We start from the raw sequence: 72,089 nt of genomic DNA, 5'->3' as shown, positions 1-72,089 counted from the left end.
TGGGTCTCTTCTCAGTTGTCTTCTCCCTCACCCCACCCTGCCGCTCTCTATTGCCTTTTTCTTGCAGTGGATATGAGATATTTGTCATGAAAGAGCTCTGGAGAAACATTTTTAAAGCTCTATAAAAATTCAGAGTGATCGGGTTGGATCAGCAAGGCCAAGCTCTTTAGAAACGGGTCTTTCTCCAATGCTCCTGCTTCACATCCATCAAGCTTCCTTGGGTTATCTCCCTCTCTTTCTCTTGCCCCCTTCCTCTGGATCCCTTCTGGTCTCTCAGAATCAATGCACGCCACTTCCAAATCTGACCCCCGAAATCTCCATCTCCAGCCCTGATCTGGCTCCTTCTCAGCAGTCTCACAATTCCTCCTGCCTTCGAGACATCTCTACTTGGATATCCTGCTGTCAACTCAGACTTAACTGGTCCAAAACAGAACTCCTTATCTTCCCACCCAAAATCTGTCCTCTTCCTTATTTTCCCACCCTCATCCATATATTCAGTCTATCTCTATTTATTAATCATGTCAGTTCCGTCTTCACAACACCGCTAAAATCTGTCCTTTCCTCTCTATTCCAATTGCTACCACATTAATCCAAGCACTTCTCCTATCCTGCCTTTTTTACTGTATCAGCCTCCTTGCTGATCTCCCTGCCTCCTGTCTCTTCCCACTCCAGTCTATACTTCACTCTTCTGCCCAGATCATTTTTCTACAAAACCATTCAGTCCATGTTTCCTCACTCCTCAAGAACTTCCAGTGGTTCCCCACCCTCTTCCATGGTTGCCCACCCTCTTCCACATCAAACAGACACTCTTACCATTGGTTTTAAAGCACTCAATCACCTTGCCCCCTCCTAGCCCCCTCCTGTGATTGTGAGCCTCCATACAGGACAGGGACTGTGTTCAACCTAATTAACTTGTACTTACACCAGCACTTAGTGTTTGACACAGAGTAAGTGTTTGACAAGCTCAGTAAAACAAACAAACTGGTCCTCCTCCGATGAAGACCGTGAGCCTCATGTAGGAAGGTACTATGTCTGATCTGATTTCTTGTGCCTACCCCATTGCTTAGTAGAGTGCTTGGTATATAATAAACACTTAAATGCCAGAATTATTATTAGTATTACTGTGGTACTTGTTAAGCATAGAGAAGTTAAATGACTTGCCCAAGGTCACATAGCAGGCATGAGGTGGAGCCAGTATTAGAACCCAGATACTCTGACTCCCAGGCCTGTGCTCTTTCTTTTAGGCCACAATGATGCCTATTATTATTATTAATAATAAATACTATGATATAATGCATGATATGTAGTAATAATTATTAGCATTAAGCTCTCTCCCCCTACACACTTTTTCCTGAATTTACAGCTACTCTGACTCCCAGGCCCATGCTCTTTTGGGCCACACTGCTTCCTATTATTATTAAATACTATGATATGATGTGTGCTATATAATATAATTATTAGCAATAAGCTCTATCTCCCCCCCCATGCCTTTTCCTGAATTTACTTGTTAACAGTTATAATAGTAGTAAAAGCATTTATTAAACACTCGTGGTTGCAATACACTGTACCAAACACTTGGGAAATTCCAAACAAGTAAGTGCCACATTCCCTGTCCTCACTCTAATGGGAGAGACAGACGTGAAAGTATTTACAAACAAAGTAATCAAAATAAAACATGGAGTGTCCAATTGAATACATATGGGTTGAGGACTGGGTATAAATACATACGTGCTAGAGTTGGGTTTATGTGACTTGAGATGCTGGGAATTAATTGAACTTAGTATAAAGAAGGACTTTGTTCTCTCAGTCACCCAGGTAATTGTGTCTGAGAAATTCAGAATTCAGAGGACCCACTCAGCAATGACAAAAACATGTTTTCCAAACAGTGGGATTGAGAGACTTTTAAACAAGTTGTGTTTTTTCCTGTCTGGGTGAACAACACATTCCCTCTGTATTTTTAAATTTCTGAATAACAACAATCAATCAAAATACGGGAAAAAAATTGCTAAACAGCTTCCCCTCCCTCAGCCTCTTTTTGCTGCCAGATTGTTGGATGTTAGTTGAGGTACAGCCTATCCACCCTCTCTTATACCACAATTTTTTTTTTCAATAATGAATGGAGTAACGTGCCCATATTTGTAACGTCTGCGTAGGCTTCCAAAACCATGCATGGATGAATTGATTTATTTTGCTGACACCATATTTAGGGATTTTCCACACCCTTATTTCCCCTTGGCATCCAATTAACCTTTATTTTTGTGACATATTTTACTTAAAAAAAAATTTTTAATGCGACACAATGTGAAATTTTATTTGTGGGTGGGGTATTTGTTAAGCACTTAATATGTGCCAGACACTGTTCTAGGTGCTGGGGGTAGATACGGCATAATCAGGTTGGACACAGCTCATGTCCCATATGGGGCTCACAGTTTCAAACCCTATTTCACAGTTGAAGTAACCGAGGCATAGAGAAGTGACATGATTTGCCCAAGGTGACACAGCAGACAAGTGGCGGAGACGGGATTAGACCCCAGATCCTTCTGACTCTCGGGCCTTTGCTCGACCCACTAGGCCACAACGCTCCTCTAATTTTAAAATCCCACTGGACGAGTAGAGAGAGGTTGATGTGTGGCTTCCATGCTTGCTGGACTAAGAGGAATAGAAGCCGAATCTTCCCTTGAGTGTAACCTTCCTGGAGCCAGGGACGTGTTCCCTAATAATGATAGTTAATAATTATGATATTTGTTAAGCACCTACTCTATGCCAAGCACTGTTCTAAGCTCCGGGGTTGATACGAGTTAATCAGGTTTGATGCAGTCCCTGTCCCAAACGGGGCTCACGGTCTTATCCCCATTTTACAGATGAGGTAAATGAGGCCTAGAGAAGTGAAGTGACTTGCCCAAGTTCACACAGTAGACAAGTGGCGGAGCCTGGATTAGGTCCTTCTGACTTTCAGATCTGTGCTGTATCCACTAAACCACACTGCTTGCTCCGCTATGTCACGATGACCCCGTCTCCTTTTCTCCCGTTCAACCTCCCACCTATTTCCACCAGGGTTAAGTCTCTCGGCTTCTTGGCGGTCCAGTTCATCTGCAGCCTCCTCTTTCCTCGGCCCCACCCCGTGCCGTTGTGATTCTTCTGTCTTTTTTCCCTTTGGCTGCCCAGTCATTAAGGCAGACTAAATGTGGGAGGTCCATTCATTAGGAACAGGTTTGTTTATCTAAATATTTCCATCCAAGACCGTTTCCTGGGGACACCAAGCGTCCTGCTGGCGTGTTGTTTTTATTAGCGATATGGCACGCCTACGGTGCGTGAGACACTGGAGAATCCACACAGATATGGCTTCTGTGTGAGGAAGGAAGCCTAGACCCATGAAGTCAAGATGCAAATCAGGAAGACGTTCTGCCCTCAGGAGATTGTTCCCGAAGGAGAGGCATGTTTTAGTGGATGGGAGAAAATAGTAAAGGGGACGACACATCTTGGCGCTGAATGGAATTATGGGAAACTTGCACTCGGTGTCCCAAAGGACATACTTGGCTCGCTGATTGTGCAGTCAGTCAGAGATACTGGGGAAATGGTCTCCTCTAGACCGACAAGATATCCGTTTGCATTGTGGGGAGGGAAGAGAGATAAAAGCTCTCTTTAGCTACTCCTCACTGCCTTGGTGTTTGGGAGAGAATTAATAATAATAATAATAATGTTGGAATTTGTTAAGCGCTTACAATGTGCAGAGCACTGTTCTAAGTGCTGGGGTAGATACAGGGTAATCAGGTTGTCCCACATGAGACTCACAGTCTTAATCCCCATTTTACAGATGAGGTAACTGAGGCACAGAGAAGTTAAATGACTTGCCCAAAGTCACACAACTGACAAGTGGCAGAGCTGGGATTCGAACCCATGACCTCTGACTCCCAAGTCCGTGCTCTTTCCACTGAGCCATGCTGCTTACCCAGTAGCCCCTTCCTCAGGCGAGAGCTGTTCATGTATGCCAGGACTTCTGTACCTCTACTTATCTTAAAGAAAACAGCTCAACTTTCCCCTGGAGGGTGTTCAATAGGTTCATTGAGGTTAAGATAAATTCACAGATGAGATTAATCCATTGTTCTTGTCTGTCCGTCTCCCCCGATTAGACTGTAAGCCCGTCAAACGGCAGGGACTGTCTCTATCTGTTGCCGACTTGTTCATCCCAAGCGCTTAGTACAGTGCTCTGCACATAGTAAGCGCTCAATAAATACTATTGAATGAATGAATGAATAATCCATAAATCAATGATATTTATCATGTATCGTTCTTTCCTGAGTGCTTAGTTCAACATCCCGGGCACAGTAAGTTCTCAGAAAGTACTCCTGATTGCTCGATTGGTTGAGCACCTACTGTGTGGAGAGAACAGTACTAAGCGCTTGGTAGAATCCACTGTAACAGAGTTGGTAGACACAATCCCTGCCTTCAAGGATCTGATAATCTAGTTGGGGAGAAAGTTGTTAAAACGAATTACAGATAGGGAAAACAGCAAAGTATATGGTAACATGTCTACCAACGCTGTTGTACTGTACTCTCCCAAGCGCTTAGTACAGTGCTCTGCACACAAAAAGCACTACATAAATATATAAATTATACATATATATATATATGCCAGAGAAGGGAGGGAGACTAGGGTGAGAAGACAAGATGTTAACCAGGGAAGGCTTCCTGGAGGAGAGATGGTCTTAGTAGAGCTCTGAAGATGAGGAGAGTGATGGTCTGTCAGATATGAAAGATGAGAGAGTTCCAGCCAATCAATCAATCATATTTATTGAGTGCTTACCGTGTGCAAAACACTGTACTAAGCACTTGGGTGAGTACCATATAACAGACATATTCTCTTCCCTCAGTGATCATGCAGTCTAGAGGGGGAGGCAGACGTTAATATAAGTAAAGACATTATGGATTTGGACATACGTGCTGTGGGGTTGGGAGCGGGGGATGAATAACGGGAACAAGTCAGGGCGACTCAGAAAAGAGTGGAAGAAAAGGAAATGAAGGCTTAGTTAGGGAAGGCCTCTTGAAGGAGACATGCCTTCAATAAGCCTTTGAAGTGGGGAAGAGTAATTGTCATTTAGGAGGAGAGAAAATTTTCCAGGCCAGAGGCAGGTCGTGGGTGAGAGGTTGGCGGTGAGATCGATAAAACTGAGGTACAGTGAGTAGGTTAGCAGTAGAGGAGCAAAGTATATGGGCTGGGGTATAGTAGGAGAGTAGCAAGTTCCAGGCTCGAGGGAGGATGTGAGCAAGGAATTCGCAGCGCGAGCGATGAGGAAGAAGTTCGGTGAGTACGTTGGAATTAGAGGAGTGAAGTGTACAAGATGGGTTGCAGTGGGAGAGGAGAAAGGGGAGGTAGCAGAGAGAGAGCCGACTGAGAACCTGGAAGCCAAAACGTACATCTTGGATTATTAAGAGGAGTGTAAGAAGAAAAAGATAAGGATTTTAGGTGGGTTCAATAAAAGTTTAAATAGATTCATGAGACAAGAGATCATTAAAGGGAAAGTGAGTGTTGGAGGGAACATTCCTGATTATTAAGAAGGAAGTCCATGAAACCCTGTGGATGGAGTTCACTGACTGGTCCCCGACTGGTCCCACCACTGGGTGAGATGACAATGGTCTGACCTTTGTCATATATGTGTGCTTATACCTAAACTTGGAAATAATCTGATTACTAAAGAGGTAAAATTACCCTCCCCTGCCATACAGTCTATCTGGAAAACTGAGTCCAAAGCGTATTTTTTTCACCTGAATTATTTGGGAATTTGCTAGTGTAGGTATAACCCTGGGAGTCATTCACCATAGCCCTCAATTGTAGTAGGAGTTATTTTCACCACTTTCTAGCTCTCCCAAAAAGGAAAAAAAAGGGTTTATATTGCAATGACAGAGATTTAATGGCAGCATTTTCTTAGGATCAAGCATGTTAGGCAGTGGAACTGTTTACCGAGGAAGATTGGAAGCATTTAAGGAGAGAATAGTCAGCCATCTGTAACAGGGCTTTTTAAAATGATCCTTTTGCAAAGACCTAGACTATAAGTTCCTCGTGGGCAGGGAATGTGCCTACCAACTCGGTGATATTGTATTCTACCAAGCACTTAGTACAGTCCTTTGCAACAGTAAGCGCTCAGTAAATACCAGTGATCGATTGAGGAAAGGAGAAATCTGATGACCAGCTTTAGGGATCGAAGATTCTAGGATTCCAAACATCAGGAGAATTGACGTAAATACCCCGGTCGTTTAGAGACAAGAAATACATTTGTCTGAACTATCCAGCATGGCCACGTGGAAAGAGGTTGGGCCTGGGGGTAATAGAAACTAGGTTCTAATCCCTGGTCTGCGAATTTTGTGTCTCCTTAGACAAGTCGCTTCTCGGCGCCTGTTTCCTCATCTGTAAAATGAGGATTAAGTGTCTGGTCTCCCTCACCTGAGCTAAGCACCCCATGTGGTGTAGAGCTGGTGCCTGACCAGATTAACCTGTATTCTACCCCACAATTAGTACAGCATTTAAGCTCACTGTGGGCAGGGAATGCATCTGTTTATTGTTGTACTCTTCCAGGCACTTAGTAAAATGCTCCGCACACAGTAAGAGCTCCATAAAAATGACTGAGTGAATGAATGCTTGCCCAACGTACGTGCTTAACCGATACCACAATTATTAATTCAGATGTTTTACTATATGTCTCAGTGATCTGGATAATGTCCATAACTCTCCATTTCATTTGGCAGTTGTTGACTGGACACAGTGTGATGGAGGACGGAAAAACCTGTCAGAGGGAAGATTTGTGCGGAAATACAGGAGTGTAGATTTAGGGCCTGTCGCAGTACTTGTCATCTTTCCTACAGAACCTGGGGGCTGTGATTGGCATCTTCTCTTCCATCAGACCCAGTGGGTCTTGTATTTGAGCTCTTCTTCCTGTCTGGTTTGATGGCCAGTTTTATCCAGACCAGGGAGCCATTTTTATTCATTGTAGCAGCGTGACATGAGAATGGAGGATAATGTATATGAGGAGAGAAAGCCTTCTTTGAATCTTGCTGGCAGCAGGGACTGAGAACAAGCCATTATCTTCTTTATAATAATAACAATTATTATTATTATTACTTACTATGTTCCAGGCACTGTACTAAGCGCTGAGATAGATAAAAGCAAATCAGGATGGACAGAGTCCCTGTCCCTCATAGGGCTCACAGTCTTATTCTCCATTTTACAGATGAGGTAACTGGGGCACAGAGAAGAGAAGTGACTTGTACAGGGTCACACAGCAGACACCTGGCAGAGGCAGCATTAGACCCCACGACCTCCCGACTCCCAGGCCCATCCTCTACTCCGTCTATGCCAGCCTAACATTCTGGGGTCCAAGCTGGTACCAGCAGAGTGGCCTAGTAGATAGGACACAGGCCTGGGAGTTGGAAAGACCTGGGTTATAATTTCACCTCTGCTACCAATCTGCTGTGTGACCTTGAGCAAGTCACTTCACTTCTTTGTGCCTTGGCTATCTCATCTGTAAAATGGAGATTAAAACCGGAGTCCCCATGGGGGACAGGGAACGTGTCCAAAGCAATTTGCTTGTATTCAACCCAGCATTTAGTACTGTGCCTGGCACATAGTAAGTGCCTAACAAATATTATTGTTATTTCCATAGGATGGTCCAAACTGCCACCTCCGCAGAAAGTGGATTTTAATTTTGCCACGCCTCATCTCTTCCAGCACCCACCAACATTTTCGATGAATTCAGGAGAAACAAATTCACCCTTTTACTAGGTCACCCTTGAAGTGAACAAATGCCCCACCAACCCTAGCAAAAAAAACAAAAACAAACCCTCCATCCAGGATTAGGTGACTACTGAAAGCCAGTTCATTTAGGCAGAAGAGATGATAAGTGACATTTAGGTCTGTGCATCACAATCTCTTACAATCCATTTTCTGGTTTTGACAGCACTGTTCAGGTTTTTTGATGTCTTAGCAAAACACTTTTCAGTTCCGTTGGGTGGTGGAGTTAGTTTGATGTCTGTTTTATTGACCCGGCAGAACACGGGGCAGATGAAAGGGCCAAGATGACTGCCTGCTCTTCTGGAGTTTGATTTTTCAAACATTGCTAATTCCCATAGAAGAATATTATGGGTTTGCCCTGGAAATCTAATTTTGCTGAAGCGATCATTTGAATTTGTTTTGGGTGACCTGGGTCTGGGTATTTAGAATGGAGTAGGAGTAAGGCAATCTAGCGTCATCATGGTTAGTTTGGGAGTAGGGGTAATATGGCATCACCGTGTAAGGACCTGTGAAAAAGAGTAAGCCGTGGAGCTGCGATGTCACACCATCTTGGGGGTCAGTGGCATAAGGAGCAGGACACCCAGATCGTCAATCAGCGGTATTTATGGAGAGCTTACTGTGTGCAGAGCTCTTCACACAGTAAGCGCTCAGTAAATAAGACTGACTTACTGATTGCAGAGCACTGTAGCACTAGAGTTGGTAGACACGTTCTCTGCCCACAGCAAGTTTAGGATCTAGAGATCATCATGGAAGCTGGGAAGAAATCCTGAAAACCTGCAAGTCTCATGCTTGCTGTTGATCTTAGGTTCTCTGAGGACAAGGACCATATCTATCTATTTTTTTGGATTCTCCCAAGCCCCCGGTACTGTGCTCTGCATGGTGGAGGGGTTCAATAAATGCCACTGATTTATAGCTTTCATTTCCCAGCCTTCCTGATAGTTATGACTGTGTCTTCTCCACCAAAGCAAAGACTCGGTGTTTTCTTGTACTGGCTTGTCTCAATGACTGGCTTGTCTGAATGATGTGGATAAAACATTTTCCTTTGGCCATAGTGACCAGCCCCCCATTTGCTATGCTTTCCTGACTGGTTACCACAAAAATGGGGCTATGTTCAGGGGGATTTTCCCTTCTTGACCACATTCACCTGAAATAAATTGATATAGCTCCTGGAAACATGGTTTCAGTTGGCTTGGACTCAACCGCTTTATCTGCTGTGTGACCTTAGGCAGGTCACTTCACTTCTCTGTGCCTCAGTTCCCTCATCTGCAAAATGAGGATTCAATACCTGTTCTCCCTCCTATTTAGGCCGTGAGCTCTGTGTGGGACCTGATTATCTCCCGCACTTAGTACACCACTTGGAAGGTAGTAAGCATTTACCGAATACCATTATTATCATTATCATCATTATCATTATACCATCTAATAGAGAAGGAAGAGGCCTGTGGTTCCAGAAGAGAAAGCCTTCTCCAAATCCTCACCATTTCTTGCAGGCTCAGCCTCCCGGCATTCAGGAGGAAAATAATTCAGAGGAGGTAATAATAATTATGGTACTTGTTAAGTGCTCTCTATGAGACAAGTAGTGTTCTAAGCACTGGGGTAAGTACAGGCTAACCAGGATGGACACAGTCCCCGTCCCATGCGGGGCTTAAAGTCTTCAGCTTCATTTTACAGACGAGGTAACTGAGGCCCAGAGAAGTTAAGTGCCTTGCCCAAGGTCACACAGCAGACATGTGGCCGGGGTGATGATCCTTGGCTCTGTATGCAGTATTTTCATACTTCCTTCCCTTTTAGTTACATCAGATAAAGATCAAGGGGGAGGACTAAAAAAGAGAGAGAGAAATACAGAGAGCTGGAGATCCCAGAGCGCAAATTCAGAGCACCAAGAAAAACTTTCCAAGTACAAATGATCACAACAGGGAACTATCCCTAATGTGTACCTCAATCTGAGCTTTTAACAGATAGGTAGATATCTGAGGATAGCATGGCATTACAGCCCTATGGGAGATCAAAGATCAGAACTTTTCCCTCTTTAGTATTTCCAGTCATCAAAAGTCACCCCCGACATACTAAAAAACTGGTCTTGTATACTGTTTCCAGAGTACTGTAAGCAGTCTGCTTTAGGTGCTTGAGAAAAGTCAGAAGAATAACATGTGAACCATGACCTTGAGGATCTTACAATGTTGAGAAGTCAAGTGTAAATGAAGAAAAATACCCTAAGAATACTAATGATAGTAGTAATTATGGGACTTGTTAATAGTGCCATGCCGTGCACTGTTCTAAGGGCCGGGGTAGATACAAGTTAATAAGGTTGGCCGCGGTCCCTATCCCACCTGGGGCTCACACTCTTAATCCCCATTTTATAGATGAGGCAGCTGAGGCCCAGAGAAGTTTAGTGACTCGTCCATTAGAACGCATGTCCTTCTGACTCCCAGAGCCGGGCTCTATCCACTAAACCAGGCTGATTAAACCTAGTTAAGAGATCGTGAGAATGAACGTAAACAACGATCAGTGATCTTTACTGAGGTATTACTCTGTGCAGAGCACTGGGAGCTTACTGGGAGTGTTACTGGGAGAGGCTTACAGCGCAAAAGACTGGGTCAGAGACTCAATTATAAATAGATAAGTGGAGATGGCTGAAGGGAAGGCCTGATTAGGACGGGGCGGGGATGAAGCAAGGAATACCTCATGGAGGTGGCTTTTTACACAAGAAATAGGAAACCATTAGTAGAGTCAGGACCCCATCATTGCTCTTTTATCGCTTCACTCTACCCAAACCACTTGCACTCAAATCAGTTGCTCTGCACGGGGTCCCGGGAGTGAGATCTCGGGACAGAGACTCTTCTACTCCTTGAGAAGCAACATGGAGTAGTGGATAGAACAGAGTCCTGGGAGTCAGGTCAGAAGGTCATGGGTTCTAATCCCAGTTCTGCCACTTGTCTGTTGTGTGACCGTGGGCAGTCACTTCACTTCTCTGTGCCTCAGTTACCTCATCTGTAAAATGGGGATTGAGACTGAGCCTCTCATGGGACAGGGACTGTGTCCAATCCAATTTGCTTGGATCCACCCCAGGATTTACAGCGCTTGACACGTAGTTAAGTATCCCGGGTGAGAAGTCCAGCCATCCATGCTGATCCGACAAGTACGCTACCTGTCCTTGGTGACTTTAGAGTTAGGGTTGTGATTGAATTTAAATTAATTTCCTGTGTTCTTTACATTTGAACTGCGTTGCAGACTAAGTAAAGAAAACCTGTCTCTCCCCACAGTAATTTGTTCATCATCCTGAAAAATGTTTACCATTCCTTGCTGAATTCTCTGAGGTCAAACTGAGGAATGGGGACCGGAGGAGCGAAGTATCCGGGCTCCCCTGGTATTTGGGCAAACAATAATAATAGTAATAATTTTGGTATTTGTTAAGCACTTAGTATGTGTCAAGCAGATGAATGCATTTTCTTAAAAATGAAAACTGTTAGTACAGTGCTTTGCACACAATAAGTGCTCAGTAAATACGATTGAATGAATGAATCTGTCTCTTTTGCAGTAAAGGCGAAATGATGAAGACTGTCTCCGAGGTGTCAGGTTTTAAGGCCCATGAGAAGGGAGATAAATCAGCCAAGGGCATCGAGTTGGCTTGATCGCCAATGACCACGTGACTGTTTCTTCCCCATTCCTTCCAAAGAACTTACCAATCCTTTCAGAAAGATGCCCTCATAGATGCCATGCCAGAACAAGTCTTGAGAGGCAGAGCGATACGGCGAGATTTCGTGTCTGCGCAATTAACATCATTATGGAGGTGTAATTTCCCTAATTAGTTTATTTCATCAAGATTTGATTGAATGCTTTTCTCATTTCATTTATCCAGCCTTGTTGTACCTTAGGCTCATGAATAATAGGAACCAAGATGCGTAGCATGGCATGGCTTCATTTCCTTCTTAAAGAAACCGGAGCATAAATAAAACATCTGTGACTTTCTGTGGAGCGCTGCCTCTGAATTCCAGCTCCCTGATTGATGGAGACAGGAGAGTGTTTTCTTAAGTAAGGCAGGGAATTATTTCACTGGATCCAGGCCACAAACCATTGTCTTCCTGAGTAGATCAGTAGACAAGGAAATGAGCACAATTACAAAGCAGAGGTGCGACAGGAAACAGTCTCGGCCGGCAACACCAACCCACCCCACTTAGCGGGCAGACGTCTTTTTGTTCGGCCCCTTCCTGTTTCCTAACCTGACAGATTCAAGGTGGCGGGGGTGGGTTCTTCCTTTTTGCAGGTTTCACCCTCTGTCAGGTATGATATGCAAATGAAACCTATAGACAATATTAATCATTATGATAACGGTACTTGTCAACCACTTACTGTGTGCTAAGTACTGTTCGGAGCTCTGGGGTAGATAATCAGAATAATAATAATAATGGTATTTGTTAAGCACTTACTATGTGCCAAGCACTGTTCTAAGCACTGGGGTAGATACAGGGTAATCAGGTTGTCCCACGTGGGGCTCACAGTCTTAATCCCCATTTTACAGATGAGGGAACTGGGGCACAGAGAAGTTAAGGGACGTGTCTAAAGTCACACAGTTGAGTGGCAGAGCGGGATTAGAACCCATGACTTCTGACTCCCACGCCCGTGCTCTTTCCACTAAGCCAAACTGCTTCTCTGATGCAAGTTAAAACAGGTGGGACACAGTCCCTGTCCCACATGGGTCTCACATCCTTGATCCCCAGGTTACAGATGAGGTGAGCGAGGCCCAGAAGAAGTAAAGTGACTTCCCCAGGGTCACACATCACATGTGTGGAGGAGCTGGCATTAGAACCCAAGCTCTTCTGACCCCCAGGTCTGTGCTCGTTCCACTAAGCCACACTGCTTCTCAGAAAGAAGAAAGTTAGAAAGCTTCAAGTCAAATTATATACAAACTTTGTGAAAGCAGCGAGGATTCGTAGTAGTCAGAATCTTAACTCAGGAGCCAGAACCCCCTGGTGAGAAGCAGCGTGGCTCAGGGGAAAGAGCTTGGTCTTGGGAGTCAGAGGTCATGGGTTCGAATGCCGGCTCTGCCACTTGTCAGCTGTGTGACTTTGGGCAAGTCACTTCACTTCTCTGTGCCTCGGCGACTTCTTCTGTAAAATGGGGATTAACTGTGAGCCTCACGTGGGACACCCTGACGACCCTGTATTTACCCCAGCGCTTAGAACAGTGCTCTGCACATAGTAAGCCCTTAACAAATACCAATATCATTATTATTATTTGCTAGTTTCCTCCTCCTTCCAATATCTCAGTTCTCATTTCCATAAAGTAGGGGCAATGCCGGAGGTGGTTTAAAAATAACAACAATAATTATGTGTGTCAAGCTATGTGTCAAGCACTGTACTAAGTGCTGGGGTAGACACAAGATAATCATGTTCCTCATGGGGCTCTCAGTCCAAGTAGGGGGAAGAACAAGTGATCGAATCCCCATTTTGCAGATGAGGGAACTGAGGCAGAGCGAAGTGAAGTGACTTGCCCAGGGTCACCCAGCAGGTAAGTGGAAGAGCCAGGAGTAGAATCCGGGTCCTCTGACTCTCAGGCCCGTGCTCTTTCCACAAGGCCACGCTGCTTCTGGTTTGCTAGTAGCACACCACTTCGGCAAATAGATACCTTCTTTCGCTACACCAAATACGAGTCATTGGAATAGTCAAAACATCTCCATATTGTTTTTCCAAAATTGGCTCTGGGCAAGGAGGTCTTGGAGCCTAAGTGAGGGTTTGAATTCGGCAAGGTGCAATGGAGGAATCCCAGCTAAATGTACATGCTCCCGTCCTCCTCCCTCTCGCTGCGGCTGAGTTTGGTCAACTTCCCAAGTTCAGAGGTGAATTGATTTCAGCGATGCTGTTTGGAAATGGTTTTCTCCGGGAAGACAAAGTTGGGTAGAGGGAGGAGCTGATGGTGGGGCTCCCATGCTCCCCTCTTCTACCATAGTTTGGGGGATGGAGTCTTGACTCTCAGAACAGTTATTTTCCCCTCCGGAGTCCGGGAGGTGAGGGATTGTGACGTACAGGGAAGCATGGAAGTGGGAAAAGAGATGAAGGGAAAATAGTGGCCCGGAGCCCAGGCCTGGGAGTCGGAAGGTCATGGGTTCTAATGTCGACTCTGCCGCGTGTCAGCTGTGTGACCTTGGGCAAGTCACTTCACTTCTCTGGGCCGCAGTGACCTCATCGAGATAGTGGGAATTGAGGCTCTGAGCCCCGGGTGGACTGTGTCCTAACCCCAGTGCTTAGTACAGTGCCCGGCACATAGTAAGCGGTTACGGAATACCGCGCTCTATTTCCGTATATTGAGAGTGGAATTTGCTCTGGTCTAATACCCAATCGGAATCACTCAGCAGATTCATCAGAGCAAGTCTTTGAGGCTTCCGGGAATTTCCAGCCCGGAGAGACACCGAAGAGACATGTCATTTTGAGAACATACTGGGAAGTTGCTCTGCCTCCCTAGAATCTCTGAACGTGCCTCTCCGGGGCTCATTCCTAATTGCAAAGTTGTAACACTCTGTGTTGACGCTTGGCTTTACTCTGGCTTATTTCGGTGGTTTACATTAGGAATTAATTTTTGGCACAAGCCACTATAGCCATGCAGGGATATGCTGAGTTTCGCTTACTGAAATAGAAACTGTGCTAAAAACCCAAAATGACTGCAGCGGTAATTAACCCAAATCACACACCGGAGAGCTCTTGCTAATATAGATGCACTGTAAATAGATTCTTTTCCCCCCTTTTAAAAACAGCAAATGGAGAGTTAATAGAGCAAGTTGTTCACCTAGAAGAGCCGGTGCAGTGTGTAACTTAGACAGTACCAGTGAGCTAATGGACGATCTGAACTGCTCTCCTCCGTGGCATAGTAGCACAGACGTCAAAAAGCTCTGGGCTGAATTAGGAGTCCAGCCAGCGATATGTTTCCCACCATTCATCGCCCTGCTCTTTCCACCCAGAACGCACAGACTGGAATTTCGTATCCATCTGAATCCGAACTATTTGGGGCAGGGATCTGGTCTGTTTTTGTTTTTTATAAAGTGCAGAATGCACATTTGGGACCATAAATAATAAATGGCAATAGTAATGATAAGTGCTATAGTTATTATGCAACCTAAAAGGATATTTCTGTCACAGGGAAGATTGCGGTCACGGCAGAAACGTGCCACTGGAAATGTTTCAACCTCTGAACCTCGAGATTGACTTTCACTGAATTAGCCTAGAGTTTAAGCAGGATGTAGAGGGGCTAAAATGGGCCTCGGTTTGAGGTCTTAAACATCCAGGTCGGTGCTTATTTTTTACTCTGATTTTTTTTTAATTAGACATGTATATGCATTTACTATGTACGGGCCAAGTGCTGGAGTAGATACAGAGTTATCAGGTTGATCGCCACCCCTGTCTCACATGAGGCCGAAGATCTATAATAAAAATAATGATAAGAAGAAGAAGAATATTTGTTTAGCTTCTAGTAAGTACCAAGCATTGTACTAAGCACTGGGTAGTGTGGTCTAGTGGATAGAGCATGGGTCTGGAAGGCAGAAGGACCTGGGTTCTAATCCCTGGTCTGCCCCTTGTCTGCTGCCTAACCTTTGGCAAGTCACTTCACTTTTCTGGGCCTCAGTTACCTCATCTGTAAAATGGGGAGTAACAGTGTGAACCCCATGTGGGACAGGGACCGTGTCCAACCTGATGAACTCGTATCTGCCCCAGCGCTTGGAAAAGTGCATAGTAAATGCTTAACAATTACCATAGTCATTATTTTTAATTACAATTATTGTTAGGGTACAAGATAAACAGGTCAGAAATAATAATAATGTTGGTATCTGTTAAGCGCTTGCTATGTGCAGAGCACCGTTCTAAGCGCTGGGTTAGACACAGGGGAATCAGGTTGTCCCACGTGGGGCTCACGGTCTTCACCCCCATTTTCCAGATGAGGTCACTGAGGCGCAGAGAAGCGAAGTGACTTGCCCACAGTCACACAGCTGACCAGTGGCAGAGGCGGGATTCGAACCCTGGACCTCTGACTCCAAAGCCCGGGCTCTTTCCACCGAGCCACGCGGTTTCCCTATCCCTTCTGGGGCTCACAGACTAAGTAGGAGGAAGGACCAACATTGAATCCTTATTTTCTGTTGTACTCTCCAAAGCACTTAGTACAGTGTTCTGCGTAGAGTAAGCACTCAGTAAATAAAACTGATGGATTCTACAGATGAGGAAAGTGAAGTCTTGAGAGATGTAAGTGATTTCTCGCAGTCACACAGCAGGCCAGTGATATTCCCGGTTCTCCTGACTCCCAAATCCTCTGCTTTTCCTATTAGGCCTTGCTCTGAGAGGGATAAAGTTCTCTAGTAAAAATCCTCATCTATCAGGGGAGAAGCAGCGTGGCTCAGTGGAAAGAGCCCGGGCCTGGGAGTCAGAGGTCATGGGTTCGAATCCCGGCTCTGCCACCGGTCAGCTGTGTGACTGTGGGCAAGGCACTTCACTTCTCTGGGCCTCAGTTCCCTCATCTGGAAAATGGGGATGACGCCTGTGAGCCCCACGTGGGACAACCTGATTCCCCTGTACCTACCCCGGCGCTTAGAACAGTGCTCTGCACATAGTAAGCGCTTAACAGATACCAACATTATCAACCTTAAGCCCAACTCAATTGTCTTATCTCTGTCTCTAACCTGGCCACGTAGACCGTGAGCTTGTTCTCCAGACTGCAGGCTGGTTGTGGGCAAGAAATGTACCTAAGCGGCGTGGCTCAGTAAAAAGAGCCCGGGCTTGGGGGTCAGGGGTCATGGGTTCGAATCCCGGCTCTGCACCTGTCAGCTGTGTGACTGTGGGCGAGTCGCTTCACTTCTCTGGGCCTCAGTTCCCTCATCTGGAAAATGGGGATTAAGACTGTGAGCCCCACGTGGGACGACCTGTATCTGTATCTACCTGTACCCCGTATCTACCCCGGCACTTAGAACGGGGATCTGCACGTAGTAAGCGCTTAAATACCGACATTATTATCACCTACCAACTCTTCTGTATCGTATTCTCCCACGCGTTTAGTAGAGTGCTGTGCACACAGTAGAGGAGTAGCGCTATGATCTGGTGAACGGAGCAGGAGCCGGGAGTCAGATTCCAATCCCAGCTCTGTCATTGTCTGCTGTGTGACCGAGGGCAAGTCTCTCAACTTCTCTGAGCCTCAGTTACCTCATGAGAAGCAGCGTGGCTCAGTGGAAAGAGCCCGGGCTTGGGAGTCAGGGGTCATGGGTTCGAATCCCGGCTCTGCCACCTGTCAGCTGTGTGACTGTGGGCGAGTCACTTCACTTCTCTGGGCCTCAGTTCCCTCATCTGGAAAATGGGGATTAAGACTGTGAGCCTCATGTGGAACAACCTGATTGCCCTGTACACCCCAGCGCTTAGAACAGTGCTCTGCACATAGTAAGCGCTTAACAGATACCAACATTATTATTACCTCATCTGTAAAATGGGGATTAAGATCATGAGCCCCATGTGGGATGTGGACAATGTCCAATCTGATGAGCTTGTATCTACCCCAGGGTTTAGAACAGTGCCTGACACATAGTAAGCACTGAACAAATACGTGGTTCAGTGGAAAGAGCACGGGCCTTGGGGTCAGAGGTCATGGGTTCGAATCCCGGCTCTGCCACTTGTCAGCTGTGTGACTGTGGGCGAGTCACTTCACTTCTCTGTGCCTCAGTTCCCTCATCTGGAAAATGGGGATTAAGACGGCGAGCCCCACGTGGGACGACCCGGTTCCCCTGTGTCTACCCCAGCGCTGAGAACAGTGCTCTGCACGTGGTAAGCGCTTAACAGATACCAACATTATTAAATACCATTAAAAAAAACCCCAAACAGCATAACAGAGTGGAAAGAATGAGCCTGGGAGTCAGAGGACCTGGGTTCCAATCCCAGCTCTGCCACATCCACTGTGTGACTTAGGGCAAGTCATTTAACTTCTGTTTGGCATCACTTACCTCATCTGTAAAGCGGGGATTTAGGCAGTGAACCCTATGTGAGACAGATCACCTGTATCTACCCCAACACTTAGTACAGTGTCTGGCAAATACCATAAAAAACCACCATTGATAGATGCAGACAGTCTTCAGTATGAAGCAGTCCAGTTTTTCCCCTTTGCTGGTATTCATTCACTCGTTCGATAGAATTAAGCACTTACTGTGTGCAGAACACTATACCAAGCACATGGGAAAGTACAGTACAACAATAAACGGTGACATTCCCCGCCCACAGTGAGCTCGCAGTCTAGAGGAGGGGAGACAGACACCAGTACCAAATAAATACAATTGCAGACGTATACCTAAGTGCTGTGAGGCTCGGACGGTGGCAGGGGAGGGAAGAAGAAAAGGAGCGAGTCAGGGCGATGCAGAAGGGAGTGGGAGATGAGGAGAAGTGGGACTTAATCTGGGAAGGCCTCTTGGAGGAGCTGTGCCTTCAATGAAACTTTGAAGGTGGGCAGAGCGATCGTCCGGTGTCCGGTATCACCGCTGCCGTCCGTCTTGGCCGTGGAGACAGGATTGTGTATCAGGGCACAAGGATTTTTTTCCCGGGGGGGGGGGGGGGTGGTTGTCTAACTCCCCTTCCGGAGAGTTTCGGTGGCAGAGTTCACGGCAAGAGCATCCTCAGAGGTACAGGTTGCAGTGGGGGAGAGTACGTGCATTACTTCACTGTACAGATCACCTGTAAACGAGAGCAAGCTGACACGACGGTGCTCGCTCAGAAAACAACTTCGTAACTGTGTAAAGGTCTCAAAAGACTCAGCGATCCAGTGTTTCTTATGGAATTCCAGCGAGTAAAACGCTTTTTGCAGTTTCTCGAAGGACCCTATTACTTTCACATCTCTCTCCCCTCCAAGCAAAAGCGAAATGATTTTTAAATGCAGCTTTCTGTCGCTATCTATTTTAGATAACAGTCCCCCGGTGTTTAAGTCCTTCCTTGTTTTTCTAAGCAGGGATTTGGCGAGCAGAGAATCACAAGGCTTCTTAGACTGCCCCACAATGAGTCTGAGAAACATTCCATCATCTCTCCAACCAGTTTAAACATGACTTCGAGTAGATATTTTTCAGCTTTAAAATATTTTTGAAAGCTTTCGCTGTTTTTAATGCAAGTCTAAGAGCTCAAAAGTAACCGTTCTTCCTCCTCTCGAATTTGTGCTGTTACATTTTGATTTTTTTTTTTTTTCCTGGTGCTTTCTTTTTTTAAGGGGACTGCAAGCCAATGTGGCTTGGGCTCTGTTTACTTCAGTTCTGTCATAATAAATAAGCTTCTTTGCTGATTGTCATCCCAGCTCCGGAGTGTTATTCATTGGTGCAGAAGGATTGTCGGATCATGCCAAAACAATGGCCGTGATGTTCTTTTAATAGCCTGAGAGCTATTGTTTAAGACTTCAGGGTCCTTAGAGTATCATCCAGTTCTGGATCTCAAAGCACTTTGCTAGCAGTTCGCTCTCATCCTCCTGGGTAAGGAGGATGATATTTCCATCCACCTGGCGGAGGTGAGGTGCAGAGAGAGCTTGGGTGTCAGCTGGTCGATCAGTGGTATTTACTGAGCGCTTTCGGTGTGCAGAGCCCTGTACTAAGTGCTTGGGAGAGTACGGTATTACAGAGACACATTTCCTGTTCACGAGAAGCTTACAGTTTAAAGGGGGAGAGAAACATGGAAATCAAGGATGGATATCACATGAGTGCATGGAACTGAGGGTGGAGTGAATATCAAGCATCTAAAGGCTGCCTCAAATTCACAGGGCAGAATTAGGAATCTAAAGCAGTGTGGCCTAGTGGATAAAACAAAAATCTAAAGGACCTAGCTTCTGTTCCCGGCTCTGTTACTTGTCTGCTGTGTGAACTTGGGCAAATCACTTTTCTGTGCCTTAGTTACCTCATCTCTAAAATGGGGGTGAAGACTGTGAGCCCCATGTGGGACGTGGACCGTGTCCAACCTGATCAGCTCACATCTACCCCGGCGCTTACAAAGTGCCTGGCACATAGTAAGGGCTTAACAAATACCAAAAAAATAACAAGAAAACAAAACGGCACCCTGCTCTGCTCCTTAGTCTGAAGAAAACTTTCCACCCAACAACCTTTGGCTAGATCAAATCAGGGACCCAAAAAGCATGGCTACAGTCCTCGAAGACATCCTAAAACGTTAAAAAAAACAATCCATAGTTTCGGCCCAAGATCTGTGGGTTGTTTTTGTTTTTAATAAAGCTTCAACTTCTCGCCTTGTAAGATGCAAATCATCTTAAAGTGGAATAGGGAGAAAAACATGTGGGAGGAAGGAATCCAGTGAGAATGCTGAAATATAATCCAAGGCATGTTCTCCTCCAAAATGCTCTCAAGGGGTTAATCCTCCCCCACTGCATATGATATGACAACAAGCCCTTGGCAGTCTTCCCCATTCTTTATATAACACTTCCAAGCGCTGAAGCTTGTATCCTCCTAGTAATGCTTTTAATTTGTGTTCTGCTGGGGAGAGGCCAAGATTTAATCGAAATCATTAGAATGTCTTTGCTTGAAGTAGCTGAGAGCTAGCAGTGAGGCTGGTGGAGGAGGTTACTTTGGAATAATTAAAAGAAATACATAAGGTCGTCATTGGTGCCTGAGTTATTCCAGACACCAGGCCTGGGAATAAAAAGGTTGAATTTAATGGCAGAGATTCTTAACTGAAATGGAATTCTTGCCCAGAAACTTTTCTGTGAAAACCCATGTTGTCTCTCTTCCCACACACCTAATAAAAGGGAACTGAGCTTCCATCTTTAAAGGAAGGTTGAGGAGCAACGTAAGCTTTTCATCGGCCAGGGCAACCTGACTTCCTGCCGGCTCTCTGGGTGGCCCGAGAGGAATTAGTCACCCACCCGCTCTCCTCCTCGGAGCTTCTCTAACTGAAAGAAGAGGAGAGGGAGAAAATCCTTGCCTCTCGGGGGTGTGATGGGAACTATTGTTTAGGGCCTTCCAGGAGGGTCTGGCTTGCCAGACGTGATCATGTTGGTGAAAAGCAGTGAGCACCAACAACCCGCTGGGGCCGGGGGTGGTTCCGGTTATGATAAAGCAGGGTTCAAAAAGGGCACCATTCTGAAAGCACCAAGGTCCAGTCAGGGCTCTGAGCCATCTGATCGGGTTGTCCAAAGCAGCCCATGCCCCTTTTAGGTGGGATTTTTTTCCCCTATTCCTGCTTGTCTTTCTTTGCTTGCTAATCGAAACTTCCCTTGGTTATGCTCCTTAATGGTAATAATAATAGTAATAATAATAATGATAATGGTACTTGTTAAATGCTTACTATATGTCAAGCACTGTCCTAAGCGCTGCAAAAGATGCAAGTTAATCATGTTGATTATAGCCCCTGTCCCACATGGGGTTTACACTCTTAATCCCCATTTTATGAATGAGGTAACTGAGGCACAGAGAAGTTAAGTGACTTGTCTAAGGTCACACCGATATGTGGCAGAGCCAGGATTAGAACCTGGTTCCTTCTGACTCCCAGACCCAGGCTCTATCCACTAAGCCACACACTGGCTCCAGTGCTCTTCACCATCTCTCCCCAGATTATTTAACAGCTCTCTTTGCCTTCTCCTTCTTATCTTTCACTTTCTTTTCCACCCCATCCACCCCAGATATCTGCTTCCTATACCTTGTCCATGCTGCTCTCCCTGTCTGAAGCTCCGTGCTCTTCAGATCCTCCAGACCACCGCTTTCCCCACCTTTAAAGATCAACTAAAAATACCCACATCCTCTAGTAAGCTTTGTTTGGTTAATTCCCCCCGCCATGTTGTGTCAGCATAACAACATGGCATAATGGAAAGAGCACGGGCTTGGGAATCAGAGGACCTGCATTTTAAGTCTGGCTCTGTCGCGTACTGCTGTGTGACCTCGGGCCAGACACTTCCCTTCTCTGGGCCTCAGTTTCTTCATCTGTAAAATGAGTATTCAATACTTGTTCTCCTCATCAGACTGTGAACTCCATGTGGGAGAGGGACTGTACCTGACCTGATTAACTTGTATCCACCTCAATCCTTAGTGCAGGGCTTGGCACAGTGTAAGTGTTTAACAAATACCATGGCAGCCACCCTAAGTGCTTATTAATTTTTCCCCATCCTCACCCTTCTATACATATGCTTATACATTCCATGATATATTCATTCATTCATTATGTACTTGTATTTTCAATGATTTATTCAGCTATTTCATCCCAAATGTACTCATGCTATTGGAACCCGTTAAGCTCTGATCTGGTGGAAAAAGCCAGAGGCTGGGAATCAAGGCACCTAAGTTAAAATTCCTGTTCCACCAGGAAGGGAACGCCTGCTGAAATCTCTTCCATCAAGGATGAAGGTCTCTCTCTGAAGAAGCCTCTGGCTTGTTCCATGAAGTGTATCAGCCTGAAAAGTTAGCCTGTTCTGGGAGATGGAATCTGGAGAAGATGTAGAATTGTCTGCTGATTCGAACACGGCGTCTTTAGAACGTCAGGGTAAACAGCGAAGGGGGAAACAGGAATTACTTGACCTGCCAGAATAGAAGAGCTGGTAGTGTGGCAAGGAACGGGGTCTGCAGTGTCTTGACTTTGACTTAAGATACTTCACGATCCTAGGAAATGGCAGAGGAGCATCGAGCATTATTCCTGCCCCTCGTAAATCATCTGTGACAAGCACCTGGTTCCATCCTGCTCTCCCCCTCGAGATTGTAAGCTCATCGTAGGCGGGGGATGTGTCTACCAACTCCATTGTATTGTACTCTCCCAAGCGCTTAGTACGGTGCTCTGCACACAAGTGCTCGGTAAATACGGTGACTGATCTATTGTACCCCCACACTGCGGCAGTTGAAGATGAAACCGGAGGCCTTCTGAACTGGGAGGAATTTGGATTTGGGATGGTTGTGGTGATGGCTGTGGTGACCGTTGGACTCTGAACAGTCCTGCCAGGGGCTTGAGGAGCGTGAAACTGCTCCTTCAGCCATTCTTGTCCTTCCTAGATTATTCTATTTGTCGTTTATATAACTTTCTTTGCCTGAACCCGCCAACCTTCCCTCGCTACTCTTAGCTTGTGATCTTCTTGAGGACCAGAGACATTCCCATCTAATTTCCATCTGTTGTTTTTCCCAGCACCAGGTCCGGGGCTTCGAACAAATAAAGCACTTAATAAATACTAATATATGATACTAATATATGACCACTGAAAAAATAGTCGGCTCAGGTGGGCAGTGAAAATCGTAGCAGCTCCCGAAACAACTCATCTGCTGAATGCACCGTGCTTTAGGGCTCTTTGGTAGGACGCCATATGCTGTGGTCATTTTGGCTGGCAGCGGATAATCTGTGCAGAAAGATTTTGGGTGCATTCTGCAGTGGGTGATGCTGATGATAACGATCATGGTATTTGTTAAGTGCTTACTATGTACCAAGAAACTGTTCTAAGCACTGGGGTAGATACAAGCTAATCAGGTTGGACACCATCCCTGTCCCACATGGAGCTCAAAACATTCATCATCATTTTACAGATGAGGGAACTGAGGCCCAGAGAAGTGAAGTGACTGGCCCAAGGTCACACAGCCAACAGTAATAATAATCATAACTGTGGTATTTGTTAAGTGCTGACTTTGTGCCATACCACAAAGTCAGTGCTGGAGTGAATACAAGCAAATCTAGTTGGACACAGTCGCTGTCCCACAATCTCAATCCCCACTTTACAGATGAGGTTACTGAGGCCCAGAAAAGTGAAGTAACTCGCCCCAAATCACATAGCAGACAAGTGGCAGAGCCGGCATTAGAACCCACGTCCTTCTGACTCCCAGGCCCGTGTTCTACCATTAGGTTACGCTGCTTCTAAGTAGAAGAGAGAACAGGTTCTGAATCCCCATTTTGCAGCTGAGGGAACTGAGGCAGAGAGAAGTTATGACACTTGCGCAAGGTCACACAGCAAGGCCATGACAGAGTCTGGATTAGAACCCAGGTCCTCTGACTCCCAGGCCTGGGTGCTTTCTACTTGGCCACTCTGCTTCCAAGCTGAGCTAAGCACTGGGACCGAAACAAGAAAATCAGGTTGGATGCACTCCCTGTCCCACATGGGGCTCACAGACTAGAGGAGAATCCCAATTTTACAGAGAAGGAAACTGAAACCCAGAAAAAACGTGACTTGCCCAAGGTCACACAGCAGGCAAGTGGAGGAGCTGGGGTTAGAACCCCAGTCCTCTGACTCCCAGGCCCACGTTCTTTCCATTAGACCACAGTGGGAGAAAGGAGAAAGTCGGGAATCACCACCCAGAATTCACCCACCGGATGGAGAGGAATTCTACTGTACTGTACAAGAGACCAAGAATGACTCTCTCCAGGGGAGGCCATTAAATAACCTCAGGCGATTAGAAAAGAAAATGCTAATTTCCAACCTCATCCTCTCTCAAGTTACGCTTGCAAAGGGTGGCATCGAGTCGCCGATGCAGTAAACAGGCAAGCGCAGGAATTAGTGTGAGAAACTAGCTTTCCTTGAATTACGGGAATTGCAGTGTCGAAATTTGAATACAGGCTCTCACAGCAGACTGGACTCGCATAAAGACCAAACAGAGAAAGTTGCCTGATTTAGGGGACTGGAACTGAACTTTTGACCCGAGAATATAAGGCGGTTTGGTTTCCAGGAGAATTAGTTTAGCTCGGCTAATGGGTGCCAATAAGGCCCGAAAGCTGTGTGTCGGGGACATAATCTTTTAATTAACCACCGAGTGAAAAGTAGTTTGGGAAGCGCAATAAGTCAGATTCAGGTCGCATCAAGAAGAATAATATGTGGGCTTTGGGGAAATTTCCATACTAGCGAAATGTACATTGAAAAAAGGAAGTCCCCCAAGATCTATTACGAAGCTTCTAGAAACTGGATGTAACTTGGCTTCTTCCAAAGCCTGTGAAAGGAATAGATCGCAACAGTGAGAAAGTATTTTCTGACCACGCAGTACCAAAGCTACCAGGTCCTTTCTCACTTTCCTGGAATTCTAGCTCGGCCAATTCTCCGGATTCATCATTTCCTCGTTGCCCAGTGGCCTGCTCAGTGCCATAAGGCGAAAAGTTTGGAGCCGCGGCCGGGCAATGATAGACGTTACGCACTCTATTCCGAATATTTTTCAGTGCCCGGGATCAAATCCTCTGCGGACAGGGCTCCGGCAGTTGAGGCTGCAGGTTTGCGTTGCACAGCTTCCTTCGGACAGAAGAGGCCCGTCTGGCCAGAGGATGAACTTGGTAACAACTGCGGCCCAGGTGTTTCGCCCTCCGTTTACTAGAAGTCAGCAGTAGCCAGATTTGAGGAGGGATTAAGCGCATATGTTTCACAGAAAGAGGAAAAGCGGATGCCTGGCCCACCCACCGTGACTATCTGGAGTTGTTCTCCGTTTCTTATGCTCGCCGGGTTGTGGATAGAGCACAGGCTGGGAGTCGGAAGGACCTGGGTTCCAATCCCGGCTCCGCCACTTCTCTGCTGAGTGACCTTGGGCAAATCCCTTAACTTCTCTAGGCCTCAGTTCCCTCATCTGTAAAACAGGGATTAAGACCGTGAGTCCCAAGTGGGACAGGGACGGTGTCCAACTTGAGTAACCTGTATTGACCCCAGTGCTGAGAACAGTGCTCGACTCAAAGTAAGCACTTAAATACCCTCATCATCGTCATATGATTATTCTCCGCGGTGCAGATTACAGAGCTGTTAAACCGAGGCATAGCCACGCTGCATCCTGGACCGGACAGTGCTGGGCATGCAAGAAGCCCTCAGGACAGTACTGTGCTCATGCTCAATTACTGCTCAAAGGAGGTGCTCGGTGACAGTGCTCTGTTCACCGTAGGTGCTCAGTTACAGTGCTCAGATCATAGAAGGCACTCAGATATAGTGCTCTGCTCAGGGTAGGTGCTCTACTCAAGGTAGGTACTCAGGCACCGTACTAAACCCTGGCCTAGACATGCGGAAATTGGGTTAGACAATCTAACAGGTACTCAGTTAATGAAATGTACATCGCCTTAATTCTATTTATTCGCTACTGTTTTAATGAGATGTCCATCCCCTCGATTCTATTTATCGCTACTGTTCTCGTCTGTCCGTCTCCCCCGATCAGACCGTGAGCCCGTCAAAGGGCAGGGGCTGTCTCTATCTGTTACCGATTTGTCCATTCCAAGCGCTTAGTACAGTGCTCTGCACATAGTAAGCGCCCACTAAATACTATTGAATGAATGAATGAAATCTCCTTCGAGGAGATGCTCAGCGACAGCGCTCTGCTCAGAATAGGTGCTCAGTTACAGCGCTCAGCTCACGGTAGGCCCTCAGGCACAGTGCTCCGATCACAGTAGGTGCCCAGGCAGAGCGCTCTGCTCACGGTATGCTCTCAGTGTAGAGCACTAAGAATGCAGGCTTGATAAATGCAGGTGGTGATGATGATGATGGATCTTAGTATCAGCACTTCTGGATGGAAAGGAAATAAGCAAGGATGATGCGTTCGTTTTTGCTCTTCCCCCCAGCAGCAGGGTGTCTACAGGCATTAGATCTTTCTGTAATAAATGAGAAACCAGGTAAATTTCTTAAACCAGCAAATCAGTGTATGAAAAATGGAGACAGGGGCTATATTCTTTTATGAGGCCAAGCAGTTCAAAGAGACCGGGCCACAGATTATGGATAGGGAAATAAAAGCTAACTGAGAAAGCAAAATTTACCCCAGGCCTTAACCGGGAGAGAAAAGGAATGAAAACTGACTGCCCCAGGTCAACGGTTTATCCCAGGGGACGATATGGTCTCATTTTGAGAAGCAGTATGGCACAGTGCGTAGAGCACAGGCCTGGGAATCTCAGCTCCACTGTGTGACCGTGGGTAAATCATTTCACTTCTATGTGCCTCAGTTCCCTCATCTGTAAAATGGGGATGAAGACCGTGAGCCCCATGTGAGACAGGGACTGTATCTAACACAATCACCTTATGTCTGTGCCAGGATTTAGTACAGGGCCAGGCACGTAGCAAATGGTAAACAAATACCACAGTTATTATTATTATAATTATTATCATTATTATTAACTCAATAATTCACTACCCCCCCCACTCTAATAATAATAATAATAATGTTGGTATTTGTTAAGCGCTTACTATGTGCCGAGCACTGTTCTAAGCGCTGGGGCAGACATAGGGGAATCAGGTTGTCCCACGTGGGGCTCACAGTCTTCATCCCCATTTTACAGATGAGGGAACTGAGGCACGGAGAAGTTAAGTGACTTGCCCACAGTCACACAGCCGACAAGTGGCAGAGCTGGGATTCGAACTCATGAGCCCGGACTCCAAAGCCCGTGCTCTTTCCACTGAGCCACGCTCTACATACTCCAACTGTAATAGGAACCATTTGTTTTGAATATCTTGGGAAATTACGTGGCCTAGTGGAAAGAGCATAGCCCTGAGCTCATCCAGCTCATCCACTGGCCTGCTGTGTGGCCTGGGGAAAGTGATATAAACTGTGCCTCGGTCTCCTTTTCTCTAAAATGGGAGTAATAACTACTGCCTCGTGGAAGTATTGTGAGAACAGAACAAAATAAATAATCAATCCATGTAAAAAGGGCTTTAGAAAAAGTAAAAACCCCTCTACAGAGTCAAGAGAGTACAACTTTTTAAGGTTCTCGGGTTTATTTCAAATCTCTCTTTCTGCATCCGTCGCTTTTGTTTTATGTTGCCTGTTCCAATTTGTCCTTCCACATCCCCATTCCTCATAAAGGACGGGACCACGACCGGCTCTCCCTCTGCCATCATTTCCGGTACCTAGTGCTCTGTGGGAATTCGATCGCCGAGGGCCGGGAACGTGTTTACAGACTCTATTGCATTGTACTCTCCCAAGTGCTTAGTTCAGCGCTCCTCGCATAGTAAGCGCTCAAAAAATACCAACGATCGATTGAGGGCTCAGCAGGTGGACAGTGCCTGACACGACCTGACACAGTCACTGCTGGCTTTGATCCCCAAGGCACGTTTTGTGGCTTAGAATCAGAAACCCCAGATGCCACCCCAATATCAAAGACCCTCAGAGACCCAGTGAGAGCTCCTTGCTATTCCCACCCAGTGGTCCTGCACTTTCAGCAGTTAACAATTGGGCCATTTTCCCTCCTCCGGTGGTTACCCGATTCTGTTCTTGCCAAAATTGAAAAGGCTAAATTGCATTCACTTACTTAAAAACAGGCCTGCTGTCAACTAAGACGTGTATTTAATTGTTCTCCCTGTACATTGTCGGGCTGGAGCGGTTTCAAACAGTCCACCAATCACAAGCAGAAAAAAAAAATCATTAGAAAATCAATTTTTGCTTAATTGAAGATCCTTCTTCCAAATGGGAATGAAGTGAGATTTATAACCTCAGTTTCACTGACTGTATAATGATGGTACTTTAGCTTGTCAAGGTTTCCATTTGGTAGACGTGGCGTGTAGACAGTGTCTTACTGCAGCTTCGCTGCATTTATAGCCAGATCTAACTGGACCTGGGGAGATGAGGAAGGTCTGTAACTTGGACAGTGAATCCTACCCAGAGAAATGCTAGGAGCCCGGGGAAGGCCGACGAGAAATTGTTCCGAGACACACGACCACGATGACGAATCAAGCTGGGCGACTCAATCGCTTTCCTCTTCACTGAGGCAATTAACCCTCTCAGAGCCACAGTCTCCCTAGGGCCCGACACATTCCTATGTGGGATCTGAAGCACATTTTCAATTGGAGATAAATGAATAGGAACTGCTCTCCGAACGAGAAGCGGCGTGGCCAAGTGGAAAGAGGATGAGTGAGAGAGACGGGGGACCGGGGCTCGAATCCTGGCTCTATCCTGGCCTGCTGTGTGACCTTGGACAAATCACTCAATTTCTCTGTGGCATGACCAAGTGGATGAAGCACAGGCCTGGGAGTCTGAAGGACACAGCTCTAATTCCAGCTCCAGTACTTGTCTGCTGTGTGAGCCTGGGCAAGTCACTTCACTTCTCTGTGTCTCAGTTACCTCAGCTGTAAAATGGGGATAAGACTGTAATCCCCATGTGGGACAGGGACTTTGTCCAACCTGATTAGTTTATATCTACCGCAGCTCTTAGAACAGTGTTTGACAAATAGCACTTCCTAATATCATTATCATCATCATCATCATTCATTTCCTCCTCCTTGAAATGAGGATGAAATACCTCTTCTCCCTTTGACTGTGAGCTCCTTGTCTAAATCCAGCCTGATAATCTGATATCTAACCATGATGCTTGACGTTATGGGCAGAGGATGTGACTGTTTATTGCTATATTGTAGTCGCCCAGGAGTGCTCTGCACATAAGTAAATGCTCTACAATTACTACTGAATGATTGAATTAAATGAATTGAAAGTGTAATCCACGTAACAAATACTACAATGATTATTAATATGCATCAGGCTCTTCCTGGAGATTCATTTGGTATCTTGTGTTGTCATCCGTAATATTCCACACCAAATTAGTAATTGTAAAGAATTTGGAAAGAAATGGGAGTGGAAATGCTCAGCTATAATGTCTCATACGGTCGACTCATTTCCGACCCATAGCGACTCCATGGACACGTCTCTCCCAGAACACCCCGCTGTCCGTCTGCAATCATTGTGGTAGTGAATCCACAGAGGTTTCTTGAAAAAAATATGACGGGTTTTACCATTGCCTTCTTCCATGTGGTAAACTTGAGTCTTCTCTCTCGATTCTCGCCCATGACGCTGCTGCCCAGCACGGGTGAGTTTTGACTTGTAGCAGATGGCCTTCCACTCGCTAGCCACTGCCCAAGCTAGGAATGGAACGGACAGGCCTCTGCTTGACTCTCCCTCTCATAGCCGAGACTGGTAGAGGACTGGAAACTCTCCAGGTGTGACCCCGAGAGGTTCAGTTATAATGACATGAAGGGTATTCAGTGGCAACAGTTTGAGCTGATTAAAAAGGTCAAATAAGACAACTTCCTAGAATCGAGGCTTTCTACAGTTTCTTAGTCAGTGCTGGACTCCAAACTGCTGTTGGTTAGTGCAGCTGCGTCACTGGGAGCTGACCTGCACGTAGTGAATATTTGCAATTGCTAAGATTGCTCTTTTGCTATTTGGGTCCCCTAAATTGTAACTACATCTGTAATGGAATATTTTAAAAATTTACCCCTGAAGAAGACGAAGAGACCCCCGTAAACAAATTCCCAAATGCCCCTGGACGTGGGGATTCACAAAGGGGAAAGTTACACCAAGATTTATGTCGAACAGATTGGGTCATTTTACTTTTTTTGAGCATCTGACATCCGATTTTCCCCGAAGTTCGGGGTAAGTGGGAAAAACTATCACACGGTAACTGGCAAGCAACTTACCCGTGTTCGATAAACATAAAAGTGATTAATTCAGAAGTTGCCTAATTAACTCAAAATCACATGAGCAATAACTGAGTAATTACACCTTTAATAATGCATTACACTTGTCAGGAATACTTTAGGCATTCAGCTTAGAATTTTTTAACAAGATAGCCTATAGCAAGTTACCGTAATTAGATAGCGGTACCGAAAACATTGACAGTTCCGAATTGATACCTTTTATTATGAAGTTAAATGTCAAACATCACTTCAGAGTGGATTAAAGGAATGATATTAGAGGTGTTAAGTTCATAATTCCTATTTACGTGGATTTCATGGAAGTACAAAAAAAAAATTACTAGCTAGACCCATCAATCACCTGTATAAATTTGGTTCAATTTAAATTATAGCCTGACAGACTGACTGCTCCTTGCCAAGGGAAAGGAAACTAGAGGTTGCGGGGAGGAGATGAGGACTGGGGAAGTTTCAGTAAGCAGAAGCAGTATGGCCTAGGGAAAAGAGCATGGACCTGGGAGCCTGAGGACCTGGATTCTAATCTCGGCTCGGCTGCTTGTCTGCTGTTTAACCTTGGACAAGTCACTTCACTTATCTGAGCTTCAGTTTCTTCAACTGTAAAATGGGGATTCAATACCTGTTCTCTCTCCTACTTAGACTGTGAGCCCCATGTGGGACAGGGTCTGTGTCTGACCTGATTATTCTGTATCTGCCACTGGGCTCAGCAAGCATCGTGATTACTGTTACAAGTCAAACAACCTGTGTGGGATTTGATGATTCAGTGGGGAGGGACGTAAGTAATAATAATAATAACAGTAATGGTATTTATTAAATAAGAGTGAGCTGAGAGTGAGGTACAAGTAGAACGTTGGTTTGGGAGGAACCAAGAAAGCAGGTTAGGAAGCATTCGGAGAACAGTCGATATGTAAGGTGCAGATACAGGATGGCAGCCTCCCGCCGTCTCCCCGACTGGCACAATTTCAAGTTTCTAGAACTAACCCCCGATCCTGCAATGAAGTTCAATTTAGGAAATTCACTGAAAAAATAATTCTCTCCCTTTCTCCTCTCTCATTGGTGTCCCAGAGAAGCAGAATGGCCTAGTAGATAAAGCAATGGCCTGGGAGTCAGAATGAATCGGGTTCTAATCTCAACTCTGTTACTTGTCTGCTGGGTGACTTTGGATAAGTCAGTTAAATTCTGTGTGCCTCAGTTTCCTCATCTGCATCATGTGGAGAAAGAGCCCCATGTGAAACAGGGACTGTATGCAACCCAAATACCTCCTATCTACCCCAGTGCTTAATACAGTCCCTGGTATGTGGTAAAAGCTGTTGATCCTCATACCATCACTGTGAGGTAGAGAGAGAGGGATTGTCCCCATTTCACAGAGGAGGAAACTGAGCCACAGAGAAGTTAAATGTCAAACCCAAAGTCTCATAGAGCTGGAACTAAACCCCAATTGCCTTGACTCTAAACTCCATATTCTTTCCACCAGGCAATACTGTATTCTGTATGAATTTCATGTGGGAAATGGCCACAACTGTTGGTAAAGCAGTCCTTGTTGGCAGCACTAATTCAATTAATTTTACTCTACCATACAGCTTTGCTTTTGGATGTGTTTTAAGAAGCATCAAAATGTTTGCAAAGTGGTACGCAAATTGTGTTTAAGCCAAGGGTCTCAACGTTTGTCCCAGAACAGGATAACGTTACTGGCTAAGGATACCAATACCGTGCCCAAGTAGATCAGATGGTTATTTTCGGGACTCTCTTAAAGGATTAACGTAGCCCCTCCCCGTTGCCTGAATTTCAGTAGAGCCATTATATCCGGGAACATTAAACTTATTTGTAAAAATTAAAACACATAGTTTTGCCGTGTAACTCTGAGTTAGTTGCATGGCAACTGGAATTAGCTTTACTTCTATGCATCTTAAATCTCAATAGGTGTTCTTTTAATAATTAAATGATATTTAACTTAACTTCTTCAAGGCAAATTAAATCCTTGAGCCACCTAGGGTGATTTCAGACTTACCAAATAAACTAAGCAAACAATGATTTGCATGTTAAATCCATGTTGGGCGATACAGGCTCCAATCCAGATTTAAGATACTACTGGCTTTGTAGTTCAACAGTTTCTGTCTCTTGCTAGGAGTGAGCTTAAGAGCCCAGTCCAGGAGTAATATAAGGGCCTAGTTCTTTCCAGAGGTTTGGAAATATGATCTCCGGGTCATATCTTCATCAGTCTGGACGGCTGCTTCTTTCTTTAAAACACTCAATTACCTTCACCCCTCCTGCCTTACCTTGCTGCTCTCCTATTACAGCCCAGCCCACGGGCTTCGCTCCTCTAATGCCCACCTCCTCACTCTACCTCAGTCTCATCTACCTCACTGCTGACCTCTTGTCCATGTCCCGCTTCTGGCCTGGAATACCTTCGCTCTTCATATCTATCAGAAGGTCATTCTCCTCACCTTCAAAGCCTTTACTGAAAGCACATCTCTTCCAAGAGGCCTTAACCGACTAGGCCCTCATTTCCTCTTCTCCCACTCCTTTCTGTGTCACCCTTGCGCTTGGATTTGTACCCTGTATTCACCCCTTCCTTATGTACATACTCATAATTCATCTATTTATTTATATTAATGTCTCTCTCACCCTCTAGACTGTAAGCTTGTGGGCAGGGAACTGGTCTACCAACTGTTATATTGTACTCTTCCAATCGCTTAGTACAGCGCTCTGCTTACGGTAAGCACTCAATAAACACAGTTTATTGAATGATATAAGCTATTTCCATCATTGACACTTCTTCTGAAGGATCGTCTCAGTCTATCGGATCCACTGGGGATTACCAATATTTGGTGATTTTCCTCCGTACCTTAGGAATCGAACCTTTAGGCCTGGGAACATTACATGGCACGTCTGCTGTGTGACCTTGGGCAAATCACTTAACTCATTTACCTCATCTGTAAAATGGGGATCAAGACTGTGAGCCCTATGTGGGACAGGGACTGTGTCCAACCTGATTAACTTGTACCTACCCCAGGGTTTAGAACAGTGTTTGGCAGCTAGTAGGCACTTAAGTACCATAATTATTATTATCTGCATGTGTTCCTAATGATGGCATAAATGTACTTGCTATTTATGGGACAGGAGTCATATTGAACCCGATTCTGGCCCCAAATTACAAGTTGGTCTGAATTATCTAGCTATTTCAGTTAATAAAAATCACCTGAAGTTCTCACATACTATTTAGGCCAAGTTTTATTTTGGAAGTCTGAATTATTTGGATCGTGCGCATGGGTTGGACCACTGTTTCTGCTTGGATTTCTCAGAACCTTTGCATCTTAGACTGTCCTTTCATTAACTCATCGAAACTGACCCTGGCTCCAACAAGAAGGGATGACTCCATCTCAGACCACTGAGAAGATATCCCGCTATAAAATTCCTCCCAAAGAGGAGATTCCACAGCCTCCCTTGATAGCCCCCATTCCGAAGTTTAACAACTCTCAGTCTCGGGAAATTCCTATAGCTAACATAAATTCCTCGTGGTACATTTTAAGCCTGCTTCCTCTTGTTCTGTCTTTAGTGGAGATGTGAAACAGCTGGCCACCGTTCTCCATACTCAGCTGCCAACACTTAACCCAGGGTTGGCAGCACCCGGTTGTGACAGTGTTCCGGCTTCCACTGGGGATGGAGCCGAGGTCAAGGGACTGAGGGGAAATAGGAAAAATTAATTGGGGACTACATTTCCCAGAACCCTTTGGGGGAAAAGAGCCAATCAATCTGGGCAGGACTTTTCAATTTCAGAGGAAGAAGTAGCCGTCGTTGCTCTCTGAGGTTTCAGTCCCTGCCTGCCTTCCACAAAATTGTACCAGTTGTCTTGTGAAAGATCTTTTCCACGCCATTGGTGAGTGCCTGCTTTTTGAAATTGTTTAGTTAAGAAATTTTGTTGGTAAAGATTGGGGTGAAAGTTAAGATGTCTTCTTATTGGAGTGGTCCTGAGTGACAGCAAGGGGTGATGGTGATGGGCCGGGGTGGGCTGGGGGTACTCCCTAACAGCGGAAAAACCTGGGTTGCCTCCATGGGCCTCAGGATGGGGCATGTGTTGTTTAGGTTCCCCCAGCAGCACTATAAGGATGATAGAAACCACTTATTCCCTTACTCATGTCAGAAGGTATGGAACAGACCTGTCTGTGGCCTGGAGCCTGTGATCGAGTACGCCAGGCAGCCAATGGGTCAGCTGTATTTATTGAACGTTTACTGTGCTCAGAGTATTTTATTGAGCACTTGGGAGAGTACAGTGTAACAATATAACAGACACCTTCCCTGCCTAAAATAAGCTTACAGTCTAGAGTCCAACACGGACTGTTTCTGCAGTGAGCCTGGCATTTCTACAAGGATAACACTGCATTGTGGGCAGGGAATGCGTCTGTTTATTATTGTAGTGGACTCTCCCAAGCGCTTAAGTACAGTGTTCTGTATAAGGTAAGTGCTCAGTAAATACAGTTGAATGAAGGAATGAACTAGGCCCCTCCCCAGAATTATGGTGTGATCAAAGCCACTGTGCCACCCCATCGCCTTCCAGCCCTTTCAATCACGAGGGGCCTATCCCACGCCCTGGTGGACTCAGGCTAAAAGGGTGTGAATGTATTCCATGGCGTCATTCTTCCCGACAGTTGTAACACTCCCTCTTTCATTATTATTTTACTGGGGTTCCCTTTCCCCCTGCCGACCCTTTTCCAGAGGATCTTTCCCCATCTCTGTTGCAATGGAGTTCTTGGTCTAACACTCCTTGGTTACCCAACCCCTCCTCCTGAGTCATAATGCTGAAGGAAGGGAAAAAGCATCCCGCTTGAAAATCGTTTGCACCCAAATGGCTCTTCTAGCACTTATTGTTTTATGGTTAGAGGGGGAAAAAAAAGCCAAGAGTCTCTGTTTATAAAAGCCTGAGTATCTAGAGGTGTGAGGTAATTTGGATTTGCTTTTACCAGGGTGAAAGTGGACTCTCATTTTACACCCAGGTACTGAGCGTCTCGAGGGTGTTTCGTGTCTACTTTTCTATACTTTTCCCAGCACTCAATACAGTGCCGTGCTCACAGTAAGTGCTCGATAACTGTCTTTAATAAGGTGGCTATTGAAGAAAATCCAAGTGGCATCAAACATCCTGCATTTGATGGGATGTCGTGGCCTGGGATGGATTAACATAAGGGTCAAAATACAAATTGGAATAATAATAATAATGTTGGTATTCGTTAAGCGCTTACTATGCGCAGAGCACTGTTCTAAGCGCTGGGGTAGATCCAGGGTGATCAGGTTGTCCCACGTGAGGCTCACAGTCTTAATCCCCATTTTACAGATGAGGGAACTGAGGCACAGAGCAGTTAAGTGACTTGCCCACAGTCACAGAGCTGGGATTCAAACCCATGACCTCTGATTCCCAAGCCCGCGCTCTTTCCACTGAGCCACACTGCTTCTCATTGGAAGGAGGGGCTGCCAATGGGTGGCAGGTGAGCCGGGCTGCGGCTGGGAGGGGGCCCTCAGGTCCCTCTCTGCAAGAAGTTCTTTGATCACCCCCCACCCAGAGCCCCTTCTGGGACCTATCCCAAGCACTCCTGCCCCACATCCTCCAATAACAGCTCAGTGATCTGCAGGTGTGGAAACAGGGAACTTCCATCACCACCTTGGCTCAGAAACAGCGCACCTTTTTTTTTTTTTTAACGGTATTTGTTAATTGCTTACTATGGGTCAAGCACTGGGGTAGATACAAGTTAATTCAGTTGGACGCAGCCCCTGCCCCACGTGGGGCTCCCCGTCTAAGACGGAGGGAGAAGAGACATACCCGTTTTCCAGTTGTGGAAACTGAGGCCCAGTGAAGTGACTTGACCGAGGTCACACAGCAAGCAAGCGACAAAGTTGGGATTAGAACCCAGGTCCTTCCGACTCCCAGGCCTGTGATCTCTCCACTAGGCCACGCTGCTCGGATCAGACGTGGGAGGCTGGGGAGGTGGTGACCTAGGGCCCGGCTGGACTACGGAGAGCTGCTCGTCGTCCTGCTGCTCCCGTGGCCCCATGCGCCCCAAAAGAGGGACGGGCCGACCTGACTCTTGGCTCCGGCTGGAGGATGGACGCAAGCCTAACCACCCTGAATTCCTCAAACAGCTTTACCCGGCCAGAGTCCCGTCCGCCTCCCCGAGGTGTGGGACCTTCGAACCCCGGAGCGGCGCCCTGCCTGCAGTCATGCCAGTGGCACAGCGGAAGCACGCCAGGCTGGGCCCCGTCCCACACCCGTGGCTGCCATCTTACGCGAACGGTGGGGGAAACGGGGCGTTCTGGGCCTGGGGCACACGGGCTCCAGGGCCTCTGTGCTCCCCTCCCAAGTCAGGGCCAAGTCCAGCAGGGTCAAGAACCCGGTGGCCCGGTCTGCTGCGGACCGAGGCTGGCATCATCCAAATTATTCACACTAGAGCTCCAGTCTCGAACTTTTATCAGATCAGACTTCCAGCTTACTAAGGGTGCAGCATGGCCTACCGGAGAGAGGACGGGCCGGGCTGTCAGAATGGACCCGGTTTCTAATCCTGGCTCCGTCACTTGTCTGCTGTGTGACCTTGTGAAACTTCACTTCTCTGGGCCTCAGTTTCCTCAACTATAAAAGTGAGAATACCTGTTGTCCCTCCATAATGGATAGGTGCTGTGTCCCAATCTAATTAACTTGTACCTACCCCAGCACTTCATGCAGTGTTGCAATCATATTTTTTGAGTGCCTAATACGTGTAGGACACTGGACTAAGCACTTGGGAGGGTACAACGCAAGAATATAACAGAAACATTTCCCTGCCCACAGCAAACTTACAGTCTTGACACATAGGCACTTAACAAACACCTTTAAAAAAAGTTGGGTTTTTGTTCCTGCATGTTTATCTCCCTTTGTATTTTATTTCGATCTTATGAAATGTCGGCAGGACATTTGATTTGATGTTTGCTGAACTTAGTTTCAATTCTTCTGCACAGTCGAGGAAGGTATTGCTAATGAATACACCAAGATGACTGATTTTGCAATACAACTGCCCCCTCTGCCACCTGAAAGGACATCTACATTCCAAGCGCTTAGTACAGTGCTCTGCACTTAGTAAGCGCTCAATAAATACTATTGAATGACTGAATCTAGTCAAACAATATAAAAACCCTGGGCTTTTCAGACTAATGACAATATTTTTCAAGGCAGATAAGCTGATCAGTGCAGGTTGGAAGGAGGTTGGAAAGCAGCGTGGTCTAGTGGAAAGAGCCAGCATGGCCTAGTGGAAATAGCATGGGCGTGGAAGGCAAAGGACCTGGGTTCTAATTCTGCCTCTGCCACGTATCTGCTGTGTGACCTAGAGCAAATCATTTAACTTCTCTGGGCCTCAGTTACTTCATCTTCAAAATGGGGATTAAAACTGTGAGCTGCGTGAGGGACAGGGATTATGTCCAACCTGATTTTTTTTTTTACTATGTGTCAAGCACTGTTCTAAGCCCTGGGGTAGGTACAAGGCAGTCAGACCAGATCAATCCCTGTCCCACATGGGGCTCCCAGTCTGAGGTGGAGGGAGAACAGGTATTGAATCCCCATTTTGCAGTTGAGGAACTGAGGCAGAGAGCAGTGAAGTAACTTGTCCAAGGTCACACAGCAGGCAAGTAGTGGAATCAGGATTAGAACTCAGGTCCTCTGGCTCCCAGGCCCATGCTTTATCCACTAGGCCATGCTGCTTCCCAAATTAACTTGTATCTACCGGGGCATTTAAGTAGTGTCCTTGGCACGTAGTAAGCACTTAACAAATCTCTCTTTTTTTTTTTTTTAAGCCATTGGTGTTAAACTGATTCACTTGCATTTTTCCTCAGGGACTTTTGAGGGTTCAGAGGTAGAGGTCAGTTCTGTTGTATAAAGTGCTTACTAAACTCATTTCATCCAGGTCTTCATTCGCCTTCAGCCCCCTCTTTATTCTATTGCAATTTTATAATTATTATTATTGTTATTAATAATGTAAGTACTCTGTGTCAAGCACTGTTTTAAGCATTGAGGTAGATACAGAGTTAATCAGGTTGGACACAGTACCTGTCCTACATAGGGCTCACAGTCTGAGTTGTTTTAGTATCCATAGTATTTATTAACTGTTTACCGTGTGCACAGTACTGTACTAAACCCTGGAAAAGATCATTAGTGGGGATTTTCAATCTTCCATCAAAAGTGAGAGTTGTTCCTGTCAGTTGTTCGCATTTAATCCTTTTAAAAAACAAGAAAGGAAGAGAGGGCAGAGATCAAGTTTACCAACTGGATTGTGCTTTTGCTTAGCTCTCTTCACAGAGTGGCTCTCCAGTAAATACTGTTGATTGATTCGGGGTTGAGGGGAAGCATTCAAAGCCTCTGCCTTTGGTTCTGGCAGTGTGACCGATATCAGAAGAAAAGAGTTTAGACAAATCATCCTACAGAAGAAGAGGAAGACACATCTATTACCTGTCCTTCTTCCTTCACCTAGACATAACTTCAAAACTGAACGTGGCAGGCAGACTCCTGGGCTTTCTGAAGGATCTCTTTATCAGTCAGCTCCTCGATAAAGAGAGAGAATGAAAAAATGACCAAAAAAAAAAAGGCTTGAGATTTCTGCCTGGGCTTGTTACCACGAGTAAAAGGCCAGGTGTTTACCTTAATGGTGAGAGGCAAAAAGCCAGGAGATAAAAGTAAACAAAAGGGTCGTTATGTGTGTGCTGAAGAACAGCTTTAAGGGAAATCTCACCACCGTAACCTCCTGTAATGGAAGGTTAGTGCAATGAAATGCATTATTAATTATAAAGAAGTTGAGTTTGGACTCCGGGGAGGAACAGATCTGGTTGGGCCCTGGTTGATTTTCTGAGGGATGAATGGGAAAACTTTCAGCCAGTCAGAATGCAGGACACACCTGAGCCCTTCCAGGTCGGTCTCCAGAATAATGAGGTGACAATGGGGTGTTATATCTCACCTCCGGGGCTGGACTATAAAGAGTCACTGTAAACCATTAACACTTCGTAAAAGTCCTGTAAAGGTTAGAGCCAGTGAACTTGAAAAGCATTAGAGCCAGACTCTGAAAAGACTCAAAAGAACATGGGGGGGGGGGGGGGGGGAAAGAAAAGGATCCAAATCGGAGATGTCGGTAGAGACAAAGATAGAGGATGATTAGATTTATAGATGAATAATTATGACTGCCATCTTGGGTGTTACAGCGTTTAGTACGGTGCCTGGCACATAGTAAGTGCTTAATAAATACCATTATTATTATTATTTTTAAACTTATAGCTACACGGGAGTGAGGTGAGAAATGATTGGTTTGGTAAAAATAAATTTGGAAACTGGATTGCTGGAGTCAGAAGGAAATGATGCACACATATGTAAGAAAAAGCATAAAATCAAATTTATGAAGAATTTTTATGAAAAAAGCAGTAGTGGCACTCTTCAAACAAACGGTTATTTTTGGTATCTGTTCAGCACTTACTATGTGCCATGCACTGTACTCAGTGCTGGGGTAGAGACAAGGTAATCAGTTTGGACACCATCGAAGCCCTGCATGGGGGGTCACAATCTTAATCCCCATTTTACAGATGAAGTAACTGAGGCACAGAGAATGAAGTAACTTGCCCCGGGTGACACGGTAGACACATGGCAGAGTGGGGATTAGAACCCAGGTTCTTCTGACTCCCAGGCCCGTGCTGTATCTACGAGGCCACAACGCTTCTCACATTAAACTAAGATCTTGAGAGGCAGAAGAGAAAACAGCACCAAGAGGTGCCAACAACGCACACCACAACCCGGTAAGGAAAAGTCTGTGCGTTCACAGTGTGTTTGGGATTGTGATTTCCAGCACCGACCTTTTTTCTAGACTGTAAACTCATTATGGGCAGGGAACATATCTCAGAATTCTGTTGTACTGTACTCTCCCCAATGCTTAGTGCAGTGGTCTGCCTATAGTAAGAGCTCAATAAACACCACTGATTGATTCAGCCACACAAGCCCCCAAAGCTGAAAATTACATTCAGTGTCATTTTTTTGAGTACAAAAGACAACTCGACATACATATATTCTATGATGGTAATGTTGGTATTTGTTTAGCGCTTACTACGTGCAGAACACTGTTCTAAGCGCTGGGGTAGATACAGGGTAATCAGATTGTCCTACGTGAGGCTCACGGTCTTAATCCCCAGTTTACAGATGAGGGAACTGAGGCACAGAGAAGTGAAGTGACTTGCCCACAGTCACACAGCTGAGTGGCAGAGCCGGGGTTCGAACCCATGACCTCGGACTCCCAAGCCCGTGCTCTTTCCGCTGAGCCACTGATATACTGGACTCGGTGAAAACACCCACTTTGCCGGCCTTAAATAGGAACAATCTTAACTTCTAATGGTTTAGGTAAGTTACAATGTAGCCACTCAGAACAGTGAATTAGAGATAAGCATCACACCAAGAAACAAATTTGTGTATAATTAGATCTTCAGCGTGAAATATTCCTAGACTACACAGGTGCATTGCTTACATAACTACTAATGACATTTTCTGGATTCTTCTATTTACGTGAATCGACATGACTAGATGGAGAAACTTTCTTTTCTTTTTTGTTTTTTACACCAAATTAGTACCATATGTAGATAGAAGTCACACATTACCAAATTTGATATGCAATAAATTTCATTTTTTATCTGAAATGAAATTCCAAATATTCTAATTGCATTTTCTTAGAAAATGATGGCTTTCTACACATCTTGCCCTGAAATTTTGCCGATAGAAGACACCACACAATTTTCACAGAAAAAAATTTTTCTCTTTCATCGTTTAATGGCATATTTCTTTGCAAGTTCCTTCCTTTTTGTGGCAACCTTAGTGGTGAATAAGGAAATTTTTATGTTCAGTAAAGCCTTAACAAGAGGTGTTATTCTAAAGCAGACAAATGTTCAAACCATTGGATTCATTATTATACATTATATAGCATAATCTCATCTATATGTTACGTGATATATATTATATTTTCCATAGCTTAAAGTCATGGTGAATTCTCACTGTGGAAATTCTGTACGTCGACTAGAGAGTACGTATGCTCTGAAAGGCGAATAAGCACTCTACCCGATCAAATTTAGTGGAAGTCTTCATGTGGATCCTATACATTTAATAGATTTTTGCATATGCAGTTCATTGCTTGGTCTCATTACTGAATTCCTTCATCATTTATAGGAATTTTTGGATTTCCAAGAGGAGTCCAGGAGAATGCCCTAAAATGACTTGCATTTCCTGAGGTGCTAACAAATGTGTTTTTGGACATTGTCTCATGATAGATGATATTTAGAATTTTCTTTCACATAATTCCCCCTCTAACTCTGTTTTACTACTCTGTTCACCATCTATGAACTATAAATTCTTACGCTATATAATAGGACACCATCCTGGGAGTCAGAAGGACCTGAATTCTATTCCTGACTCTACCACATGTCTGCTGCGTGACCTTGGGAAAATCATTTCACTTCCCTGTGCCTTAGTTACCTCATCTGTAAAATGGGGATTAAGAGTGTGAGCCCCATGTGGGACACGGACTGTGTCCAGTGCTTAGTACAGTGCTTTTGCACACAGTAAGTCCTCAATAAATACAACTGAATAGAATGAATGAATGCGTGTATCCCAGCGCTTAGAACAGTGCTTGGCACATAAGTACTTAATAAAGTACCATAATCATTATTATCATCATAATAATGATTATGGTATTTGTTTACTATGTGCCAAGCACTGTTCTAAGCACTGAGGTAGGTATAGGGTAATCAGGTTGTCCCAAGTGGAGCTCACAGTTTTACTCCCCACTTTACAGATGAGGTAAATGAGTCACAGAGAAGTTAAGTGGTTTGCCCAAGGTCACACAGCAGACAAGTAGCAGAGTCAGGATTAGAACCCATGCCCTCTGACTCCCATGCCCATGCTCTTCCCACTAAGCCACGCCGCTACTCTTAGCATTGCTATTATTATTATTTTCCTAGTATTATTTTTACTTTCCTAGCCTTTTTTCCTCTACTTTCTTAACTAGCCCATGGCATTTATGGGAAAGAGCCAGATCTTAACTACTCATTTATTCATTCAGCGGTATTTACTGAGATCTCTGAGCCTGGTATGAGGCACTGGGGACAAATTATAAAAGAGAAAACAAGACACAGTCAATCACTTAATCAGTGATCAATCATTGATAGTGCTTACTGTGTGCAGAGTGGTGTACTGAGCACTTAGGTAAGTAATAATAATGATGTTGGTATTCATTAAGCGCTTACTATGGGCAGAGCACTGTTCTAAGCGCTGAGGTAGATACAGGGTAATCAGGTTGTCCCACGTGAGGCTCCCAGTTAATCCCCATTTTACAGATGAGGGAACTGAGGCACAGAGAAGTAAAGTGTCTTGCCCACAGTCACGCAGCTGACAAGTGGCAGAGCTGGGATTCGAACTCATGACCTCTGACTCCCAAGCCCAGGCTCTTTCCACTAAGCCACGCTGCTTCTCAAGCACAAGACAATAGAGTTGTTAGACACAATCCCTTCCTTAAGGCCTAAAGAGGGAGGCAGAAAATAAAATAATTTGCCGGTTGGGTAAATGGGACCTGGCTGGCTGGGGTGGGGTGAACTTTAAGTGCTTGAGCGGTGCAGATCCAAGTGCCTAAGCAATGCAGAGGGAAGGACAAATAAGGGAAATGAGAGTTTAGTCCAGGAAGGCCTCTTAGCAGAGACTTTTTTATGGTATTTGGTAAGCACTTACTACGTGCCAGGCACTATACTAAGCGCTGGGGTAGCTACAAGATGATAAAGTTGGATGCAGTCCTTGTAGTCCTTGTCCCGCATGGGGCTCAAGGTCTTAATCCCCATTTTACAGATGAGGGAACTGAGGCCCAGAGAAACTGACTTGCTCAAACTCACACAGTAGACAAGTGGAGGGGCTGGGATTAGAACCCAGGTCCTCTGACTTCCAGGCCGACGCTCTTTCCGCTAGATCACGCTGCTCCTCTATCGTACTAAGCGCTTGGGAGAGTATCGTATTATAGATTTGGGTGAGTTGTTCCCTGCCCACAAGGACCTTTTAGTCCAGAGGGTAACATCTCATTTTACTTCCCTGAAATGGGCTCCCCGGAGTGACTATTCTAAGCTCACACACTCTATCGAAAAAACCAACTCCTCTTGAGAATTTACCCAGACTCTTGACAGATAATATGAAAAAAAAAAATTCCAGAATCCCCTGGCAGACTCCAAGTTACCGCTTAAGGGCCTCTCCACCTCTTATAGACAGGGGTTACATTAAATATTCTGTTGCCATGCAAACCAAGGAATTGTTTTGATATAGCATCGAGGTCCTGAAGGGAGTAGGGAAGACCGAGAAGAGAGAGAAAAGCTGGCCCCTCTCCAGCTTCTCTGGAATTGTGTTTTTCTTCCTCCAAATGATAAATGGTTCACATGGAGTCAGTAGGACCAGCCAAATAAGCCCTACAGCTCTCAAAGAACTGAAGGCTAGGGAGCCCAGTAACGGATAGATGAATACTCAGCAAATTCTCACTGTGCATTCAGAGAGTGTATGCGGAGTGCTGGGTTACTGAGGTAGATTAAAGGATGTCAAAAAAGCTAAATGTTTGGCTAGTGCTCCCCTTGAGGGTCATAGCTTGTTTCTGAATCTTGTAGAATTTTTTCTAGCCTCTTCCTATCTAATGCACAGAAAGCGGCCTGGCTCAGTGGAAAGAGCCCGGGCGTGGGAGTCAGAGGTCATGGGTTCTCATCCCAGCTTGCCAGCTGTGTGACTCTGGGCAAGTCACTTCACTTCTCTGTGCCTCAGTTACCTCATCTGTAAAATGGGGATTAAGACCCTGAGCCCCACGTGGGACAACCTGATCACCTTGTATCCCCCCCCAGCGCTTAGAACAGTGCTCTGCACGTGGTAAGCGCTTAACAAATACCATTCATTATTATTATTATCGATAGGGCCTTGTACATTCCAAGTGCTCAGTATAGTGCTCTGCACGTGGTAAGTGCTCAATAAATACTACTGAATGAATGAATTGCGGTCTAAAGATTTCCGAATTGCTTTTCAAGGACTCTGTGAAAGACGTGGTATTCTTCCTCCCACTTGATAGGACAAACCGAGGCTGAGTGTCTAAGTGGAATGGGGAGGCCAACCGATCAGAGAGCCTGACAAGCTGCCCTAAAACCGCTTCGCTCAGTGTTCTTGCTTTGAGAATCTCTCCACCCACTCATAGTTCACAGCTATCACTACTATCAGTCAACTGTACTTGTTGAACACTTACTATATGCAGAACACTACGCCAAAGCGCTTGGGAGAGCACAGCAGATGTGACGTTGGAGGAGTCGAACGTGCAGGCTGGGTTCTCAGTAGGAAATCAGTGAGGTCAGTTAGGAGTAGATGAGCTGGTGAATGTTTGCAAGCTGACGGTAAGGAGTTTCTCCTCGATGCAGAGGTGGATGGGCAACCGCTAGAGGTTCCTGAGGAGTGAGGACATGTGGGCTGAATGTATTTTTTTTTTTTAAAAATTATTCAGGCAGCTCAGTGAAATACAGACTAGCGTGGAGAGAGACAGGAGGCAGGTAGTGAGGAGTGAGGAGGCTGGTGCAGTAGTGAAGGCAGGATAAGATTAGTGCTTGGATCAAAGAAGTAGCGATTTGAATGGAGAGGAAAGAGTGGATTTTAGAAATACTAATGTTGGTATCTGTTAAGCGCTTACTATGTGCAGACCACTGTTCTAAGCGCTGGGGTAGATACAGGGTAATCAGGTTGTCCCATGTGAGGCTCACAGTTAATCCCCATTTCACAGATGAGCTCACTGAGGCACAGAGAAGTGAAGTGACTTGCCCACAGTCACACAGCTGACAAGTGGCAGAGGCGGGATTTGAACTCATGATCTCTGACTCCCAAGCCCGGGCTCTTTCCACTGAGCCACGCTGCTTCTCTAATAGGACTGACAGGATTTGGTGACTGATTGAATATGTGATTGGAATGAGAGAGATAAGTGGATGGCAAAGCCAGGGTTACGGGTTTTTGAGAAGGGGGATAGTGGTGTTTTCTACGGTGGTGGGAAGGACAAGCGGAGGACAGGGTTTGGGTGGGAAGATGAGTTCTGTTTTGAAGATGTTTAGTGAAGCAGAATGGTCTAGTGAAGAGACCACGGGCCTGGTAGGTCCTGGGTTGTAATTCAGTTCTGGCTCCTGTCTGCTCTGTGACCTGGGGCAAGTCGCTTGACTTATCGATGCCTCAGTTTTCTCATCTCTAAAATGGGGATTAAGACTGTGAGCCCATGTGGGGTATGGACTGTGTCCAGCACGATTATTTTGGATCTAACCCTGTGCTTAGTACAGTTCCCAGCACGTAGTAAGTGCTTAACAAACACCATAAAAAAAGAGGTTTTGGTGAACTATCCAGGTAGAGATATCTTGAAGGCAGGAGGAAATGAGACTGTGGAGGAAGGGAAATCACTTCAACACTTCTGTGCTACATGATAATAGTTATATTTAAGTGCTTATGTGTCAAGAACTGTACAAAGTGCTGGGGTGGATACAAGGAAATAGTGTTGGACACAGTCCCTCTCCCACATGGGGCTCATAGTCACAATCTCCATTTTAAAGATGAAATAACCGAGGCACAGAGAAATGATGCGACTTGCCCAAGGTCACACGGTAGACAAGTGGCAGAGCCAGAATTTGAACCCAGGTCCTTCTGATCCTCAGGACCACGCTCTATTCACAAGGCAATGAGTACTAAAATATTCGCAGACTCCCACAGCACAGATGTACAGATCTTACCCTATTAGGCATTAACTGAGGATGTTTTTTCCTTTTCCTCCTTCTTAACTTTGACTGAAACAGGGAAAAACTAAGAGGGCTAGATTTAGTAGGAAGGATGGAAAATTTGGTTACGGACCTGTTGAATTTGAGGTGATACTGGGACATCTGGGAAGAGATGATCTGAAAGCAAGAGGATGAGAGGTGGATTTTGAAGTTGTCTGCTTAAAAATGGGCCCAGAAGTCTTTCTTTTTTTTTTTTTAAGGGCTTATGACGTGTCAAGTGCTGTTCTAAGTCCTGGGGTTGACACAACTTCATTAGGTTGGACACAGTCCCTGCACCGCACGGGACTCACAGGCTATCTAGGAGGAGGAATGGGTATTTCATCCCCATTTTATAGTTGAAGAAACTGAGGCACAAAGAAATGACTTGCCCAAGGTCACAGCAGGCAAGTGGTGGAGCTGGGGTTAGAACTCAGGTCCTCCGACTCCTAGAGCAGGGTTCTTTACACTAGGCCACGCTGCTTCCCGGTTTTGTGAACGGATAAGCTCCCCATGCGAGCGGGTATAGAGACAGAAGGAAGGAAGGACCCAGGAGCCATGCAGGCAGGACATCTACGGTTGAGGGATGAGAATAGGAAGATGAGCCAGAGAACGAAAGTGCGAAGGAGCAATCAGAGACGTAGAAAGAAAAGCAGAGTGGTGCAGCATCAGCAAGACAGTGGTCTGAAAGTTTCATGGAAGAGACAGTAGCCTACAGTGTCAGAGGTAGCCAAGAGATGAAAGAGGAGTGGAAAGAGCCCGGGCTTGGGAGTCGGAGTTCAAGGGTTCGAATCCCGGCTCCGCCGCTTGCCAGCTGTGTGACTTTGGGCGAGTCACTTCACTTCTCTGTGCCTCAGTCACCTCATCTGTCAAATGGGGATTAAAACGGTGAGCCTGACAACCTGATCACCTTGTATCCCCCAGCGCTTAGAACAGTGCTTTGCACGTAGTAAGCGCTCAACAAATACCACCATTTATAGAATAGAACCCTTTGGATCCCTTGGTGTCCTTAGAGAGTACAGCCTCAGTGGAGTGACAGGGTGGAAAGCCTTATTGTAGTGTGTTAATTCGTTGTGGTGTTTGTTTGTTAAGCTCTCACTTTGTGCCAGGCCCTGAACTAAGCATTAAGGTAGATATAAGCTAATCAGGTTGGATACTGTCCCTGCCCCACATAGGACTCCCAGGCTCCTTCCCCATTTTACAGATGAGGGAACTGAGGCCCAGAGAAGTGAAGTGACTTGCCCAAGGTCACACAGAAGACAAGTGGCGGAGCTGGGATTAGAAATCATAACCTTCTGACTCCCAGGCCTGTGCTGTATCCACTAGGCCATTTGTTAAGAAGAGAGTTGGTGTGAAGGAAGTGAAGACAGTGGGTGAAACCGACGCATTAGAGAATTTGCGTTAGAAATGGAGATAGGACGATGTGGCAGGAGCTACAGGAGGATTTTTAAACTTGGGGAGGCTTGGCATGTTTAAAGACAGGAGGGAAGGAGTGCGGTATAGTGGAATAAGCATGAGACGGGGAGTCAGAGGACCTGGGTTTTTAATCCAGACTCTGTTGTGTGCCTGCTGGGCGACCTTGGGAACGTCACTCAACTTCTCTGTGACTCAGATTCCTCATCTGTGAAAGGGGGACTAAATTCTCCTCCCTCTAACATAGACAGTGAGCCCCATGTGGGACAGGAGCTGTCTCCCACCTAATTATCTTGTATCTAACTTCAGTATTTAGCACAGTAACTGACCCGTAGTAAGCCTCCAGCCAGGACCATTAAAATACATTTTTTTTAAAAGGGCAGGAACCAATAGAAAGTGAGAGGATAAAGATAACAGGGAAGGGAGGGAGAAGAGTGGGCACCGATGTTTTTATCAGGTGAGAAGTGCTAGGTTCGGTGACCCGGGTGAAGTGGGTGGATTTAGAGAGAACGGTGGAGACTTCCTCTTGTGAAAAAAAACAGGGATGCCGAATGAAGACAGGAAGGTAAATAGAGTGAGGAGGAGGTAATGGGGAAACTTCGGGAAGTTCCTTAAGAGCAGAAACCATGTCTGCCAAATCTATTGTACTCTCCCAAGTGTTTGGTACAGTGCCCTGCACATAATGAGCACTCAGTGAATGTATTTGATGAATTTATGGATGTTGGCATCTTGTTTCCTTTTCTGGTGTGAATTATATTACCTGTAGATGACTGGGGAATGGCTTCACCTATATTAGCATATGCAGCTCTGGAGGCTGTGTGCCAGGAAGCACATATGTGGCTTAGTGGAAGGAGCCCAGGCTTGGGAGTCAGAGGTCGTGGGTTCTAATTCCGCCTCCGCCACTTGTCAGCTGTGTGACTTTGGACGAGTCACGTAACTTCTCTGTGTCTGTTACTTCGTCTGTAAGATGGGGATTAAGACTGTGAGCCCCACCTGAGACAACCTGAGAACCTTGTATCTACCTCAGTGCTTGGAACAGTGCTTGGCACATACTTGACAGTCGACAAATAATATCGTTATTATAATGTAATAATAATAAAGTGCTTTCTCTGTGTCAACCACTGTTCTAACTCCTGAGGTAGATGCAAAGTAGTCAGGTTATACACAGTCCCTGTCTCGCCTGGGCCTCACAGTCTAAGTAGGAGGGAGTAGGATTGAATCCCCATTTAACATATGAGGAAACTGAGGAACAGAGAAGTTAAGAGATTTGCAGAGGGTCACACAACAGGTCAGTGGCAGAGCTAGAATTAGAACCCAGGTCCTCCGACTCCCAGGCCCCTGTGCTTTTTTGTACCAGGCTACTTCCCATACTAAGAGCGGACAAGGTACAGAGGACAACCTTATGATTTGAGAGTGGAGCATTTCTCAGAGTAGGAAAGGCTAAAAGGATTAGAACCCTTCAGTCTGGAAATGCAGAGGCCGAGTGGGAGCATGATTGAAATTTACAGAGGAATGAGGGGGTAACAGGGCCAAGCAAGGAATTGTTATCCACTGCATTCCACAACACAAGGGCCCTATTGAAGCTTGAAGACGGGTAGGTTCAAAACTAACAAAGGGAAACACAGAGTGGGCAGTAAGCATATGGAATTCATAACCTCAAGAAATGCGTTGGCAGGAAGCATTGGTATGTTCAAGATGGGCATGGACAAATTCAGAAATGGGAGGCCCCTAATGAGCCACTGGCGGGAAAGTTATGGATGTAGAGGAAAAAATTAGGGAGGACGGATTGTCTAGCCCTAACCAGTTGATTGGATTTCATGGAGAACAGCCATAACCCTGTTCCTCTAAACATCCTCTTGCCACTGTCAGAGATGAATATTTGATTCCCTTGATCATACAGCCAGTTTTCCTGAAACACCGGGGTAGCGCCTTTATAGAATCCCACGCTTAGGAAAGCTGCCATTGTATACTCACCAGATCCAGTGCTGTCCTCATGGGCACGTGGAAACAACCAACCAATCAATCAATCATGGCTCTGCCACTTGTCTGCTGTGTAACCTTAGGCAAGTCATTTTACTGTGCCTCAGTTACCACGTTTTTAAAATGGAGATCGAGACTGTGAGCACCATGTGGGACAGGGACCGTGTCCAACTCGATTGCTTTTATCCACTCCGGTGGTTAGTACAGTGCCTGGCACATCATTATTATCATCATCATTATTATTTAAGTGCCGTCGAGTGACTCCATGGATATATTTTCTCCAGAATGTCCTGTCCTCTGCCATAATCTGCAACCTTTCTAATGGCGTTTTTGTTGTCGTTGTTATGGTCTCTCTCCATCTAGCTGCCGGTCTGCTCTTCCACGTTTTCCCCAGACTTTTCATAGCATTAGTGTCTTCTCCAGAGAATTAGTCCTCCTGATTATGTGTCCAAAATATGCTAATCTACGTCGAGTCATTTGGCCTTCCAAAGACCACTTTGGTTTAATTTGCTCTAAAATCCATTTGATTGTCTTTCGGGCAGTCCATGGTACATAGTAAGTGCTTAACAAATAGCATTATTAATAACAAATAGCATACTTACTGAGTGTCTACTGCATGCAGGTCACTGTTCTTAAAGCTTTGGAGAGTATAATATAGCAGATTTTATTCCTTCTGACGTTGGATTGCACGGTCTCAGACAGATATGTATTGTAAAACAAATGTCTTCCAATTCTACCATTAGAGTCTAGCAAAATTATCTATTTTGTTAAGGAGATGTACATCACCTTGATTCTATTTATTTGCTCTTGTTTTAATGAGACGTTCATCCCCTTGATTCTATTTACTGCTATTGTTCTTGTCTGTCCGTCTCCCCCGATTAGACCGTAAGCCCGTCAAAGGGCAGGGACTGTCTCTGTCTGTTGCCGATTTGTACATTCCGAGCGCTTAGTACAGTGCTCTGCACATAGTAAGGGCTCAATAAATACTATTGAATGAACGAATGAATGTTTTGGCAGAATTGAGTGTACTACATGTCATTCTTATTCTCTCTCTGGCTATGACACAACTTACCGTCGGTCGGACAGTCAGTCAATCAAATTTATTCAGTGCTTACTGTGTGCGGAGCACTATACTAAGTGCTTGGGAGAGTACACTCCAACAGTAAACAGACATATTCCCTGCCCACAGTGAGCTAGTGGAGGTAACCCAGAGGGCAGGCTCTGAGTTTTTTTGCTGCAGGCATACTGGTATATGAGTATTTTTGTACCCTTCTCTGTGCAGATGAGGTAACTGAGGTACAGAGAAGTTAAATGACTTGCCCGAGGTCACACAGCAGGCAAGTGGCGGGGCCAGTATTAGAACCCAGGACCTTCTGACTCCCAGGCCCATGCTCTATCTACTATGCCATGCTGAAGAGGTGTGCTCAAGAACGGACCGGTATGGTACGGGAACAGCAGCAAACTGTGTGGGCCCACAATTCTTAGTTAATTCATTAGTCTTTTCAGCCTCATTTTCATACTTGGACGGGTCTCGCTGTCAGTCGTGACCTCTTAGACAACACAAGCACCCACACGTACATATATCTTATATGTGACGAATGCATACACAGAGATGCATTTAGCCCATACAGAATATTGCTGAGAGGGTCCCATTATCTCAAAGGGCTAATTTGATTTTGTTACCTTAAGGGATGCATTACAGATTGAAATTGAAGGCCCTTTTGCACAACCCATGGATATGGACATAAACACACAACCAAAGGTTTAGAAGGAACATTCCTGAATTTAACAACCCCAGATCAGCTCATTCCAAAGCATAAACTTTGAGGAAAAAATGACTGGGGTTGGAATGCTCAAACACTCCAGCAATCTGATTGGCTGCACATCTGTAAGTACTTTATGATGCTAGATAAAATATATGGTGCCGGGTGATATATTCTAAACATTTCAATTTTGTGTATTCAGAATCTCATGAAAATTGGCCAATTGGTTATTAGGAATGTCCGCAGAGAGAAGAATGGTTTAAGGTCCTAAGGACAAAGCAAGAGTCCAGAATTCCTGGGTTCTAGGATCTCCTCGGTGGGGCTAAGAGGAAAGGGCTTGTCCCAGACCAAGTCCTTTAAATGTGTGTCCATGTTTTCCCATTTGTTAAGCGGGAAGAGTGTTTCCCAGCTAGGTCGTAGGAGTAATGCGAACATGGATATGCATCGAGTTAAGCTCTTTTCCCAAATATTTCCCATGGGTTATTTAAAATGTGCTGATTCCCCTGAGTCAGTAGGAACTGAGATTATTAGCCCCATTTTACAGATGAGGAGGAACCCAAGAGCTAGAGAGGTCCAGGGACTTGGATGGGGACGGAATCGGGATAAACTAAATCCCAACTTCTCACTCATTTCTCTCTGCATGCATACATCAAGGGCATTCCAAGATAAAAGACAAATCGGACACGCTATCAAGATACAAAGTGGTACCACCGGCTTCCTGAAGATTGTCAAATACACAGAGCATTATAGCAGGCAAGCATTATAGCAGGCAAGGATAGTACCTGCTCTCAAAGTGCTTTTAGTTTAATGGGAAAGATAGGGCGGGATTAGGAGACAGGCCCTTTGACTCCTAGGTCCATGCTCTTTCCACTAGGCCACGCTGCATCTCAAACAATGGAATGGAATGGAGAGCAAGGTCCCGTGGAGCGAGACCGAGTTAAGGGAGGGTAAATTATTGGAGATCATCTCATTGGTCAGCGGAACATGCTGCAATTACCAGGTAACTGGTGATTTTGCTTGAAGATGATGATCAAGGAGCAATGAATAAGCAGCTTCTCCCAGACCCCCACCGCACATCTTCCTTGTGTGGCCGTAGGCCAAAAGAGAAGGCCAGAGAGAGAGAGAGGCTAGAGATCTCTTAAACCCTGGATTTAGGAGGAGACAGTATACATTCCTAGCAGAAGTTTTTGAACAAATATTGGGCATAGCTTCCTTTCCCCTGATGTGCTCTATTCCCATAACACAATCTTTTCGAACCTAAATAAACCACAAAAGAAAACACTAAGTCCGGTTTCCCGAAGAGCCACTGTTTTAGGAGCTTGGGGTTTGGGTTTTATTTTTATTCTATTTCACTTTGCAACAACCGGTTAAAAAATGGGCGCTGGTGGGAGGTGGGTCGGGGGTGGGAAATTGACTTTCGTCGAACGACGGAGACTTGGCAGTCGAGTCGGAGGTCACAGAGCTCCTTCAGTGTCAGCCTTCATTCCCCGGAGTCGCATCCTGTAATGTATTTATTTATCATTACCGATGGCCAATTTTTTTTTTCTCTTTCTTTCTTTCTCTTCGGGTTTGTTCTGCCCAAGGCCATAGGGGTCCGACAGAGATCAACAGTGTTTCTGCAGAGATGAAGCAGCTCGTCAAAACCCGAATTAGATGTTAAATCTTTTCGAAGTGGGGAGGAGATAGAGGGAGGGGAAGCGTATTGTCCAAATAATTTATCATGTGTTGTTTCCTGTGAGATAATGTATAGGGGAAGATTTGTTACAGTGCAAGTTGCAAACTGCTGTTTCAGGGTGATAGCAGCCGCCAAGTTTATGATGTATTTTGTCTTTTGGAAAATACTTTTTTTCCCCCCTCTTAAACTTTTGTCGGTGATGGGTAGCTATTCAAAATAATCAACCTGCTCAAATACCTTTGTGTAACTCCCCAATCCCCAAGAAGCTTGTGTCCACAAACCCACTAGGATACCATTGGAAGAGGGACAACGGCGCTGAGCAGCCCGAGAAAGCTTGGCAGGCGGACGCTCCCAAATTAATCCGTGAGATATTTTAGGACCCGCCAAAGATTCTCCTGCCAATTTGCCTGGGCTTCATTTGGTGGATCTTAACTCTAGCCTTCTGCCAGACCCTTCAGCATTCTCTTTTCCCAGAAATAAATCGAGGTGTCTTTTGATCTCAGTTTTACTTTATAAGCCGGTGGCCATCTTTGCCAACAAATCCCACAGGCATATGCCCTTGGTTGCTACACTCACCTGGTTTGGTGCCAATAGACCACCGAGGGACAGAGATTTTCCAACATTGAGGGTTTCTTCTCTCTTCCACCCACACAACCACGCTGCCTTCCCACCCAGAGGGATTCTCCAGGCGGGACATCTCGTACAATCTTTCAACCCAGTAGGAAACTCCTGGAGGGGATATGAGGAGACGGAAGACATTTCCTTTTTTGTTGTCGTTAGGTTTTGTTTTTGTCAACTTTTTAGGGGCACAAACAGATTACAAGGTAGTGGACCCCTGCCTGAGTTGCCATTCAGTTAGATTCAGGGAGGGATTTTATGGGTTTACTGGTTTCAGGAGCCTCTTGGAGTATTTTGATCATTTAAGAAAAAAAAATATCGAGTGAGCCAGAGACAATAGACGCAGGCAGCGAAGAAGGCCAGTTAGTAAGCTTGTGGCCCAAGGCGTCGACTCCCGGCATCTCACAGCACAAGAGGTTGGATTCATTTCCTGGCCCGTCAAAAGGCTTTGAGCTTCTGAGTCCTTCAGTACCCAGTGGCTCCTTGTGAGGTGAGCCCAGCACTCATTCTTGGAGGCAGTTGTGTGAAATGAGCATCTCTAGTCTTCATCCTCTTTCCAGTAAGGACATTTAAGCTGCCCAAATTACGGGAGCGTTGCTGGTTCCTGGCTCCCACCGGCGTGTCACTCAACAATGCTTATTAAAGCAGTTTGAGAAGCAGCGTGGCCTAGTGGAAAGAGCACGGGCCCGGAAGTCAGAGGACGTGGGCTCTAATCCCGTCTCTGCCACGTGTCTGCTGTGTGACCTTCTGCAAGTCACTTAATTTCTCCGATCCTCAGGTGCCTCATCTATAAAATGGGCACTAAGACTGTGAGCCCCACGTGGGACAGGGACTGTGTCCAACTCGATTTGCTTGTATCCACCTAAGAGCTTAGAACAGTGCTTAGTGCACAGTAAGCACTTGACAAATACCACAGTTATTGTTATTAGGTGATTGGGGATCTGATAATAATAATTGTGGTATTGAAGCGATTACTATGTTTCGATCATTCGTTTAGAGTCAACCAGATCAGACACGGCCCTTGACCCAAATGGGATGCAGGGTCTAAAGGGGAGGGAGAACAGGTATTTAACTCCCATTAAACAGATGAGGAAACCGAGGACCAGAGAAGTTAAGTGACTTGCCCACGATAATACAGCAGGCAAGTTGTGGAGCTGGGGATTAGAACCCTGGTCTTTTGATTCCCAAGTGAGGGGTGTTTTTCACTAAGATGTGCTCATGCATCAATGGATCCCAGAAGCCGGATCAGGATTTTACGAGGGAGCATTAGGGAACCAAGTTTGTGAAAGACTGCAAAGTCAGAGGTTTTTTATTAATGCTTTCTACCCTTCCTCCTTAGAAAAGATCACCACAAATCACTGGGCAGAGCCAGAATCACTTATCCTGGAAGAGGTTTTTTTCCCCAAATAAATTGAATCAAACACTATTTATTGAGTACCTATTGGGTGCAGAACCCTGAACTAATTTCTTGGCACAGTACAATCTTTGAGATGAATCCCAAGCGCCTAGGAAGAAGCAGCATGGCTGGGTGGAAAGAACATGGACCTGAGAGTCAGAGGACCTGTGTTCTAATCCCTGTTCCACCTCGTGACTTCTGTGTGACCCTGAGCAAATCATTTAACTTATCTGCGCCTTGGTGACCTCATCTATAAAATGAGCATTCAATACCTGTTCTCCCTCCTTACTTAAACTGTGAAATCCTGGTGGGACAGGGACTGCTTCTGTCCTGATTATCTTGTGTCTTCCCCAGTGCTCACAATAGTGGTTGATGCATAGTAAGCACTTAACAAATGCCACTATTGCTATCAATATTATTATTAGGCTGTGCATGAAATGAGTGCTCAGTCTCACTGGTGATTACAACAGCAACAGGAATTTGTCTAACAACTCTGTTACTGTCCCAAGCACGTAGTGTTTTATATACAGTAAGTGCTCAGTAGATATCATTCATTGATCGCGATTGTGAAACCAGTTTTAGAAAATGGAGGGAAGCAGTTTAAGAGAATCAGAACAACTGGTTTTAAAAAAAAAATATTGTATTCAAGTGTTTACTGTGTGTCAAGTACTGTTCTAAGCTCTGGGGAAAAGACAAAATACTGAGGACAGACACAGTCCCTGTCTCACCAAGGCTGACGGTCTAAGTAGGAAAGGGAATAAATTCTGTACATTTGAGCAAACTGAGGCGCAGAGAAAGTAAGTGACTTGCTCCAGGTCACACAGCAGGGAAGTGGTGGAATCAGGATTAGAAGCCAGGTTCCACCAGCACAGCCCAGTGCATCGACTCAAGGGAAGGGATTGGAGGATGTTACTTTGGTACCATTGGTCATGATTTCTGTGAACTAATGGGGACTAGAAACCCATGATGATTGGGAAGGAACAACCAAAATTGCCACCTTTCCACAAGAAAAATGGCTGTTCCTTCTCCTGACTGACAAGTCAGTTAAACATGGCTATTTGGAAATTATTTGAACAGATCATCAAGTAGCTTATTTGCAGTGATCTAGGAAAACAAAAAAATCCAAGAAACAATCAGCAAGGTCCTGCGAAGACTAGGACACACTAGGACAATCCAATATCCATTGCTGTTAGAGTTCTGGGAGTTGATATGATCGATCAATGAGATTTATTATTGTTATTCAAACACACTGCACAGGGAAGAGCACTGTACTAAGCAGTTGGGAGAGTACAACAGAATTAGCAGCCATGTTCCCTGTCCATATCGTGCTGAGAGTCGAGGGAGCTCTATCTAGATGTTGGGGAGGCTGTTGGCATTCTCCCACGAAGTCATCACTGTCAGATCACAAAATCATGGTTTTGATGGTACTATTGTTAGATGTACAAGGATGGATCTTCCGTGGTAGTTATTCAGGGGCTGTGCCGAGCCACCAGAGTTACTGGATTTGTTCCAGAGGGATTGGTCCAAGGGATCGATTGCATTTCCTACTGATGAACAGGGTGAGGAGTTGAGATCTTTGAAGGAGCAGATGATCCTAAATGGGAAGAGGTTGCTGACATTTCAGAAGAGAGAAAGGCAGCTCAAAAACCCGGATAATTTTGGGAGGAAAAATACAAAGTTTTTTAGGGGTCATCACCAGCTTCTCCAGTTAAGGACAAAAACAAGGAGCACGGCTCTAAGAAGGCACAAGATTGACCAGGCACAGGAGCATCAGAAAAGGATTAACTGAATAGGACTCAGCACCAGAAGGTCATTCAAAAAAAATGGTAATATGAAGCTGAAATGAATAGGAGTGAAAAGCATGGGAGTTTGGAGATATGGTCTTTCCATTATATTCTATATTGGTATTGTAGAACTATTTTGTCAAGTTGAGGTCAGTCCATTAAAAACAACAACAAAAACACCACATATATGTTCTTTAGCACCTGGGTTCTAATCCCGGCTCCGCCACCTGTCTGCTGTGTGACCCTGGACAAGTCACTTAACTTCTCTGTGCCTCAGTTACTTCATCGGTAAAATGGGAATTAAGACTGTGACTTGTCCAAAGTCACCCACCAAATATGTGGTGGACCTAGGATTAAAACTGAGGTGCTCCGACTCCCAGGTCCAGGCTCTTTCTATTCCATCTTCTAATTGGTCCGTGGTGGAATCTCTGAAGTCAAAACTGTCCAGTGTAAATTGGGCCACATGGTCACTGTAATCCCTTGAAATTAAGACTGTTAGGCTTTGCTCCTCTTCCACACTCCCAATCCCACTAGAGCTGGCTAGTTAGTCATTTGCTGTACCTTCCACCCCCAGTACTCAAAAGAATGGATCCAAATCTGTTGTGATCAGTCATTCAATCAGCCAATCACTGGTATTTATCAAGTGCAGAACATTGTACTGAGCACTTGGGAGAGTACACTACAATAGATTTGGTAGAAAAAATCTCTGCCGTCAAGGAGCTAACAATCTAATATACAAAGATGTACAATCTGTTGTGCTCACTTAAATGCTTAGTGCAGTGCTCTGCACACAATAAACACTCAACAAAAGGTGTTATGGTATTGGTTAATTACATACTCCTTGTCACTGTTCTAAATGCCGGGGTAGAAACGAGTTAATCAGCTTGGACATAATCCCTGTCCCACGTGGGGCTCACAGTCTAAGTAGGAGAGGGAACAGGCATTGAGCTCCCCTTTGGCAGTTGAGGAAATTGGAGCACAGAGAAGTGAAGGGACTTGCCCAAAGTCTCACAGTGGACGACTGGCAGAGCCAGGATGAGGACCCAGGTCTTCTGCCCACCAGGCCCATTCTCTTTCCACTAGGCCACGCTGCTTCTCGGCCGTTCATCGTCTTGTTCCCAGCTTGAAACATTTTGGAATGAGCAGAACATCCAGAAGTTCTTAGCCAACAGAGGATTTAGGGTTTGGCAAATGAAGTGTTATACCGATAACAATGCATTTATCCCTCATAGAAGAGGTGGGGCGAACAAGATTCCCGGGGATCAGAGGGATGAAAAGAATTGACCGGTTTAAGCAGCAGCTGTGGATCATTGGAGGGATGTGCATTAGCCATCCGGCCAGTGAGTATAGATACACTGATATGATAATAATTATGGTATTCAAGTGTTTACTCTGGGCAAGGCACTGTATTGAGCACTGGGGTGAATACAGGCGAGTGGGGTTGGACGCAGTCCCTGTCCCATATGAAGCACACAGTCTTAATCCTCATTTTATAGATGAGGTAACTGAGGAACAGAGAAATGAAGCGACTTGCCCAAGGTCACACAGCAGACAAGTGCGGGAGCTGGGATCAGAAGCCAGGACCTTCTGACCCCCAGGCCCATGCGCTTACCCACTAGGCCATGCTGCTGGATTCTCCCCCCCTCCCCCCCCCCCGGCCCGAACCTCAGGGTACATACGTAGGCTTACCACTGAAGGAGGTACAGGCCAAACCCAATCCTCTATTACTGACGTGCTTTCTGCAGTTCTTGCAGTCCCGTTGTTTTTCTTTGTGGGAGGTTTGCGAGTTCCGGCAACATTATCCGAGGGCTTGGAGGTGGAGAGCTAGGAAACTGGAACAGTGTCCAGCAGAGAGTGATTGCCATACGCCCCTTCTGATAATGACTTTTCCATAGTGTCGGGGCATAGGAACCCAGGGAATTCGCTGCCACGTTATTCTCCTCGGTGAAGTTCCATGGGCTGTGGGAAACAAGGAATGTGGCACCATTTCAGGGAGGAAGAATGGGAATGGATGAGGTGAAAAGTGGTTCCACTCGGTTCACCGGCGGGGTTTCTGATCCAAGGCTCTTTAGGTGCCATTTTTTCCTTCTGGGTCCCCTTTAAGGGGTTAAGCTTTGACCATACAAGATTGTAATTGTATTTGCTGTTGACAAAGCTCTAATTCTGGCAACGTGGAACCCACTTAAATTCCTTTATAAGAAACATCTGGGTCAAAATCTATACCCTTTCAGTTCACTAAATGTTAAAATTCAATAGAAAAATGACCCGATAAAAGATGATGTCCATTAAATAAAGACGTTTCCTGCGGAGAGCATCAAAATATGTTTCATAAACCCGAAGAGCCATTTAATCAAAAACCTGCTAAAGGAATAGCCCTTGTTCAAGCGGTAACATTTTGAGCCGGCAAGGTTATATATTTAACAATTTTCACTCTATTAGTTGGGAACTTTGCACAGTAGTTCCATTGATCTATGGCTGGAATTCAGTGGCAAGGCACTCATTTGAAATAGTCATCCTCAGGGCTTCGTATTGTAACACTGAAACCATAAATGATGTTGATCCGAAGGTAATTTTGCAAAGGAGGGAGAGGGATGCAGAGTTGACTAGATGTTTTCAGCAGGGAAATCTATCTTCTGCATATGCCGTGTTGCTCGTGAGACTGTTGTCGGATCAAATGTCCGTTCTAACCGGGAAGAGGTCGTACACAGAAAAAGGACAGTGGTGTTCTGTGGTGCTGGAGGTAACTGATTCCTTCTTCGAACCAAGCTCTACGGCACCGGGAACTGCAGAAGACCCAAAAGAGCTGATTTTCCCTTGGAACATTCTCAAGTGGCTGGGACGGCCCTCGTGCGGGTTGATGTGTTCAAGCTGTCCATCCGACACCCTATCACATTGGCGTGGCGGGCAAGTTGATGGAGATTGGAATCGCCACTCCCTCTTGACCTGTCTGCTACTGGAAATGCTTTATTTAGAAATGGCAATGAAAAACGTACAGAGAAATACCTCCCTGCCTCCTCGCTTTCTACTGAAACATATTAACATAGTGTTGGGTGAGGCTGTGGCCTTTGAATCCACATACAGATGTTGAGGAAATGGAACTTCTGTATGTCATGAATAGCAAATTGCGGCAATCTCTAAAACAGATGACCCGCCTGTATGACTCTTAAAGGTTCAGAGAGGAGTGAAACAGAAGTTTTGTTCTATTTAGGGAACCACCTTTCATGTGGGGAATCGAGATTATTTTTAACAATGTAAGAGCATGTCTTTGGTCGAGGAGGTGTTGCTTTGGATTCTTCCAGCTGTTTCTCCCTCCTGTCCCTGAATTTTGCAAACCTTAAAAAAAAAATCAAATCAGACACAAAGTTGCTTTTCCGTTGTCCTGCCTGGCACCCGTTTTCAAGCCTGGAGGAATCGTTACTATCTCCATGAGGAGAGAGTGATGCTTTGAATTCAGAGTCATTAATATCAGCTGCCGCAGAAGAAACCAGAACCACGAGCTCAATCCTTAATCCAACAAATAAAACAAAAAAAAAGAATTGACTTTCACTTCACTTTGTTGAGGTTTGGCTTTTGAATGTGTCCCCGCTTTTCAGCTCTAAATAGAGTTTGATTCTGTTTGGGAAACATAAGGAATAATTGAATTTGTCTTAATCACGTTTTCTGGTTAATTTATCAAATAAAATAACCTTCTAGGAAGGTGGCAAGCCTTTGAGGGACCACGGGGGAGGGTGGAGGAGAGAGTGGGCTGGAGGTAATTGATGGGTGTTCATTTAGTGCTGAACATTTAAAATATGCTAGTAGGTGTCTGGAGGAAAACCCAGCCATGGAAAACTACTTAAACTGGGCAAAGCCTACGGTATAGAAATTAAGTTAAATTCATGACCTGGGGAAATCTGAAGCTACTCTTGAACAGCCGGCCAAGAAATTGGGCCCTTGAACTCTAACCAGCAGCGACGGATCTAGGTGCAGGATTTCAAAGCACGAGTACTTAGAGGCCATTCATAAGACTTGCTCACAGATTTTCCAGTGTGACTGACCACTCTCCCCCACGATTCCACAGATGTTTGTGAGGGCTTTGAAAATCCTCCAGTTTCTGAATGTTTTCCTCCACTGAGAATGGCTCCCCTGATTGGTCTCCAGAGGTAGGGAAAAATCCAAATTTGGCTTTGCAGGAACCGAGTTCTGAGGTACACACCCTGCACTTGTCTGCACCAGGTGACCCCGAAGTCGGGTCGAAAGAAACGGAAAGTTCAAGGGTTGTGCTGACTTTTCCGTGATGCTCACGTTAGCGGCCTCGTTCCCCGGCCTGGCGTGGGAGGGTTTAGTAGAGGGTATTTGTTTATTTTTGCCACAGTCCAGTGCCGCCGACTGGCTTCTTTAGGCGTGGTGTGAGAGATGCAGGGAAGCAGCATAGCAAAGTGGATAGAGCATGAGCCTGGGAGTCAGAAGGTCATGGGTCCTCATCTCAGTTATGCCACTTGTCTTCTGTGTGACCTTAGGCAAGTCACTTCACTTCTCTGTGGCTCAGTTACCTCATCTGTAAAAGGGGATGGAGACCGTGAGCACCACGTGGGACAGGCCCTGTGTCCAACCTGATTTGCTTGTATTTCCTAGTGCTTACTGCAGTGCCTGGCATATTGTAAACACCTGACAAATGCCATAATTAAGAAGCAGCATGGCTTAGTGGAAACAGCACGGGCTTGGGAGCCAGAGGTCGTGGATTCTAATTCCGGCTCCGCCACTTGTCCGCGGTGTGACTTTGGGCAAGTCGCTTAACTTCTCTGTGCCTCAGTTATCTCATCTGTAAAATGGGGATTAAGACCGTGAGACCTGCGTAGGACAACCTGATAACCTTGTATCTATTCCAGTGCTTAGAACAGTGCTTGGCACATAGCACTTAAATACTATTATTATTATTAGTATTAGTAGTATGGTATTTGCCCATCAAGAGTACATAGAGTCAGCAGGGTTAATGGGGCACAGAGCTCCTTGACTTTGGTTTGTTCCACTCGGCTCAGTCACCACTAAGTCCGGGGCTAGCCCTTCATTCGAGGACAAAACCCGTATTTCTGTTGACACATTATCTCTCAAAATACACTTTCCTCTCAAAATACACTTTCCTCTCGAAGGCAATCCCACTTCAGTGTTTCGAGTTGTATAAACCTAAGCCCAACACCTCCCCTCTCCCTTCTTCCCTTCCTTCTAACTTTCCTATCAACCTCAATTATTGTTGTTGTGGCATTTCTTAGGTGCTTACTGTGTGTCGGGCACTGTTCTAAGCACTAGAGTAGACACTCTGGGGTAGATAGAATTGAGTCAGATCAGACACAGTCCCTGTCCCACTTGGGGTCACTGTGTGAGGAGGATGGAGAACAGATATTGAATCCACATTTTGCAGTTGAGGAAACTGAATCACAGACAAGTGAAGTCAAACAGTAGGAAAGTGGTAGAGCTGGGATTAGAACCATGTCCCTTGACTATTAGACCCAGGCTCTTAACCGCTAGGCCGTGCTACCTCTCACCATCCTCTCTGTCCACGATGTTCCTACCTGAGAAGTTCTTTTGACTCACCTCTCTCTTTGACCACTTCTTTGCCTTTCCTCTCCTCTCCCAACATATCCAATCCCTGGCCAAACCGTCCCTAAATTCTCAGTCATAAAATGAGGAATCTGACTTTTCTTCCGCATTGCACAGACACTGACCTGAGCCATGGAAATTCATGACTTTTGTACTTGGCATTTATCTTTTTTTTAATTTGTTAAACACATTACTATCAGGCACTGTACTAAGCACTGGAGTAGAAACGCAGTAATCAGGATAGACACAGTTCATGGCCCAGATGGGGTTTATAGGCTTAATCCCAATTTTACAGATGAGGAAACTGAGGTACAGCGAAGTTAAGTGGCTTGCCCAAGGTCACATGGTAGACAAGTTGCAGAGTCGGTGTTAGAACCCAGGCCTCTGCTCTTTCCTTTAGGCAACACTGATTCTCTTTTGTCTTCATCATCACATACATTTATGTATTAACACCGGGAGAAGCAGGATGACCTGAGAGGAACGAAAGCAGGCCTGGATATCAGAAAAGCTGGGTTCTAATCCTAACTCTGCCCTTCGCCCGCTGTGTGGCCTCGGTCAAGTCATTTTAATTTATCTGTGCCTCAGCTTCCTCCCTGGAAAATGGGGATTCAAAACCTGTTCTCCTTCACCTTAGTCTGTGAGCCCCATGTGGCACAGCAACTGTGTGTGTCAGACCTGATTATCTTTTATCTACCCCAGCGCTGACTACACACTGCTCGGCACAGAGTAACATTTACCAAACATCATCATCATCCACATCACTGTATTACGGACTGGGGTGATTACATGAAGATCAGGGACTCGCCATCTAAAGTGAGGAGAAAAGACATGACAAACATTCAGACTACAATTGCAATTCAAGAAATCAAATAAAAATTCAACAATTCAAAAAATATCTACAATAAAACAAAACACTCCCATTAACACAGCTCATTGTCAGGTTAACCTTTGAAATACCAGTACCGTACTGCTGACTTTTAGTGAGCTTGTGGTCCATTGTGCCCCCTAGATCAGTTTCTGCTCCTTGGACATTTGGACAGCATTCTTAATCTTGAAGTTGTGACGTTTGTTTTTCCTCAAAGTCCTCATCCCTCTCCTTGTCACTACTGAATTTCATCTCTCATTGCGCTTCATTTTTCATTTCCAGCGGCTCAACCAGCTTTTCATTTTTGCAGGAGTTTGGGGGGCCCCTGTTTGTTTTTCTCACCAGGCCACACAAAGCTGATTCCCTCTCTACACGCCCCCCGCCCCAGATCCTCTTCCCTTGCTCCTGCTGGGCTCCTCTGTGCAGCTGCAGATCTGGCTATGATCCTCAGAGCAACCATTTTGTAAGAAACAAAACCAACTGCCCCCCAATCTTTAGTGAGGAGAAGTTATGTCAACAGTATGAACAGTGAGCCAGATCCACATCCTCTGTAGCAAGAATTCTCATGAATTTGCATAGGAAGGAAATTCAGTCCAATATTTGTGCAGTGTGCATGATGAGACTAGGTGAGGATATTTTGGGGAAAAGAGCACAAGTCAAAGTGATAAGCCTTGTTTAGAGCTTCTGGTATCACCCATCACCCCACATCCTTCCACCGAGCGAGAGAACGAGCAAATGAACCCCATTTCCAAACTGGGGCCCATCCAGCTGTTCATTCCCCTCTTGTTTCTCTTTGGGCTTTAATGGGAAAAGGTTAAGAAACAGAATTGGATCTGTCAGCTTCCACTAGGCCAGTGATTATTCCCCTGGGGACCGCTTGAAGTAAAGAGTTAAAAGTGGGAACTGAAGAGGGAGAAGAGGCGGCGAACCATCCTGCCTAAAGCTTGGACTCTCAATAAATAGCATTTGGGGAGCATAGAGGTGAAACAGAAGGGATTGGCCTCTCCTTTTCAGCGTATTCACAATGATTCAACTTTTGGATTCTGGTGGCCCTGGGCCCTGCCTACCTGTGGTCCTAAAAAATCCCCAGGGAAGAAAAGAGAGGTGGCTTGGAGTCACCTCATAATTATGGTATTTGCTAAGGGCCGATTAGGTACCAAGCACTTGGCTAAGTGCCACGGTAGATCCAAGATAATCAGGTCAGCGCCAACTGAAATTTTCCAGTTTGATTTTCCTATTTTGAACCGGCATGCTCTTCTGTCAAAAAGATTAAGTCCATCTGTCATCTGTCCATGTTCCCCAAAGAAATTTCACCAACTTGTAACCAATTAACACCACAAGTCCGTGAACCTCTGATCTAACTAACTCATGCAGAAGCCTAGAAACCCAGCACCTTCTTGGGGTCTGACATAATGGGCTTCAAAGTGCCTGCAGATGTGTCGTATTTGTCAGAATCTCTGTCCGACAGAATTCATTTAAGTTTATGGTGTTCAATGCAGTGCGTTCTTTGAAAGGGCTTATTCGGGATTTGGGATTTTACTGCTTTAGAGTCAGCCATTGACTCTTTCCAGATTTTGACCAACACATGGTTTGAAGAGATTGATCCTGTTTGTTGTTTCTGATGGAGAGAGGGTGAGTTGGGGAGAGGGAGAGACGTCGTGTGTGGATTTTCTTTTACTGAGAAGCCTCCTTAAATTCCTGAAAGGGAGAATACTGTTCCTCAATTTGCACCCAAAACTCCCCTTCAGAATTCCCGGGCTTCCAAAGCTTTTTCCTCCATATTTAACATGCAGACACACAGTGCTAATCAAGGGAATTTCAGCATGTCAGTTGAAAGTGAAAGAGTTATAATTCAGTAGCAAAAGGGCAACCAAACCAGCTGGGATATGTATCAATCAAGATTTTGCAAGAACAAGTCCCTGACTATGAGGTAAAGCTGGAAGAAAGTTGCCTGAGACAGATAATTTCCTAAATCACCACTTTCCATAATTATGATGGCAGGTTTTCATTTTTGTTGTGGGGTAAGTGCGATCGTAATTTTTTCACCACAAGGAAAGCAACAAATACACATTTCCAAACACAACTGTTTCATTTTTTTTCTTAAATCCACAGCAAATAAATCTCAGAAGAGGGCAGTGTAATATACCTGATTGAATAGTCATAAATTAAGCCCAGTATAGGGTAAGAGACAGTGTCATTCACTCCGTTTGATAAACTCACGCTGATCGAGGAAGCACGTAAACTTCTGTGACTAAAAGATCAATGGGAACTCAAAGGCTTCTCTTTTGGGGCTCTTTTGAGGAATTCAGATTAAAAGTTAGGTTCTGGTAGGAAGACAGTTCTTTCAGACTACGGTTCGATTTGCTCTGTGTGCCTCTTTGCTTTGTCAGTCAAAGTCTAGGCTAAAACCTGGCCCATTTTGTGTTTTGCAGTTGGTGATTTATTGGTGCTTTGAGTCTACTCCTAAAGTTGTTTTGGAACAAGTGTCATTTCAGTTTTATTTTGGTTTTGGACCAGTCAGGTGTGATCTGAGTCTTCCTTGTTTGGCAGTGGCTGGGATTTAACTCTACTGGGTTACACTGGCCAAAGATGCAGCAAACACATGCAAGTTCCCCAAGTCATGGCTGTTCTGTTCACGCTCATGGACCTGAACTCACCTATCTTTCAAAATAGTGACAGTGTAGTTAAAAAAAGGTTTGAAATTTAGTTTGTTTGAAGGCGGGGGATATCTGGAGTCCCAGCTGACCAGTCTAGCCATTCTGCCTGGGTTGAAACTAGGACGGCTCTCCGATTATTTTTTACTCCGGGCAATCTGGTCTCCAGCTGGCTTGTCCCCTGTTCGGTACCAAGAGAGAATGGACACTTTTATATCTATGTTTCAATTTTTTAGCACCCACCACCCTTTGTTGTGGCTCCGGCTGTCAAGTTCTGGGGCTTTGACACAGCCCTGAAATTCATGTGGACTTAATAATAATGGTATTTATTAAGTGCTTCCTATGTTCAGAGCCCTGTGCTAAGCACTGGAGTAAATGCAAGATAATCAGGTCAGGGACACCCCCTGTCCTACTGGGGACTCATAGTCTTAGGGGCAGGGACAATAAGAATCAAATCCCCATTTTACAGATGAGGAGACAGGCATAAAGAAGTTGAATGAGTTGCCCAAGGTCACACAGCCGGCAAGTGTCAGAGCTGGAATTAGAACTCAAGACCTCTGACTCCCGGGCCTATGCCCTTTCCATTGGACTACACTCCTTCTCAGGATGGGAAGGGAAAGCAGTGAATCTAGACTAAGTGGGAGGGTCAGAGATATCTCCCCTCTGATCGAGGATGGGCTAAATTCTGGCACTTTTATGCAAAATTGGGACTTTAATAATGTTCCATCCCCTCCGTCCCCCTCCTTTTTTTTTTTTTTTTAAACAAAGACTTCCCTTTTGAGGAAAGAATTGGTATGACTCCATTTTGGTCTTCATCCTCAAGTACATTATTTGGGTGAAAAAATCCAAACCAAAATCTTCAAGCCCTCGAGAATAGGATTAATAAGAGATATAATTGCCAAACTGAACTAATCAGGCTTAATTGGAACTGACGGGAGGCTTGTTTCTGGCAGTGCTACCTGCAGCTTAAATCCAGCGACTTTTAAAGGCTGTGGGACATTGACTATAAGCTCCTTTTGGGCAGGGAAGATACTTCCCAGCTCTCGTATTCTACTCTCCCAAGTGCTTTGTACAGGGCTCTGCACAGAGTAAGTGCTAAATAAATACCATGGATCAACGGATTGACGAGCACGGGGAAATAGTCCTGTTGTACGGGAAGATAACACTCTCACCGTCGCCTCACAGAAAAGAGTTTCAGGATGCCCACGGAAAGGGCATCCCACTCAATTCTTAGTGCTCCTTCCTGAAAGCGAGCAGCAACTTAGATCACTGTTCTTGCGTGGGGTGAAGGGGAGGATTCGGGATTTTCAGAGTTCTATGGCTTCTAGAAAGTCCTGCCATTGCTTGATGGTGTTTACTCAACTGATGGAGCTGTTCTCTTGGAAAGAAATTTTATTCTTTTAATGAAAAGTGACAGAAAAAAATAAAAATACCCAGCTGGGAAAAACCCACAGTTTTAATGTGAAACACAAACTTTCTGTTAGTACGGATCTTGGTTTATTTTAAAACAGAACCATAGCATCGAAGATATTAGAGATGGAACAGAACCGTTAGTGCAGCTGCAGGAAACTGGACTACTTCTGTTAGAGTTTGGGGGAAAAAAGTGATTTTTGCTCCCGAGGGCTCGGTTGTTATGATGTGGGTTTGCCCCCTCGAATTTGACTTCAAAACGGAGGGACAGATGAACCCTAAAATTCAAAACGGATTTGTCCGACACCATTGAGTTTCCCATGATCTCTCCCTCAAACCTGAAATCAGTCCAACTTGACTCTCAACTTGGCCCATGTTGACGAGAAATTCAGTCCAAGTTTCCTGGAAGGTTTGAATTTCACCTGCTTCAGGATTTTATTACTGAGTTGTTGTTTCTTCACAATTTGACCTACCAAATCAGATCAGTGCCCTTCCAGTTATGCAATTTCTGTGGTGCCTGTCTTTGCACTATCCAAGTTTCTCAGACTCAGGATCCAAAGCAAAATCAAAATTAGGAAAAAAAAAATTGCCCCTTCGTAGCTGATTATTTGAAATCTGCTGATAATTCAGGTAAAATGGGAATTGAGATGGAGGAAGATGTCAGCGTATATCGGGATGTCAGCATGTATCCGTCACCATGATGTCAGGGGAGCTACCTGCTCATTTTGGTTAACCCACAGAAGCGTTTAATGGAGTTGGCCTTCCGTTTGCTTCTGACACAGATGCTAGATAGGATTTTATTTTCCAACAAAAATGACCTGGTTCCTTTGAGTTGAAAAGTTTACACCAATGTGCTTCAATAGGAATGAATATATTAAATGAAAAAACTAACTTTAAGGGGGGGAAATTGTGGGCCAGGAACATGTCTACCAATTCTGTTAAATTGTATTCTCCCAAATGCTTAATACAGTGTTCTGCACCCCAGTAAGTGCTCAATAAATACCGTTGATTGAGTGATTTAAAGAATACTGCTAGCCACAATTCTCCTTGACTTGATCCACTTTCCTCTTCACCAGAGCTCCCTTTGGCTTGGCTTCAGAGCAGGATTGTTTCTAGAACATCATGAGCCCTGAGGTGAAAGTTCTTTAGCATCATCACCACTCATGAGATAAGACCTCACCTTTTGAAGATAGCAGCAATTCAAAAACCCCAGTGAGCACAGGAGAAAAAAGGCAAGTAATAATAATAATATCAATTATGGTGTTTGTTAAGCGCTTACTATACGCCGAGCACTGTTCTAAGCGCTGGGGTAGATACGAGATGATCAGGTTGTCCCTCATGGGGCTCACAGTCTTAATCCCCATTTTACCGATGAGGTAACTGAGGCACGGACCAGTGAAGTGGCTTGCTCAAGGTCACACAGCAGACGTGGTGGAGCCAGGATTAGAACCCACATCTTCTCCCAAGCCCGTGTTCTTTCCACTGAGCCTTGCTGCTTCTCTAATAATAATGGTATTTGTTAAGCGCTTACTATGTGCCAAACACTGTTCTCAGCACTGGGCTAGATACAGAGCTATCAGGTTGTCCCACTTGGGGCTCACAGTCTTAATCCCCATTTTACCGATGAGGTAACTGAGGCGCAGAGAGGTTAAGTGACTTGCCCAAAGTCACACAGCTAAGTGGCAGAGTCGGAATTAGAACCCACGGCCTCTGGCTCCTAAGCCCGTGCTCTTTCCACTAAGCCACACTGCTTCTTTCAGGCAGTTGTAAAGACCCGAAGATATTTGAAGTGCCGTGTCTCCGTCAAAGGGCATCAAAGTGAAGTTATGGTTTCCCGTGAGATTTAGGGAAAATATTCACACATGGATAGAATTCCTCTTTCAAAACCCGAATACTGTTTAAGCACTTACTGTGTGCCAGACACTGTAGATGAGTCAGCATAAGCAGATCGGACACAATCCCTGTCCCACGTGGAGCTCACAGTCTAAGAGCCAGGGAGAACAGGGACGGTATCTCCATTGCATAAATGATTAACCTTAGGCACAGAGAAGCTAAATGATCCGTCTAAAAGTCGCCTGGCAGGAAATCGATGGAGCTGGAATCAGAACCCAGGTCTTCTGACTACTAGAACCGTGATCTCTCCTCTAGGCCACGCTGCTTCTCTAATTCTGAACAGTAGCCAACACCGTCACTCAACTGGAGCCTGGCCTAGTGGAAAGGGCGTGAGCCTTGGAATTAAGAGACTTAGCTTCTAATCCCAGCTGTGCCTTCGACCTGCTGCGTGACCTTCGGCAAGTCACCTTGCCTCTTTGTACCTCAGTGTCCTCATCTGTTTAATGGGGAAGGTATCTACTCCTTCTCCTTGCCTCTTGGACTGTGACCACCTGATTATTGCAAATCTACCCCAGGGTAGAGGTCCCAGTTAGAGCGTCATCCCTTGGGTTCTGGGTTCTAATCCTGGACCTTCCACTTGTCTGCTGTGTGACTTTGGGCAAGTCACTTAATTTTTTTGTGCCTCAGTTACCTCATCTGTAAAATGGGGATTAAGACTATGAGCCCCACGTAGGACATGGACTGTGTCCAACCTAATTACCTTTATCCACCCTAGGGCTGAAACAGTGCCTGGCACATAGTAAGCCCTTAACAAATACCATAAAAAAATAATAAATACTCTAACTAACTTCACTTCCGTTTTTCACGAGCTATTAATCTATGTATTTTCTAACGGACTCACCCTTTTATAATGTGCTCCGTACCATTTAGCCAACATTACCTCTCGTTGAACCTCCACTGATCACGGTCAAAATAACCACTCCGCCTTTCCTTGCGAGTATTTATAGAGTCATCCTCTCGCCCTGTACATACGCCTTTGCCAAACTGAACAAATTAAGTTCTTTTAACTACTTTTCACAGGTCATGGTTTCCAAGCCTAAACTTTAATAGCTTGTTCTACAAATGAATAAAAAATGGAGGTTGAGTTTGCATGGAGCGAACCAATGTTTGTTTGCCAAAAAGAAATCCCAAGATCCATGTGTTTCTGAATGAAATAGGGATCTGGCACCGGTGCCTTTCAGATCGCAGTTACCAAGGGATGACTGAAGAAGTTTGGTTGACTTCGATCGGACGGTGGGGGTTTTTTATTTGTTTTTGTTTTTTTATTTTTGTTTTTGTTTTGGCGGCAAAGCTGAGTTCATCCTCTCTGGTTGGTGGGCAGGCACATTGACGGCTCCTCCTAACTGGTTCATGTGGTATTTATTAAGCACTTGCTTTGTGCCAAACACTCTACTGAGTTCTGGGATAGATACAGCTAAAAAATAATGATTATGGCGTTTAAGTGCTTACTATGTGCCAAGCACTGTTCTGAGAGCTGGGGTGGGTAACAGGGTCATCAGGTTATCCCATGTGGGGCCCGCAGTCTTAATCCCCATTTTCCGGATGAGGTAACTGAGGCACAAATAAGTGGTTTGCCCAGGATCCACACAGCAGACAAGTGGAGGAGGAAGGATTAAAACCCAAGTCGTCTGACTCCCAAGCCCGTGCCCTTTCCACTAAGCCACGCTGCTTCTCAGGTCTGACACCGTCTCCATCCCACACGGGCTTCACGGTCCCTTCCTCGATAGATTCCCAAATGTCTGCTTCTGACTCACCGTGGAGAGGAACGATACCCACTTTAGGGTTAACTGGCCTTCAGGGAGCTCCACAGAGGCACCAGGACTCTGAAACAGAATCTTGGACTAGGCTCTAGTGCGGCAAAAGCACTAAAAGTGATAACTGTGGTGCTTATTAAGTACTTACTATGTGCCAAGCACTGTGGTAATAATAATAACTGTGTTGTTGTGCCAGACTAAGCAATGGGGCGAATACAAGCAAATCAGTTCCTGTCCCACATGGGGCTCAGGGGCTCAATTCCCATTTTACAGATGAAGTAACTGTGGCACAGAGAAGTGAAGTGATTTCCCCAAGATCACAGAGCAGACAAGTGGCAGAGACAGAATTAGAACCCAGAGCCTCCTGCTCTGCCACTAGCCCACAATATGCAAAGATCCAATCTCTGTCCCACCTGGGGCTCACAGCCTAAGGGGGAGGGAATCAACTGCTTAATCCCCATTTTCCAGTCACTGAGACACAGAGAAGGCAAGTGAATTGCCCGAGGTTGTGCAGCAGGCAAGTAGTGGAGTCAGGAGTAGAACCCAGTCCCTCCCGGTCCTGGGTTCTTTCCACTGGACCACCCCGTTTCGTCCTCCAAATACAGTAATAATAAAAATAATGATGGTATTTAAGTGCTTACTGTGTGCTAAGCACTGGGGTAGATATAAGGTAATCAGGTTGTCCCACTTGGGACTCACAGTCTTAATCCCCATTTTACAGATGAGGTAGCTGAGGCACAGAGAAGTTAAGAGACTTGCCCAAAATCACACAGCTGACAGGAGGCAGAGCTGGGATTAGAACTCATGACCTCTGACTCCCAAGCCCATGTTCTTTCCACTAAGTCATCCATCTATGGATTATTAGATGGAAATATTAGGGATGTTCAAATGTACATCCCACCCTTGGCAGTTGGTTATTCTTGCACTGCTCCAAGCATACTTTCTCCCCATTCCCAGCCCCATAGCACTATGTACGTATTAGTCTTTTTATTTATTTCTATTAATGTCTGTCTCCCCCTCTAGACTGAAAGCTCACTGTGGGCAGGGAATAATAATGTTGGTATTTGTTAAGCGCTTACTATGTGCAGAGCACTGTTCTAAGCGCCGGGGTAGATACAGGGTAATCAGGTGGTCCCACGTGAGGCTCACGGTCTTAATCCCCATTTTAAAAGATGAGGCACAGAGAAGGGAAGCGACTTGCCCACAGTCCCACAGCTGACAAGTGGCAGAGTCAGGATTCGAACCCATGACCTCTGACTCCCAAGCCCGGGCTCTTTCCATTGAGCCACGCTGCTTCTCTGAAGGGAATGTGTCTGCTTATTGCTTTATTGTACTCTCCTAAGCACTCAGTACAGTGTTCCGCACACCGTAAGCGTTCAGCCATTACGACT

The 72,089-nt window shown here is 45.3% G+C and overlaps 1 long non-coding RNA gene and 1 other non-coding gene across 3 annotated transcripts; one reads left to right on the top strand and one right to left on the bottom strand.

Annotated features, from left to right (window-relative positions):
• Positions 1 to 29,491: 29,491 nt before the first annotated feature.
• On the bottom strand, positions 29,492 to 29,629 carry LOC114814126. Its single transcript, XR_003761863.1, has one exon. It is a non-coding gene; the product is annotated as a small nucleolar RNA SNORA7 (small nucleolar RNA).
• Positions 29,630 to 33,785: 4,156 nt separating this feature from the next.
• Positions 33,786 to 59,251, top strand: LOC107547887. 2 transcript variants are annotated; one of them, XR_001604351.3, is made up of 3 exons: positions 33,786 to 33,980; positions 57,778 to 57,885; positions 59,163 to 59,251. It is a non-coding gene; the product is annotated as an uncharacterized LOC107547887 (long non-coding RNA). The 2 variants fall into 2 exon arrangements; XR_003761374.2 differs by having other exon boundaries at positions 59,166 to 59,249.
• The last annotated feature ends 12,838 nt before the right edge of the window (positions 59,252 to 72,089 follow it).

This window comes from Ornithorhynchus anatinus, chromosome 8, assembly GCF_004115215.2.
Source record: "Ornithorhynchus anatinus isolate Pmale09 chromosome 8, mOrnAna1.pri.v4, whole genome shotgun sequence".
NCBI classification, from domain to species: Eukaryota; Metazoa; Chordata; class Mammalia; order Monotremata; family Ornithorhynchidae; genus Ornithorhynchus; species Ornithorhynchus anatinus.
This window is presented reverse-complemented; position numbering and strand designations above follow the sequence as displayed.